The sequence below is a fragment of the Chiroxiphia lanceolata genome, chromosome 5 (assembly GCF_009829145.1).
Source record: "Chiroxiphia lanceolata isolate bChiLan1 chromosome 5, bChiLan1.pri, whole genome shotgun sequence".
In the NCBI taxonomy this organism is placed as follows: domain Eukaryota; kingdom Metazoa; phylum Chordata; class Aves; order Passeriformes; family Pipridae; genus Chiroxiphia; species Chiroxiphia lanceolata.
The window spans coordinates 53,175,985-53,245,393 of record NC_045641.1 but is presented as its reverse complement, the minus strand read 5'-3'; the positions used below and the strand labels follow the sequence as shown (position 1 = coordinate 53,245,393).

General features: G+C 46.6%; 4 protein-coding genes across 9 annotated transcripts in view; all 4 read left to right on the top strand.

Moving 5' to 3' along the window:
- The first annotated feature begins 12,484 nt into the window (after nt 1-12,484).
- Nucleotides 12,485-27,170, top strand: HMGXB4 (HMG-box containing 4). 5 transcript variants are annotated; one of them, XM_032688582.1, is made up of 11 exons: nt 12,485-12,640; nt 14,650-14,755; nt 15,348-15,463; nt 16,783-16,858; nt 17,758-18,947; nt 20,108-20,189; nt 20,891-20,955; nt 21,252-21,357; nt 21,897-22,066; nt 22,999-23,121; nt 24,874-27,170. In XM_032688582.1, the coding sequence occupies exons 2-11, from the start codon at nt 14,725-14,727 to the stop codon at nt 24,916-24,918; spliced, it is 2,004 nt and encodes a 667-aa protein (XP_032544473.1). In that variant the 5' UTR covers nt 12,485-12,640; nt 14,650-14,724; the 3' UTR covers nt 24,919-27,170. The 5 variants fall into 5 exon arrangements, with proteins under 5 accessions (XP_032544473.1, XP_032544475.1, XP_032544472.1 ...); XM_032688581.1 differs by lacking the exon at nt 12,485-12,640 and adding an exon at nt 12,727-13,029; XM_032688584.1 differs by lacking the exon at nt 14,650-14,755 and having other exon boundaries at nt 12,536-12,640.
- Nucleotides 27,171-28,183: 1,013 nt separating this feature from the next.
- Nucleotides 28,184-49,318, top strand: TOM1 (target of myb1 membrane trafficking protein). The gene is made up of 15 exons (XM_032688790.1): nt 28,184-28,294; nt 35,641-35,725; nt 37,510-37,588; nt 37,748-37,897; nt 38,009-38,143; nt 38,365-38,511; nt 39,544-39,660; nt 40,100-40,233; nt 40,874-40,907; nt 41,474-41,582; nt 42,619-42,739; nt 45,135-45,210; nt 47,386-47,445; nt 47,771-47,807; nt 47,903-49,318. Exons 1-15 carry the CDS (start codon nt 28,243-28,245, stop codon nt 48,049-48,051), a joined length of 1,485 nt encoding a protein of 494 aa, XP_032544681.1. The 5' UTR covers nt 28,184-28,242; the 3' UTR covers nt 48,052-49,318.
- An 11,084-nt stretch (nt 49,319-60,402) lies between these two features.
- Nucleotides 60,403-66,605, top strand: HMOX1 (heme oxygenase 1). The gene is made up of 5 exons (XM_032688911.1): nt 60,403-60,564; nt 60,889-61,009; nt 63,346-63,837; nt 64,447-64,558; nt 65,873-66,605. The coding sequence occupies exons 1-5, from the start codon at nt 60,533-60,535 to the stop codon at nt 66,007-66,009; spliced, it is 894 nt and encodes a 297-aa protein (XP_032544802.1). The 5' UTR covers nt 60,403-60,532; the 3' UTR covers nt 66,010-66,605.
- Nucleotides 66,606-68,577: 1,972 nt separating this feature from the next.
- MCM5 (minichromosome maintenance complex component 5) overlaps nt 68,578-69,409 on the top strand; it is a 9,831-nt gene continuing 8,999 nt past the window's right edge. The window contains exons 1-2 of one of the 2 annotated variants that reach the window (XM_032688909.1): nt 68,578-68,678; nt 68,877-69,059. In XM_032688909.1, the coding sequence (XP_032544800.1) occupies nt 68,893-69,059 (167 nt within the window). In that variant the 5' untranslated portion in view covers nt 68,578-68,678; nt 68,877-68,892. Of the gene's footprint in view, nt 68,679-68,752; nt 68,776-68,876; nt 69,060-69,409 lie in introns of those variants that run through there. The other variant, XM_032688910.1, reaches the window with a different exon arrangement.

Here is a 69,409-nt window from a genome sequence, read left to right as displayed (position 1 = left end):
TATCTAAGCAGCTAGAAACCAATAAGGACCAGAAACATTATCCTTTTGCACTCTTATAAATCTTTTTGTATGCTTACTCATACTTTCCAGACTGTCCTGGACTCTCACCTTTTATAAATCAATGCCCTGTTGGTTTGCACAACCCAAGACTGAGCCAAAGAATCAACAGCTTGTTTTTCTTAGTCTAAACTCTCAGTTAGAGTGAGGAGTCTACACAGACCCCTGCCTGAGTGTTGTGTAAAGTTTGAAATATTAAATCAACAGTCCTTCTGAATTCAACACTTCCCTTGGCCCCTCTTTTCCCTTTGAGTGACATAATACAGCATAGTCCCACAGCAGGAAGAGTTTGTGACTAGCAGCTGGATAAGCCTCCATACCCATAAATTAAGGGGCCCAGGGCCTGAAGCAGAGAGAACTAGTCTGCTTTTGATCATTATCCAGCTTTGTTTTACCAACAATTTTACCAAAGCAGCGCAGGCATCAACACAGTAGTTCAATTACTGGTTTGATCCCAAGGCACTGACATGGGCAAAGAAGGAGACACCAGCCTGCAAGCTCACCCTCAGGACTGGCCTTTCCCACCATCCACATTGCGAGTCTTCAGATGGGACTCATGGGGTGCTCTGTGTATGCTCTGTGAGTTGGCATGCTGTAGGGAGTACATACAGAGGCTGTTTGGGAGGCCAAGGGACTCTGCCAGTCCTCCTTCAAGCTGCTCCTGTACAGCAGCAGAGACCCCAGAAATTTCTATAGTTGTGGGAGGTGAGGATGTGGTGGCAACCTGCAGCTGCTCAGGGGAAAGCACATTGGAGGCCTCCAAGTTGTGCAAGGCATGAGCAAAGCTGGGCTGAGGAACATGGGCTATCATGGGAGTCCTCACAGTTCTGAAGCAACATCCACATGAGGACAACCACATCTGTTAACCCTGGAAACACCAGGGATGCCACTGGGAATGCCACTGAACCAGCAGGATCAATGTGGTGCAAAATGTGATAGGGGCTTTCTTTTTGTTCGCGGCAATGTCATGAGATGTGAGATTCTTTTGGACCAGCACTCTCTGGAGACAGAAAGCTGGCAGACAAGCACCCTGCAAACTTCTCATGACTCTTTCCACCTAGACTCACCATCAGATGTGTCAGATCTGGCTGTTTCTCCTTTTGTGGCCTGATCCACGCAGTTCACCTTGTCGCCTGTTTTATTCAAACATGGTAGTATCTGCACAGCAATGACAGTACTCCTAATTTTGCTCTGCTCCCATATATTTTAGTTCTAGCACAGATTGCCAAAAACTATTGTCAGTCCTAGCTTCCCTGTCCTTTCACCTGCAAAAACAGGTTATGCTGCAACAGGAAAAAGTTCCACCTCAATTTGAAGATCAACTTCTTGTCATAAAGTGAACAACTGTGCTCACAAGGCAGCTCCCAGGGCCTTGGTTCAGCAGTTTCTCTCTGATCAGCAAAGCATTTAAGCACATGTTTACCTGGAGGCTGATGGTTATACCCCTTAGACCTTCCAGAGCTATGCTTTTCTGCCTCCGGTTTATGGAGCCCTAGAGACTCAGAAACTATTTCTAAGGGGACCTGAAAGGTACTTAAGAAGAGCAAGCTTCTCACCAAGAGGCTTGTTTGCTACAGAGAAGGTCCAGACTCCTGCTCAGGGAATGAACAGAGTGAGGACCACTGCCTAAGAGCAGGACAGGTTACCTGAGCTAGGCCTTGGGCTTTAAGAAGCTGTGGTGCAATCTCACCCAAAGGGCTGAGATCCCACCATCTCTAGGTATGTCTTCATGGTATCTTGCAAACCGGTGTTAACTTGTTCTGTAGCCAATCTGACAGGAGGCAGTCAGCTCCAGACCCAACATGGAAGAGCGGTGGTGAGCACAGGGCTGAATCCAAGCTAAGACATGATGTTCTGGGATGGGGATTAACAGGAGCCTCCAGTTTAGGGTTCGTGTCCACTGGTTTGGAGCAAAATCAGGACACACATGTCTGCCTGCAGAATACCTAATGGATACTTCCTTAGCCTGAAAGCTGTGAAAAGCTTGGTGTTTCTTTTCTCCACCATCTGGACAGAAATTACACGAGCTGCCCATTTTTGCTGCGACAAAGTTTTTCTCACAATGCTGATCATGAATAGGCACCTGATTTCAGCCCTGAGGGCATTCTGCCCATTTCTGCTCTTGCTTCAACCCCCCCATGCAGCCAAAGCAAAGTAAAGAAGCCTGCAAGTGGTGAACTAACCTGGGCCCATCCAATCTTACTAAGTAAATGTCCCATGTCTGCCCTTTATCAATCCATATGCAAATGTGCATATGAAAGTAGGTAATTCGTGCTGAGATTTGCTAAAAATATGTCTAACTCACCTTGTGTTTCAACTGGCCATTCAAATTACTTTCAGAAATCTATTATTTGCATTACCATTTTTATTTTCAGCACAAAGGGGATTTTTTTTTTCCCAGCCAGTCAAGTTACTGTCTACTTTTATAGAATAAATTGCTATAAATTAAGTTAGCAGCAGTATAAACAGAGGTAATAGATCCCTGTCTCTGTAGTGGCAGCTGACAGCATTATGGAAATGAAGAATGTCTATTTCTGAGTTTATTCTAATGCTGATGAGTTTGCACTGATGTTCATCTTTCTCATTTCTCATTTTATCACCTCTAATGCAATGATTTCCCCCCTGCAAGCTTCTCCTTCCTGAGGTTTGATTTAGTCAAGTAAATCCTAAAGGCTATTTTAAAAATGAGCTATAGGAAAAAGCTTAGAGTTGGCATAGTGGGTACCACTTAGGCTTTTGTTTGAATAACAAAACTTTGTTTCAAAATAATAAAAGTTGCTACAATTGAATACATTCAGACCAATAAACGTGTAATCCGTTTTGCCCTTGAAATATGCTCATAATAAAAGAGAGTATGTATTTTTGCTTTAAATCCATTTCAAATTTCCAACTCCTGCTGAAGAACAGCATGGAGAAAGTGAAGTTGGAGGGACAATGACAAAGTGAAAATTTGCAGCTCCAAAAGTGTGAGTGTTTGGGTGTGCAAAAACATAAAATGGTCTCTTCTTCTACTTACTACTTTTCCACAGCTCTGGCCATGTAAAAAAAGGCTTTTAAAATGTGTGGAGTAGAACCAATTTGAGGAATTCTTTCCACAACCAAATTGTGATAGGAACACTTGTGGGAATAAGAATTAAGCCCTTTACCTTGTCAGAGTTTCCAGATGCACCAGCCCCCATCAATTAAAAAAAATAAATTGTAAATTACAGAGGTGACCTTGGAAGACCCTCTGTCCAGGAACATGCTTGATGACCCTTAGCTTAGAAGCCTCCATCTGCCTCTTGCAGAGCACAGAAGCACTTTTTGATTTTGTGAGAGTTTGGTAAAAGGGGTCTTGAAGTCTGTGATGAGAGCCATGTCTTTTCCGGTAGGTTTGAACACAGTCGTCTTGGTCCATTTCCAGATGCAAAACTTCATGGAAAAGAGCTCTTCTAGGAGGAATAAAAGAGTGGGCTCCTTTTTTTAGTTGATGGAGGGGAGGGGGATTTTCTGTTAAAAAAACAAGCCAGAGGAATCACAATAACCTTTCCTTCTTCTGCCTGCCCTAGAGCTCAGCTTGTCATTGAAGCAGGCAGGGAGGGAGCTATTGAACCCACAAAGACCAGATCCTGACCACCAGAGGAAACTTTCTCCTGGTTTTGACACTGACATCTGAAGCGTTCCTGAAGACTGCTCAGGTTCGGTGAGGTTTCTTGGGAAAGCAGACAAAACAACACTTGACACGGCCAGCCAGGCTGCTTTCATGCCTGTGCACAAATCCATCACACTGCTACGGAACCTCAGAGTCTAATGGTTGTAGCTGGGAAACTGCCTGGAAATTATTCCTTTGCACGGGAAATTCCAGAATTGGGAAACTTGAGGATTGCTCCAGACCAAAATTATTCTGCAATTTTTTATTCTCCAGTGTATTCTTCTCCTCTTAGCACTTTGCTTTTATCATTTTACTGAGCAAAGCCAACTGCAACAGTGGAACGACAGCAAATAGTGCCATTAACAAATTCCTACTATCCAGTTTCATACCTGAGCCACAGACTCAACCTCTGCTGTCCAGAGACAGTCTCTTCTCTTAGCCAAAGCTAAATTAGTTACCTTGCATTACCTTGGAGGATATAACTACCATAAGAACACAGCCATTAGCATGTGTATATGCCAGTGTCTGCAAGCTACAAATTAGGGCCATTCTGGAGAAAAACAAGGAATTTGGAGAAAAAATAAGGAATCATCCATTAAAACCCAGCCTTTGCGGAGGCACAAAATGGAGAATATAAACCTCTTGCTCAGGAAGAGGCAAGTACTTTCTCAGTAGGTATAGCTGCCTTTGAATACCCTGCAAAGCTGGGAACTCTAGAGCACCCCAGAGCATGCAGCTATTACGGCAAGAGGAGACCAGGAATGACTCTGCTGCCATCTGGTGATTTTGTAACCATTTGAGTTTAAGGAAAGATGCTGTGAATCTTGGCAGGTAGCACTAGCTTAGCAGTACAGGACAATACATACATAACTGTGAACTGTAAAGAGAGGAATACTGTGAAAAATTCAGTGCTGGATGTCTTCAGCACATAATGAACATAACGTCGTGTAGATCCACGTTCAGCCCAAAAGATATTGCTGAGACATTATTGCTAGCAGTGACCAGAGCAGGAACACTTAAGAAATGCTGAGTTTGACATTTATGTGATCATTTGTCTCCCGGGAGCATTTCTTGACAGCTTCTCAGAATCCAAATATTACTTCTGTTCTGGAATGTGGCAGGGCTCTGCTTTCCAGAATGGAAGAGTTTAAATAAAAATGCATTTGCAACTACAGAATTAACACTAGAATTAACACAAAAATTTATATCCTTGTTTAAAACTGTGCTCCTGTACTCTAAGAAACATGAAAGCAGGGATTCCCATCACCTCCTTTTGTCATGGAAGGCAGTCCTTTTATCAGTCTGCTTCCTCTCCACTAAGCTCTCCTTTCTTGTTGTTTCACAAAAAAACCCCAGTGATTAGTGGTCATGTCTTCTCCTGTACTCTACCTTACGTGGTGTACATTTCCCATCCCTTCTCCATCTTTTCATAAATGTTTCGATCTTTCTTTATAGAAGAGTTTTCCCATGACCAGTCTCATCCCAGTGGTTTGACTCAAACGCCCTCTTATTCTCCTTTGGAGTAGTTCTAAATTGAACTGAAAACTCCTGCTGAAGGCATGGCATCGATTTGCATAATAGCACTGCAATATCCCACATCCTATACATTTTGCTTCTCTTTAACCACCAATTTTGTCCATCCCCAGAAACTATTCATTTGCTGAATGTGTTGAAAATATGCAAACGCACTTAATAGAAATGGAAGAATGTCTGTTGCTTTTCTCCTTGTTAGATCTGAGACACTGTCCTCATCCTCCCACATATCAGAGCTTGTAATTTACCAGTGCTGTTTCCAGGACAAATGTGTCTAAAGAGTCCTGAATTTCAGCTCAGTAATAGGATTGCTAAATCCAAATATAGAATGATCCAAATAAATATATAGAGGTTTTAGCCTAGCCTTACTCATTTTACTAGAACACTGCTGTGGGGGTGTTTTGAGCTGTGCTAATTTGCAAATTTCTTGGTAATAATCATCTTTTCTTCAGGTTCCTTCAACTGGAAACTAATGCATTTCAAGAAGGAAAATGTGAAAAAAAACAGCAACAACTGAAATAGACTCAGTGGGGGAGGTTTTCAGATTTGTTTTTTATTTGGCCGTTTATTTCTTCAGAAAAAGCAAGCAGCTCAACTAAATAAAAAACTCCTTGCTTATGAAATCTAGCAGACAATACAGAGCTCTCAAGTGAGGTGGTAAAAGCTTCCATTACCTGAGACATTTAACCGTGAATTGAATTTAGCACCGCAAAACATCCTGTTCTTTCTGTGCTCCAAGTGCAGCACAGGTACTCAATAGCCTCACCAGGCTGGTACTGTTAAAAAGAGAAATGAGTTATGACTGGGATATACACTGATACAATCTCTCTACTTCTCTCTACTTAAGTACACTAAGTGTTGCATCCTGCATAGAAACAAACAACAGCTTTCTTCTTTTTTTTTCTTTTTTTTTCTTTTTTTTTTTTTTGACACTCTCACAGTCTGAAATCATAACTAAAACCTACCAAACTCTTCCCCAGGTTTCTCATCAAAATAAACGTGGGGCACACAGACTTGCATGCCTCATTTGGAACCAGCCCTTCTTGGGAGAATAGTTTATCCTCCTTGTATAGTGTACAAGTGATCAGAGCACAGCCCAGGCACACAGCAAGGATTTGAGAATCACTGGGAGGCTGGTCAAAACTGTTTCTCAGGCTGTCACAGCTTCAGCATCCCCAGACAATGCTGAAAACCCTCAACTTCCATCTGGACAGCAATTAATGAAAGAAAAGAAGAAATTTCAAAATATTGCATGGTGCAGTGAGCAATGAGCTGAAAGAGCTTCCACTCTGGTTCATCTTGAAGCACCTCAACTTCTTCTGAAGGTTTCTGATGTGTGCCCTTGCACATATAAGCCAAATTACCAGGATAAATATCTTCCCTTTAATAAATGTTATAAAAATCTCCCATGTTTCTACCTCTGTAATTTCTTTCCATATTCTACTTGCAAATAATACAAGTCGTATGATCTGTCTGGCATAATACAGCAAACAGTTAATTTTTCAGTCAGAACTGGTACCAACCCAAATACAAATGCCTCCAGCATAATAGTGGTGGCCCAACCTGCAAGGTGCTATCACGGAGTGCTACCTACAGGCAACAACAGTCCGTCCTCCATATGATATGTGCTGCACACATAGAGTAAACCTAGAGCTGAGTAGGCCCTGTTCTAGTCCCCAACAGGCCAGGAATAAGCTGTATGTGTTCTTTGTTTGTCACATCCTTCTGTGACTACAGGGAAAATTATAATGCAGGTAGTCTTTTGCTGGATTTTTAACATCTTATCAGAAAGTTGTATCCAAAGGTTTTAAGAAAGGACTCAACTCTTCTGTTGAGTACAAAAAAAAAAAGTTCCTTTGGACAAAGGGAAGTATTAGAGTTGCTGTATAATACCCTAATGAGATCTCTGCTCGAGCTGTGTCCGTTACCACTCATCCAGCTTCAGGGAACAATTCAACATAAGCAACCACAGAGCAAGGCTGCCAGCATGGGGAGAGGAAGGAGGAGGCCACTAGTTAGGAGGGAGCTAGGAAAGCATGCCTTGTTTAGCCTAGCAAAATGAGAAGTGAGTGGAGGTATGACAGCTCCCTATAAATACTACTGAGCAAAAACAGCAACAAGAGACAATAATTATATTAGCTAAAATAAGATGTTGACACAAGAACAACTCAATGCAAGTTAACTATGAATACATTTGGACTAGTAATCAGGAGATGGTTACTAACCATCAGACAAAAGAGGTTCTGGAACAGTCTCCCACTGAGCATTGTGGGGGAATGAGATTACTTTTAAGATAAAGGTCGATCAGTTTACAATAGGATTGAATGACAGTGGGCCTGCAAGAGCAGGAAACAGCACTTGATGACCCAGATCATGTTGTCCTGTCCAGTGACCCTGAAAGCATTGCAAATTACCTGTCACATAAAACATATAAAACGTCCTGCAACACCACCAGTTTCTCCCAACACACACCACTCTGCAATGCATGTGGGTGTACAAGGTACTTTTTGTTATTCCTTACCCAGTCTTCACACCAGTACATCTTCTTATTGCCTTTGCTGTGCCTCAAAACTTAATGAGTCCAGAGTCCTTTCCACATGTCACCTCTTGCCCATATTTTTGCAGCAGCTCCATAGACCATGGCACACCATGGTGACAAGGCTGGAATTACACCAGCTGGCATCTCAAGAATTCTGCAGGCAGTACTGTCCCGTTGCCAGCCTCTGCAGACTCCACTGCCACTTTCCAGCTGTTCAGGAAACAGTGAAATCTTCTCCTCTTCTGTTCTGATCTCCAGCTATGGCATCTGTAGCCAGAAGCAGAAGCAATATGCAGGCTTGGTCCACAGAAATAGCCATGACCCATCCACATTATTTGAAGACAAATTTTTGTAATACAGTAATTTCTGCTACACAGTACAGGACAGATGTCGACTCTGTGGATCTGTCATAAACAGAAAACTGCAGAAACGAAGCACCACAGAGTAACAGGCTTTTTTCCTACAGTGAAGGATCATGCCACACTGTAGAGCAGTGTCAGTTTGGCCTGCACAGAAGAGGGCTATCATGGAATAAGGTATGAGAGGAGGAAATTAAATAAATCAACAGATTCAAGGAAAAAAGGGAAAATGCCAGTCAAGGATACAGATAAAGCTGAATGCCTGATGTTTTATGAGACCAGGGTTGTGAGGAATCACAGTCAGCAGAGACCGGCAAGGTCTCCAGGGACCAGGCACGGAGGGAGAGCTCAGTGCTGAAAGCAGCGCAATAGGCCTTGCATGTCTCTGTGAAACTCAGATTAAACCATTCTATCTCCTTGCAGGTGGCAAGAAGGGAGAGATCAAAATCAGTGAAAAGAGGCAAATTCAATGCTGACTGATTGCCTGCATTTAGCTTTTCCTCTATGCATATTGCCCTGGTATGGTCCTTTTCTCTTTGCCTAATCATATCCACTCTGGACCCCACTACTCCTACAGTAACTCACCATACTTTTCCTTACCAGGATGGACATTCACTTCCCATCTCACCTTAACTCTCTCCGAATATGAATACAAGAGGGCGCAGCACCAGGAGCAGGGGGAGAAGGTGTTGTCCCCACCGTGACAGATGCTGTGGCTCTGGGGAACATTCAGGCTGTTGTATTCACATTACAAATGAATGCACACACCCTTGTGGTTTCATTAATGACTATACTGAAAGATGAAGAGGCATGAAAATGAATGCATCCTGCAAGAAAACAAAGACAAATGGGAAGTAATTTAAGTAAAGCCCCGACACTGAAACAATGCACATAACAAATCTTTCGAAGTTTTGCTTCTCTAAGGAAGCAAGTTCTTGTATTCAAACAGGAGTCACCAGTCTTCTTTATAAATAAGAATAAGGGAAACTATATGGCTGAGACAACTGGCAAGCAAGCAAGTAAGGTCCATTACACCTAAAGTCCACTGCAACATCGTGGTCACTTCCTCCATATTCATAGCCATAAGCCTTTTAAAACGTATCTAGTTTTCATAGAACCTATTTAATTGTAACAAGCTGTCCTTCCTTTTTAAGAGCAGCTTGGTAGCTGGTGACATACAAGTCTCGTAATGTGCACAGAGAAGAGTAACTCTCTTCTCTTCCTATGTCTGTGTAAAATAAAGCAGGCTTTTCATGGATAGGTGGGGATCAGAGGTTTTAATCCAAGCCCCATTTCAGTTAATGCCAAATCATCTTGGAATTCAGGAAAAAAATATGGAAAAATGGGACAGAAGTGGAAAGAGATTTATGAGTTGCAAACTATGACAGGGAAAACTGATAATTGTTCATCCAGCTCTGAGTGTTGTATCTAATTCAGTACATAACTTGGTTGTAAGCTTGTGCTCCTCTTATACTCATTGTACTTGAGACACCACAGAACTAAGTACTAAAAACCAATGAAACAAAAAAGAGTTACTAATCCTAGAAGCTTGGACTGTTGTTCAGTCAGGAGAAAATAAGCAGAGAAGAATGGCGGATAAAATGTGGGGAAAGCAAGACCATATAGGGAGGCTTCATGAACAGGTAAGCCCTTAGCACACAACTAATCTTGCATTAAGCATAGGAAACTATACATACATCCTAAAATGTTCTGCACTGGCAAGAGCACGTTATACAATATGTATCTCACAGACAAGAAGACACCTGAGGGAACATATCATGTACCATTGTGCAGTTTCTCTCCCTGGGATATAGGCAAAAAGAATGTAAGATACTCTGAGCAAAAGGAATAAGCAATATTCACACAACAGTCTGAGACTGACTGAAGCTGCAATTCAGGTCTTAAAACCTATGGGGACTGTTTGATTTTCTGATTCACTCACTATGACCTCTTATATTCCAGACAACAAAGAAAAAATTCTGTCAACTGTTAAGGATTTGAAGGGGTTGTGACTCTCTTAAATCTGCTATCAGCATTCTGACATTTTCCCCACCTGACCTGTTTAATCTAGGTATATACTCTAAAGGGATTCCTGGATTTTCTAGAAAACGGAAAGGCTAAGCTGTCTGATAGCACCCAAGAAATGCCAATGGTTTGTGCTGGTTGGTTCCCTTTATCAGCTCTGGAGAATGGATATGATTGCAACTAATTTTTCTGAGCATTTCTTCACTGATGAAAAGTGCAGTAGGAGGGACTACATGTTATTGTTGTCACTATTACAATTATTATTATTATTACTATTATGTTTGTTCTGGGGGAGGAAAGGAGCATTGAAAGATCTCACCAGGGGAAGTCTGAATGATTGGTGCTTCAGTGGCTTTATTGTGCAAGTATCCTGCTATATGCTCATTTTTGCAAATTCACCTGCAAATTCATTCTCTCTCCTCCACATACAGTCACTGACACAATCTAATACCTGTGAACCATCCAGCACTAAAAACATTAAACTGCAGGGGAGCTCACATGCCTTTTCATTCTAGGGTGCAGAATATTAAACATACCATCCTTACATTTTACTAGCTATCATTACCAAATGCTTGCTATCATCAAATACCAGGCTAATTTAAGCTTTCCATTTTCAAAGCAATCTGAATCCCTGTTCCTTTTGGCTGCACCTGGCCTCTCCCAACCATGCTACCAGCTTCTTCTAACTTGCTCCCATTCTGCCTCCACCTGACCCACAGGCCAAGTGCTCCCGGGAGTCAACTGATGTTTCTGTTACATCTGTAGATGTTTTTGTACCGTGTGTAATACAAGTGAGAAAGCTGAAGACTGTAAAAACACAGGAACTGTGTTTTTGTTGTGTTGTGCATTGTCAATCCATCACTGGGATCCCTAGAAACAATTATCATCAACAGACAAGGAGCAGGTCATGTCAGGATCAACTCGGGCAAGACTCTGGTCATAAATTTGCAGAGGGACTTGTCCACCTGGGTTATGGGTTGGAGGACAAGGAGTGATTTTAGTGAGCTTTACCAGCAGCAGGCACACGTGTGTACATGTGTGAGAACATCTGCCCAGGCTTTGTGCTCAGCCTAAGGGCTGGTGGTTTTTACTCTGATGTGTTACAGCTGCTGCACTTGCAGACGTTGATCTGTGTATACAGGCTGTACCTCCCACTTTGGATCAAACTACACTTTTACACAGCATAACAGGCACTGACCTCTGTTCTCTTCAAATTCCTCTAGGCCCTACTGGACTGCAAATAATTACTGTCATCGTTATGTACTTGTCAGGACACAGAAGCATCAGCAGGACCAGAAGGCAGATCTGTAAGGGCTGGGGAACTGCGTGTCTGTGATGGGTCAGGTTTAACCTTAGGCATGGCTGGGAATTGTAGTCTGCAGACAGCGTGTGACTGTGAGCAGCATCTGACAAAGAATCACGCGACTATCTGCCGGCATCTAAATAAAAAAAACTCCTGCATCAGTGGAGATGATGAGGTAAGTTGAACCTCCCGAGAGGTCAGAGTAGATAAAGGCTAACCTAGTGGCGAAAAGGCTTGTCTTTTCTGACTTGGCTGTTTCTCGAGCTTTTTTACCTCTGTCTTGAATCCTTTGCAGTAATTAACGAGCCCTTTAGAAGATGTTGAGGGTAATTTGCCTTTCTCTTGCCTGCTACCTTTGTACAGTTGATCAGAATGGATGTGCGGGTTGTGTGATGCCTTCACGGCAGCAGCCCCGAGTGTACTGTTCAGATGTGCTTCTCTCTGCCCCGGCTGGTCCTGACTCTCCACCTGTGCCGTGCATCCACTCAGCTCCTCGGGCAATCAGATGGCCTTGCGGGAGATGTGCCCGTTCATGTGCGTGCGTGACTAATCTCATGGAAGCGCTGGCTCAGTAAGCGTTTAATAACAGGATTTCACCCTTTCCCACTGACCCACCGCTGCAGGCACGAGCAGCCAACAACTAAGCCAGGCTGCAAGCCCAGCCAGGTCGGTCTCCTACAGACAGGGACGATGAGAACGGGGAAGCTGTGCCGGGACGCACACACGCGAGGAGGAGGTTGCGCCAAAGCCAGGGGGAAGGTGGGTGTGGGCTCCACAAGTGCTGGTCGGGGTGAGAGCCGGGACTGTGCTGAGGTGCCCCGCGCGTGTCCCGCCGGTGTGTCCCAGGCTCCCCGGGGACGCGCGACTCCCACCCGGCCATCGATGCGCTCGGCAAGGCCACGCCACGCCCCCTCCCACACCCCGCGGGCGCCGCGTTGGAGGCGCTCGGCGCTCGGCCGATCGTCCCTGGCTGTGGCCCCTTGTCTCCCAGTGCAAGATGGCGGCGGCGGGTGGCGGCGCGGCGGGAAGCGGCGGGGCCGAGTGAGGCGGCCGCAGACCGTGCCCACCCTGAGCCCGCGGCTCGGCGCCGCCGGGTCGTGTCGCCGGTGAGGCCGCCCCGCGGCCGGAGCACGCCCGGGCCTGCCGCAGAGCGAGCGGAGCCGCGGGCTGGCGCGAGGCTGGAGCGTGCTCGGGTGAGGGGGCGCGGGGCAGCCGAGCCCGCTTTGAACGGAGGCGGCGGCGGGGACCGGCCCGGGGGGTGCTGGGGCGCATGCGCGGCTGGGCCGGTGCCGGCGGAGGGGCCGGTGCCGGTTGTCCCTCGGCCCCGGCTGGGAGCTGGGAACGCCGGCGGGAAATGAGGCGAGGCGGCCGCTTCCCGCGGTCTGTCTGCGGCAGGAGCGAAGTGCGGGGCCTCGAAGATGCAGGACAGCAAGGCTGGGTCGCGATCCCCCGGGCGTGTGCGTTAAGGAACGGGAGACGTGAAGGGAGAGCTTCCCCACCGAGCCTGTGCGGTCATTGCTGACACCGAGGAATTCGAAGCAGGGGAACCTAATTAGGATTTGTAGGATGAAACTAGTTAAGGGTACGTTTTGTGTTTGCTGGGTGGGAGGTCTGAGTTGTGAGCCCCTCTGAGCAGTATCTACCAACCTTTGTACCTGCTATGCAGGTAAGATTGAAAATAGAGTAAAAGATATGCATGTAGCTGCAAAGAAATCCCAGTTTCTTGAGGTCATCCATTCATGAATGACTGTCTCCGGCTTTGTTTTGCTGAGCAGTATCTGTGTTAGGCCCTTTCCCTCTTGAGCATAACACTTTAATATTGTGTGCCTTCCCACGGAAGTCTGACAGATGAACATCACGAGATGTTGACAACATCTGGTTCAAGATCTTGAGCCCACAAGTAGCAAGATGCCTTTTTTTATTGCAAAGTGTAGTGCTCTAGTGCATATACATGTGCAGTGCTCTTGTGTGTTGGCAGAATTGCTGTGCTTGCTACCAGCAATGGATAGGGGTTGGAATACTGACTTGACATTTTGTGATGGATGGTTTCCCAAAAGCTGAAGAAATAACGTGTATGCCTATGAATTTAAGCAGAAACATTTCCTGTGTACCCTCATGCTTGATTCAGTTGTGATTTTATTATATCACTTGAGTGACCACTATAGAAATGGATGTGTTGTACATTGTACATCAGCCAGTTGTCTGTAAAATTGGGGTGTGTGCAGGGATGTACAAGCACAAATTCCCTGCTCCCCAAGCATTCCAGTGTAACTTCAGTGTGGCACAGTTACCGTGACAGCTGGAATGAACAAGCTGCATGGTCTTTGTTGTTGAGTGTTTACACGTGTGCACTGACGTACAAACACACAGAGTCAGTTGGGTGTGATTGGTTTAATCACCTACGAGCAGAAAATTGATCTTTTCTTGCTAAGCTGGTCACTGACTGAAGAACAAAAGTTGTTTGCTCTGAGAAATCCAGAGTGTGGCTATTCCATAATGGTAGTGTCATTTTATATGCCAATAACTGTGGAACAGGGCGACTCAGATAGAGGAGGCTTGAAACCTGTGGGCTGGCAAAGGTTAGGGTGCTGGAGAAGGCCTAGTAAAAGGAGTGCTCTCTTCCATCCCCTCTCCCAGGCTGGCATTGAGAATGGCTGCAGTGGTAGCATTGGGAAACACATCAAAAGGATGCACACCTTTACTACAAAACGTGTGATCCTTTAGTTAAAATGATTTTAAATTACTGGTTTTTGTAATGTAATGATTTCTGCCTGATCCCTTCTTTTCCCTCACTTTATCTGATAGTCAAGGGTTTGAAATCTCTTTTTAAACATCCTAATCTTTGCTACAGTGGCTCCTGACAAAAAATGGCTTTGACACAGTTTGGGTACAGTTTTGTGTGTCACAAAAATCAAATTCAGTTGCCTTCTCACCCTCTTCTATTTTTGTAAAGAAATTACTTAAGTAATTTGGATATTTTATAAGGAAGAGGTGGTCTTTTTCTATCTTGAAAATAATACAACATCTATTTTACTTTAAAAAAAAAAATCTGTCAAGCCTGAATAATAAACAAAAACCCATCAAGAGGCAGACTCCTTTCACACTGTCTTCCAGAGAATCTTCGCTTTGTTCAGAGAAAGTTTCCCAATTTACATAGTGATTCTTCTTTATGGGAGAGTTATTTTCATTCTCTGTTTCTCAGACCTTTTCCTATAGATGGGAACGGGGGAAGGAGCCCAGACGTGGCAACTCATTCACAGGCTCCTGCCGGACCACCATGGCTTATGATGGCGCCAAGAAGAAAGAAGGTATGACTGCTTCATAATCTCAGAGAGATTTGCAAAAAAAAAAAAAGGGTACCCTCCCTCTGCAGCCTTGCCAGGCCATGCAGTCAGAGTGGGAATGGAAGCTAGTGTGCTGTGGAGCTCTTAAATTTAACCTGGCCAAGTTACTGGAGGATCCCAAGCCCTTGACTTTCAGGTGTGAAGTACTGGGATTAGAACTTGAGAAAAATGGGTGGTATTTTCTTGCGCAGACACCCTGATTGGAAACTCTGCCACTGCAGCCTTTCTTCTCCCTGCCAGGTCAGTGGAACTGGGGACCAGCAGTAATGATAAGTTTAGTCATGGTAACATTTCTAGGTCCACTTGTCTTTAGGAAGGAATATACAAGGGTTACAAATTAAATCTGGAGTGATTGTGTTAGAGTGTTAGAGCACCGAGCCCCATCTCTGTGGTCAGACAGTACAGGCCCCTTTTAGGCCCCTGTGCTTGTTGAGTTTTGCGCATCACTCAGTGCCAACATCTGCTGTTCCCTTATTTTGTGCGTGGTCCACACGTCTGTCATTCCTTAATGGAGTATTTCATTTCATCCTTTTTTCCCATTTCCCATAAACGATAGAGTTCCTAGAGAGTCACCGAGGTGTTGATGACGGGCTGGCAACCAGCAGGATACAGCGAGAGAAGAAGCGCTCTTACAAAGATCTGCTGCAAGAGGAAGACGAGGTAGCAACTCAGGTAGGAAATCCTCAGAGGAAAAGTTGAAGGTGTAAGGATGTGTGTAAAGCTTGTGATGGAATGGGTTTCTTGTTCTTTTTTTTTTTAAATTTAGAAATGCATGTAGAAGGCAGCAAGAGCAGCTAATCATGTCCTGTATTGTTCAGTAACTTTCCTGGGGAAAAGGAGGGGGTCAATCCCAGTTACAACTGATTCTGATTTTTCTGGTAGCAGGATGTTGTCCTAGTCTTGATATGGAACCTTGCAAGTCATGAGATTCCATGAATAACTTCTTACGCACATAAAAATAATTTGGAATTTATGGTTGTATTAGTAGCCAAGAAAGGATGGGTATAATGTTAACTGATGCACTGTTGTTTTCCTGATTCTGCAGACAGCCTGAAACAATAGCCCTTGAGAGATATGAACTTGCCCTGTTCACCTCTTTGGGGCCTTAACTTTTGAAATCACATAGTGGCAACTTAAGTTTCTGCAAAACATTCCTCTTTGAGCTAAAAGTTCTGCTGTTAGTTCAAAGGTGACTACCTTGTGATTTTTTTTAATCTAGAAAACAAGTTCTAATTTAAAATTCTTTCACCATGCAGATGAATTCTGCAGAGGAGCTTCAGTTTCGGATCATAAATTGGTCAAGACACAAATAATAATTAGGGGACATGACATATTAAGGACATATTTTTGTCCCATTCTAGTTGTCATCTCTTCGTACCTCCTGTCAGTTCTTTTATCTTATTCAGCATATTAAACATGAACTGCTCACCTTCATTTTCGTGGCTTGACAGTGTATGCATGCTTAGTTATTTCTTAGCTTTATTAAGAGGTAGATGTTTGTCTTTTATCAACTCATCAGCTAATCTCCAAGAGCTAGCTTTCACTGCCCATTTCTTAACATTTTTGAATGTGCTTTTTCAAGTTTTCTTGTGCATTGCTCCTCTCACTTTGGGGGGACCTCCCTCTAGAGATCTGTCTTTCAATTTGCTTGAAGCCCTGTTGTGCTGCAATGCTTACAGAAAGTTTGATGCTGATCTGGTGGCTGATGTGCTGAAACCAATCCTGATTAATACCATTTTTTGTATTCTCCCACCTCCTCATAACTTGAGTTTTGTTTTACTTTAAACCTACACTGTGTGCTCTTGGGGACAGAGCATGTTTCCTTTCAGCACCCAGAATGATGATCCTGGCTCATGTCTAGGGTTCCTTGATGTTACAGTAGTACAGATAACTCTTGATATCTCCTATGAATTATTATCTATTTAATAGTCCGTGTGAATCTCATATTATTTCCTTCTTTTTTGTCAGCAACTTTCTTCTTCTTATTCCAGGACAGTGAGTTTTTTCCGGGGACAGAACCTCACAAAAAGAAGAAAAAGCACTCCTCCGATGAGTTCTGCTACAGAGGTAAAATAGTAATCAGGCAGGGAAGGGGCTAACAGATCATGACTTTGAGGAGAGGATGCTTTGTGGTTAGCATTTTATGGGGAGTCAACCTGTCTAGAACAAGTATTCGGAAACCTGACGCTGATCAGCACCCGACAACAGAAGATTAGGGAATTATATTTTCAGAGTCTAGCTCAACAAGTTGCCATTGTTGGGGGTAGAGATCTTCCACCCCCTTTTCATTGACAAGCTGTAGCTTTCTAACCCTTGCCTTCCCATTTGGCATTTGCATTTCTTTTTATCCTACTGCATTACAAACTATAATTATACTTGCAGGTAGTATTACTTTCTCTGTATTTATAAAAATAAAATGTATGAGATTGAAAAATAAATGCTTCTCTGCTCAGTTATTCTCACAGTAAGTTGGCCAGAAAATGACAATTCACCTCATAAAAGCTTAACATGTTTAGAATTTTATTTTTGGCACAATAGAAGGAGAAAGCCAAGTTGAAATTTCATCAGAATCTGTCTAGAGAATGAAAAAGCTCATATTTTCAATTAACTGGTCTCACATTAGCTAAAAATGGCACGAAAACCTTGCACTCAAGTTGTAATTTCAGGCTCAGTAAGATATATTTCTATCAAAATAAGTTACTTCACAATAGAATGGAGTTTGACAAAACTTCCGGAACTTTCCTACTGTCTTCCTGCCTTAAATTTTTTTAACACCAGCTCGGGTGTTACAGCCTCTGAATTGTATCAGTAAGACCATGCTGAGCTGGCTACAGTCTTGAGACATGTTCTGTTTAAGCCAGGCTGTAAATCTGTTAGCTGTAAATTGTCTTGCAGGATCCTCACTTCCCTTCTTTGCTGTCTTTAAGGGAGTCATCTTGATGTACATTTCTCTTCATCTTTTTCAGGTGTTTCGCCTCTGGATCTACCATCAAAGAAGAAGAAAAAAGCAGCTTCTAGCCCATCCTCAGCTGATCCAACCATGGATTTACTCAAGGCTATCACCTCACCTTTGGCCACAAGCTCAAAGTCTTCAAAGAGGACCTCTGAAAAATCATCTCATTCTTCCTCTGGCCATTCTGAAAGCAGAAAGGAGCACGCCAAGAAAAAGCTGAGTGGGAGCAGTGGGGAACACTCAGTGGACGATGGCAGCTCCCACAAATCTAAAAAAATGAAACCTCTCTATGTGAACACAGAGACACTTACTCTTCGTGAACCTGATGGCTTGAAGATGAAGCTCATCCTCTCACCAAAAGAGAAAAGTAGTGCAGCAGATGATGATGCTTTATCCTACTCTTCAACACCAGCAGCTGCAAAGAAATCTTCAAAGAAATCAGCTCGAGATGAGCAAGGCTCATTTCTGCTGGGTCATGAACTGCAGAGCTTCCTGAAGTCATCCCGAAAGAAGCACAAACCACCTTCTGACTCGCATCCCCCTTCTGAGAGTTTTGGTGCTGACACCTCCCTCCATTCAGAGGGCCATGGAAGCGAGTATGAGATTCCAGGTATGGAAGCGCCACCAGAATCTGGTTCTTCTTCTGGTGGAGAGTTGGAGGCTGGAGAGCTAGTGATAGATGACTCCTACCGGGAAATCAAGAAGAAGAAGAAATCAAAAAAAAGTAAGAAAAAAAAGGACAAGGAGAAACACAGAGAGAAGAAACACTCTAAGTCTAAAAAGAGTTCTGGGCATTCTCCTGTGGCGGTAGCAGAAGTAAGGGTGTCACCACCACCTCCCAGTACCCCCTATGTTGTTCCTCCACCTCCTCCTGCTGTTTTTCACTCAGATGGTCAAGGTGAGAAAAGGAGGAAAAAAGAAGACAAGGAGAAAGACAAAGCTGAAAAATGGGAAAAGGAGAAGGAAAGAGACAAAGAAAAGGAAAGAGACAAAGAAAAGGAAAGAGACAAGGAAAAGGAAAGAGACAAGGAAAAGGAAAAAGAAAAGGAAAGAGAAAGAGAAAAAGAAAGAGAAAAAGAAAAGGAAAGAGAGAAGGAAAGAGAAAAAGAAAAGGAAAGAGAGAAGGAAAAGGAAAGAGAAAAGGAAAAAGAAAGAGAAAAAGACAAGGAAAGAGAGAAGGAAAAGGAAAGAGAAAGAGAAAAAGTAAGGAAAAATTGGAGGGAAAAGAGAAATTGGGTGGTGGGTAATGGTGGATTAGGCATTCCATTACAAAGGCATGTTAAACTGAAACAGAAGGATAACTAATACCACTATCAATGGTTTCACTGAAGCGTGTTTGGAAAACTGTCAGCCACTGTGATTTCTGTTTGTAGCAAAAGGAACATATGTTGGTTTGGGTTTGTGGCACAGGTAGTCTTTAGCCGATAGAGGTTCTCTGGAAAGGTTATACTTAATTTTGGTTTGTACAGGTCAGGTATCAAGCACAGCTGCATCATTTTGTAACATGACTGGTTCAAGCTATTGCCAGGCAGACTTTTGACTAGTGATCTAGTCCATCATCACAGTTCCTGTACATGAAAAGTGAAGATATTTACCCATTTACTCCTGTATTCAATTAAATTATAATTCTTATAGACTACCGTGTTCCCAGTTTTGTCCTGTACTTATAAATTCAGTTTTCCATGGTTACTGTGTAAAGAAATGAGTAGCAGAAATGGTAACTAACATACAAACAAGTTTGCATGTAACTAGCTGTGTAAGTGTATAAATGTGCAAAAGCAGTTTCTGCATGCTCAGATAGAGAAATGTTGCTTTGTATGAGGAAATGGGCAGACAGAGCCCAAATCTGTTCAGCCATTATCCTATTCTATTTGGGAAGTTTTCCTTGATCATAGCTTGGCAACTGCAAAACCTCTGCTGTCAATGTACTTACACGATCTGTTTTCCTGCCAATTTGAAATACTTTCTAAGGATGCAAGAAATGGAACAAAATATTATCATGAGGACCAAATTGTTTTGACAGATCTATAATAGGTACTGTGAATAGTATAACAGATAGTGGTTTTTATTTTAAGTTTTAAAACTGAGCTACATTAACAGAGTGGTATGTTGATCCTGAAATTAGAATAGCAGGTTGCTGTTGAACTTTGTAAGATAAGCCGTGTACTAACACTAGTTCTGGCTGATTCCTGTGCTTTCATAAACACTAAATTCAGCCAGAACATGTAAAACACTGCTTTTTAAAGTTCCTGATTTAAGTGCCATACTTTTCTTTAGGTCTTCAATAAATGCCAAATTCTTATTAAATTGGAGAAGGTCTCATCAGGATTAAAAATCTTTGTTTCCTTTCTTCTTCTGACTAGCCAAAGAAGAAAAACATGTCTGCCTATCAAGTGTTTTGTAAGGAGTATCGTACAACTATTGTGTCTGAGCACCCTGGAATAGGTAAGAAAATAATTGAGCCTTCTCTTCTCTTGTTTATACACCAGTCGGATTAGTTAGGAGAACATATCATCTCTGTTTCAGACCAACCCCTTACTTTTGACAGAATGCAAAGAATCTGCCAACTTAGAGTAAGAGGTGGAAAAGGGGACAGGAGTGGATTTTCATAGAATCATAGAATCAGCTGGGTTGGAAACGACCTCAGAGATCATCAAGTCCAACCCTTGATCCAACACCACCATAGTTACTAGACCATGGCACTAAGTGCCACATCCAGTCTTATCTTAAAAACCTCCAGGGATGGTGACTCCACCACCTCCCTGGGCAACCCATTCCAAATGTCTGTAAAAAATGTCTTCCTAAAAGATTTTATGATTGTATTATAATTACATTTTAACCAAGCTGTGAGTCTGGATAAAGAAATTGCTAGCTCTTTCTTTCTTTACTTAGAGACTTACCTTTATTGTGTCACTGTCCTGCAAATACATTGTCACTTCATATTCCTGGTATCAGCTTTTTTTTTTGATTTTAAACAGTAATGGGAATGCACACTGGCACTCATTTTCAGGACTGTGTGGAGAGTTCCAGTTGTGCAGTGGCTTGCTTCTTAAATGTGTATGGATGGGCCTGTAAGTTTCCTATGTTCTTTCCTTCATTTTACTATCTAATTTGTTTTAAACATTTTTCTTCTTTCTTTCTGCCAGATTTTGGAGAGCTAAGTAAAAAACTGGCAGAAGTGTGGAAGCAGCTACCTGAGAAGGACAAACTGGTGGGTGTGTGTGTGAGATGTTTTTGTAAAATGATTTCTGTAAACTAGGTGCTTAGATCAGAATGTGCTGGCAGCATTGCCACCATACCTTGAAATATGCTACCTATGTCCCCAAAGTATGTAAAGATGGAAAGTATGGAAACCTTGCCCTTGCAAACATAAAAGCCTTCATTTCCTTCTCATGGTATTGCTTCACCCGTTAGCTACATAACATCATTCTGCCTCCAGGTCCTGGCATCAGGTAGCAGAATTACCTAATGTTATGAATCTCTCTTTTCTTACCACGATAACTACAGATCTGGAAACAGAAAGCTCAGTATCTCCAACACAAACAGAATAAAGCAGAGGCCACTACTGTGAAGAGAAAGGCATCATCTTCAGATGGTGCACCAAAAATGAAAGGTAATTGTTGCACTTTATTTGCCCTCATCGTTTTTCTTGGTCAGGGAAGATAGTGTTGCCAGTGGAATAAGGAGCAAACGTCCTTACCTGCTTCACATCCCTATCAGCTTTCTCACAAAGTTTGACGTTTAAATCACCATACTACTCAAATAAATTTTTTTGTGAGAGCGAGAATGATGAATTAGACAGATTTCCTTGCCTAATTCATAGAACGGTGGTGTTTTTAGCACTATAGGGATTGAAATGTAAAATAAGAAAAGGCAGAAAGGAAGTTGTAGTGGGATTAATTTTTCTGCTAGAGGAAAATTGATTGTTCTTGGTTTGGCATCACTGATACCAAATCTCCCCAATTGTATTCAGCTGAGGTAGATGCTTTGTACATATGAAAAAAAAGCTTTGACTCCAAAGACCACAGGATTGGGTCCACAGAACTCTTTAAGCATCTCATGCCTTTGAGATTTGAACTTTACTAAGTAAATAGGCTTGTAAGTAAAACAGTGAAAGAAATGAATACAGAATTTTAATTTGCACGTTTCCAGCTTCTCCAACGGGAGTGATTTCCCCTCATAAGAAATCCCCCACAAGCACCGTGGTGGTGCCTTCCTCACCAGCCAAAGCCCCTGAGACAGATCCTATTGATGTAGCTGCACACTTACAGCTGCTGGGTGAATCCCTGAGCCTCATTGGACACAGACTGCAGGAAACAGAGGTGAGTCTGTAACCAGCAATGTCACCGTGATGTCCTGTGATCTACACGTTGGATTGTGGGAGATGATTATTTTATTTAATTTAGATGTTTAACCAATGATTTTCATTTAAGAAGAGAAACTGGAGGTGGTGTGCCATGTTTTTTTGATGCATTGCTGTTTATGGTAGTTTTCTGGCAGTATCATATTGCCAGTGCTTTGGACAGGGGTTACTATTGTTTCAACTTACCTAGTAACATAGAAGATGTCATATTTTAATGGTTTCCTACTGTTAAATGATAGTGATTCTATGAATGCACACACACACATGCACTTTCAGAACTCAGCCCAGACTCTAAGCAGAACACATATTTGTCTCAAATAATACCACTGAATTTTATGGGTAGCATGATCATCTCATCGCACTGTGCTTGCAAGAACATTTATTTCACTGCTGATAAAACAAGCATTTTGTTTTTGGGATGACTGAGGTAATTTTCAGAGGAACAACCAGAGTACAGGAAGGCACAGAATTCCCCTTCCTGAAAGTATATCAATGACTAAAGCATTTGTTACAGACATAGCATTTCTTTAAACTTCATAAATCAAAAATTTTTGTCATTAGGACTCATGTAGTTAACAAAATAGATGGTCTGAAATAGCAGAGTTCATTACAAAAATTTGGGGAATTCAATGTTTTATGCAACTCACAACCTTCTGACCTTTTCTTTTGTTCCCTACCTTTTTCTTGCATCAGTATGTTGCCTACTGAATTCTTAAATTTTTTGACCCAGCAGTCTCCCTGTGAAGCACAAGGCACAGTTTTGTTACTGTGTAAATAATGAAAGTGGACTAGAGGAGCTGAAGATACTGTATCTGCATGACGATTGATACAGTTGAGAAAACCATCAGTTCCACTACTCATCCCCGTCCAATTTTTTTTCTTTACTACCAGGGAATGGTGGCTGTTTCAGGAAGTTTGTCAGTACTTCTAGATTCAATCATCTGTGCTTTGGGCCCATTGGCATGTCTGACCACACAACTGCCTGAGCTGAATGGCTGCCCGAGGCACGTTTTGGTGAGTTCCCTGTGGTTATATGTTGCCATTGTATGATACTGTGTAACTTTTTATCTACCACTGGCAACTGACCTAATATTTGTAGTCTTAATTGCAGTGGGGGTAGGTTCTGTTTTAGTGATGAGTCAATCCATGTGAATCAAATAAAAGTGCCAGTACATGTACCAGTATTTTTCAAAGTTTTGATTTTCTGTAAACATAACCCCCCCCTTTCTAGCTGCTCTGTATCACACAAGCTATTTTTCCTTTAAAAGCATAAAAAATAGTTTGTGATCTCAGTATTCCCCGTGTGATGGTGTAGGGTCTTTTACATGTGGCTGAAACCTTCTCTGAGGAAAGAAAAATAGTCCCTGTTTTAAGGAACTGCATAGCTACAAGTTCTTTTCCACTTTAAATTACACTTAGTATTGAGCCCTGATTTAGGAACAGCTTGTGGCATCTGTGTAGCCTGATGTGACAGATTCAGATGGCAGCAGCATAAAGGAATCGGGAGTCATATCCCCAACAGGAGACATGAATAAAGCAGTGAAGGATAGAAGCAAAGATCAAAAATATACAGTCTGCAAAAGTTGAGAGACTAAAAACAAATCTGGCAGAGAGAACAACAAAACTGGGTTATGAATTGGCATGTCATAATAGGGCAGCCTAAACATTGATTCATTCTGAGAACAGACTGTTAACAACAGGAACAAAGTTGACAGCTTAGGCTGTGAGCTCCCACAAACTGGCTCTCTGCACAAAAGCTGAATCAGTGGGATGTTCCCATCCTAAGCCGTGGAAAAATCATATGCTTTTTTCCTTCTTGCTTGCCAAGTGCAATGACACCACATGACTAATGGTGGGTCTGCTGGAAAAGTGATCAACTTATTGTTATTAGGAGCAGTGGAGCTGTAGGTGAATTAAAGCACCTACCCTTCAATTCTGAAAACTGGTGTTCAGGAGTTGATAATAAATAAATAATTCTGATTTTTACTGTCGAATTCATAACAAAAATGGATAAAATTCAGCAGTTGTGTTGCGTGTAGAATGCAGTTTATCTTTCGGGCAGTAGGTGGCATTGTTAACTTCTAGAATCACAACTGGTGCAGATCTAGCTCCTCCAATTAAAAGGTGGTGTTCTAAGGCCTTCGGCTATCCAGCCATAGGCTTGAGCTTACTGAAATACTGCACTTGAAGAAACATAGAGCTGGGGACTTTTTTTCTGAGGTGCATGGAACGATTCTTACTCTGAGAATTGTATTATGTTTTGCAAGAAAAACTGAAGAGCACTTTTTTTCCCATCTGACACCCTTTTTGGGGTGCGTTTAAGGCTTTTTCTCTTTACTTTTACACTACAGAATTTCATAGAGAACTTATGAGTGTAAAGTCAAGTAATTTTTTTCTATATGATACAACTTTGATCACCTTGCTCAAATCCTTCATCACTGCTTTTTCTATGGTTGATGTGATGTGGTCACTGTGGCTTGCAGAGATAAGAGTATGGAGTCCATAAGGAGGAAGTCACTTGGGGAAAGCCTCGAGCATTTTCAGTGTTTCCAGGTGCTTAAAAATACTGAGGCTACCTTTATGTTTAGTTAACCTACATTTCCAAAAATGCAAAAATAAGCCTAGGGATCAATAGGCAGATTTGGTTGTCCCATCATATGATAACTTGTTAGACAAGTGAATACACTTATTACCCTCATCTGTGTAATTTTTAAGGATTTGGAGTTATTGCCTGACACTAAAAAAATACTGAATTTCTTTTCCCAGTCAAACACACTAGACAACATTGCCTACATCATGCCTGGACTTTGATGGGAAAGGATCCTGGGATGTACTCAACCTCTGCGCAACTGATTTGTGTACATATGCACTACGCGGCGCTCCTGAAGGGCTCCATGTGGAGGCTTTTAAAGTTTTATATGTGTATAGTATATACATAGGATTGTAACTATTTGACTTCTATTTTATGAAAAGTTGTGAAATTAAGCTGAGAAAACCCTTTTGTGTCAGTGGGTGAAATGTCCTCCAATCTGAAAGTACTTTGTATGAAGAATTCAGAACACTTTTGAGATACTTGCCTTAATTTCAGATCCTTTAGTGGGGGAAGCAGGCAGAGAATGGACTTCTCGATGTAAAGAAGAAAGCTGTCACCATGAGAAAGGTCATTGAAACAGTTGGCCCAGAGGGGTTCTTGACTCTCCATTCTTGACGGTTTCAAAAATTGAATGAGCAGCCTCCTCTAGCTGGACTTTCTTTAAGCAGGGAGATGGACCAGATGACCTCCTGATACCCCTGCCAGCCTAAAGTATTCTGATATTCTATGGGCAGATAGAGATGGTAATATATTTTGGACCAAGGAATAGAAGTGAATTCTTCACCAGCCCTATTTGTAACTCTTTTTCAGTTTAAAATCCACTGCTTGAGGGGAAAGCTGGATAGCTGATTAAAGATACAGAGGTCTTTGCCTCTTGATCGCTTCCTCCAACCCTCGCTCCTCAGTCAATAATAACTGAAAGTTGTCAGTGTCAGCTGGCTGGTCTGGTAGCTGGCATTTGAAGTGAAGTAGAAGATGTCAACAAGTTTAATTTTTTTCTTGTGGACTCATACCCAAATCATCATTAGCACAATGTATCAACCAACTGCATTTGCTTGAGAGAATGAACCTCCTGCTGGCTTTTTCCAGGGCACGGTCAGCCTGCTTTGATGGAGAGGAGTGCAGAAGCAGATGGGAAAAACTTGGATTGCTTCTGCCCATCTTGCACCTGTTTTGTGAGATTGCTCACCCCCCATCCCTTTCACCAGCACTATTGAAAGAGCTGTGGTGCTGCTGCAAGGCAGTGACTGCTGACCAGTTTGAAGCAGCTACAGCTGAGTAAGGCACATGTGGGTTGATTGGACCGGTTCCTCTTCCTTCCAGCCACATACTTGGAGTTTGGTTTTCTGCTCCTCTAGAAGAGGAGATGCAGAAGAAGACTTGATTCCTGTTTAGACTTTTGTCTGTCTTGTATGTTTATGTGGTGTTCATATCACATGTATTTAACTTTTACCGATATCTGTAACAGATTTTAATTTATCCTGTATATTTCTCTGTGTGTGTGTGTGTATATATAAATATACATAATTTAAAAGCAAAAATCCCTCCCTCAGCCAACAGTGTGTGGAAAATAGGAATCAACTTTGCCTCACCTGTTCCTGCAGGAATCAGCTATATGTGGGAAAACACCAGGAAGATTCTAAGTGTTTGTAAAAACAGGCCATCTTGTGAAAGTAGGTAGAACAACTGAAATATAGTTTGACTCAAACCTTTTCAGCTCTGTAACAAGAAAGTTTTAAAATTACAGAAGAGCCATTTTTTACATCCAAGTAAGTCTAGCTTCTGTTTTTCAGGATAGTTGAAAGTGAACTGTCCCTCATTCTGGCTGAGCCCCAAATCAGAAGTAAATTAAATCCTTGGGTGTGCAGGAGGGTTTTTCTCCCAATACCTCTTCACTATGTATTCCCCAGATGTGCCTGTGTACAAGGTAGTCTCTCTCTTACAGAGTTTTTCTCAGCGCAGTGAGAGGTTTTCTCAGTCAGTTAGTGGAGAAGGCAAAAGATTCTCAGACCACTGGACCAGAACACACATTTTAGCAACATATGACAAATCCCAGTGAGCCTAGAATTAGGAAGGTCCCAGGAGGGATCCTAGCCCATACAGAACCATCTGCTGCTGGGAGCAGCACAAAATAACTTTTTTCCAGCCCTTTACAGTTGAGAGCATTGTGGTGAAGGGATAGATCTGCTCTCAAAGAAACAGAAGGGGATAGCTTTAGCTTTGTTGTCTGTACAATGAAAAACTCTTGAAGAGTGAAAAACACACACAACCCTGGTGTATTGTATTTTTATTAAAATTTGTACACTTTGTATAATCTGTATCTTGTGGTATTTGGTACTATAGGGAAAACTTTCGCAAGACTTAGCAGTTTTTATATTTTTGTTATTTCTTTGCTGTTTGGTCCCGATTACATTACAATTATACACAGAAACTTTTTTTGTACTGTACTTACAATATAATTTTTTTTTAACATTTGGAGTATTGTCGTTCATTTCTGGCATGCACCGTTTTCTGCAGCTGTTGTTACTACTCGTATCTAGTGTTTCCCAGCAAAGCACATCCAACCCTATCCTTGCTAAGCTCACTCAGTTTGCAGGCAAGCTGTACTGTTTGCAGCAGCACAGGTCACCCTAATCATTGCTGAAAGACCCCGGCCATTTGACCCTTCTTTCTGAAGGGAGACAAGCCATTGAGTACCATGGATAGCATTGGGGCATTCCTCTTCCCTGCTGCCTCCATTCAGGTTCATAGTGTCAGATGAGACCAATACCTGGGACTTGAGTGTGTTCCATGGGATCAGGCGTGGCAGCATTAGAGCAGGATTTGTGCTGGTTGTTAACATGTCCTCATTTTCCGGGTATGGGTGTTGGTTGATTGCAGCCACGGCTTGGGCAGGGCGGGGTATTAGGCCAGGAGCAGGTCACAGAACACTGTGCTTTACTAACCACCGTGTATGGGGGTCACAGGACAGTTCGAGTTGCAAGGGACCTTAAAGGTCATCATTCCAGCACCCTGGCATAGGCAGGGACACCTTCCACTAAACCAGGCTGCTCAAAGCCCCATCCAACCTTCAACAGTTCCAGAGATGGGGCATCCACCACTTTCCTGGGCAACCTGTTCCAGTGCCTCACCACCCTTACAGTAAAGAGTTTCTTCCCAATTCCTACGAGTGTGCTCCCACACCAGGCCGTGGAAAACTAAAACCCCATCGCTACAGGCGTTCCACGACTCGGGCACCGCTCTGGGTGTTCTGCACGAGCTCGGTGTGGCTGCAGAAAGTGGCGGAGGCTGCCGGCGGCGGGAGCCCCTCGGTTCCCGCGGGCCGAGGCTACGGGCCGGCAGGACCCCTGTCCCGGCAGCCGCCGCCCCTCCGCACGGTGGCTCCGTGCCTCGCTCAGCCCGTAGCTCGGCGGGGCCGGTCCGGGGCCCCTCCCGGGCGGCGGCGTCACAGTGGGGCCCAGCGGACCGCCCCGGCCGGCGCGCGGGTCACGTGAGCGGCGGCGGCGGCGGCGTCAGCTGATCGCGGCGCGGCGGCGGCGGCGATGGACTTTCTGCTGGGGAACCCCTTCAGCTCCCCCGTGGGGCAGCGCATCGGTGAGACCCGCGCCCGCGCCCCCCGAGCCCCCGCGCAGCCCCGCGTCCCCGCCCGCCCCCGCCGCCCCGGGGGCGCCCGACCGACCCTTCCTCGGGGAAGCGCTGGGCCCCGCCCCCGCGGCGGGACAGAGCCGGCACTGACCAATCAGAGCAGATCTCCTCTCTGACTGACGGGAACTGCCGGCCAATAGCGAGCGCACAGCCCGAGGCGGCTCCGGCGGGGGCCCAGCCAGCCAATCCGGGCGCAAGGGGGTCTCGGGGTGAAGTTTGCTCGCTTAAAGGGGCCGCGAGCCGGGGGTCCGGACCACGCCCCCCGGGGCCGCCAAGGCCCGTGATTGGCTCGAGGCCATTCCCGCCCGCGCCTCTTCGGGGGCTTCGCGGCAGGGGCGGGGCCACGCCGGGGGTACGGTGGGAGCCGCTGATTGGCTGGGCTCCAGCTGCGGCGGCCTATCGCGGCCCGGGCGGGAAGGGGCGCGTGACCCGCGGTGGTGTGAGGGTCGCCCTCGGGGGCTGAGGGGAAAGAGGGGACCGTGGGGACAGTGGGGGCTGCAGGGACAGCGGCTCTGGGCTGGGCTGTCCCTGTGACGTGCGGCTCACCCACTTGGACCAGCGTCCTGCACTCGAAGGTCATGCACGCTGGGCACCCAGGGCGGCTGCCCCGAGCCTCCCCGCGCTGAGTTGTGGGACAAGCGTCATGGCTGTGGAGAGCAGCTCCCTGCAGCACGGGCCGGCTCAGGGCACTGAGCACCAGCTCTGGCAATTAACACGGCGCCCACGCTGTGACCTCTCCGGTCTCCCGCAGTCCGTGCACTGAGGGCAGCTTGGGGAACGTGGGAGAAGGATGTGGTCTGAGAAAGCGGAGCAGCGATGCCACAGTTAGAACAAGACCATCAACAGCTGCACTGGCGTTGGAACGGGGATTCTTAAAATCAGTTCTTTGAGCAGTTCTTAAAATAATTAGAATGAAGACCCATTCCTCCCATGTTGTATTGCCTAAGGGCCTTCAAGTTGCACTTGAACATTGATGCCCAACTAAACTCTCCATTTGTCAGTTTACGCGCTTCCATTCTTGCTGTTTGTCACCCTTTAGACCTTTGCTCTTCACTGTGAACATCTGGTCCTGGGTTCAAGTTGGTTTTGGTGAGCTCACATGGGTGAAGTGGCTGGGGCAGGAAGGGAGCAAGCAGCTGCTCTAAGTAATGCTTTTGTAGGCACTGCTTATTTTAGAGGCTGCCCTAAGCACTGTCCAAAAGTGGGTTGGCGGCACTGTGATGTGCCGCTCTGGTGTTGGGCCACATATGTGAGATGCACTACAGCAAGATGGGGGAAGGATCATCAGGGATCATTCTGTTATCAAAAACCTCCAGAAGATCTTCAGCATCTCCCCAGAAGAATGTCACATGTTCCATCATACGTTCCAGGAAAAGCTGTCTCCTGTCCTTTCCCAAATAAATGCTCTTTGTTCTCTCAGTGACTGTATCAAATATGTCCTTGTGCTTGGGTAGAGGCTATCTGAAGATGTCACAGATCTCTTCTTGCCCTCCAGATCTTCTCGTCAGTGTAGTAACCAGATTGTAAGTGGGCTCCCTCTGGGCTTTGCTTCAATTAAAGAAGGGATTCCCAAGCAACAAACTAACAGCCAATAAGAGGGAAAAAAGGTATTTCAAGAGTTGTCAAAGAAGAGTTGAGAATCCTTAGTAGCACAGGTAGTAAGATAGTAGGGAGATCTTAGTTACTGGGGTTTGGGGTTATCTGAGTCCAAAGGGTTGGAGGAATTACAGCATATGTGAAAGGAACTCAGGGTGAAGGACTTGAAAGGGCTGGTGGCTGAAAATATGAATGTTTTCTCCTTTTGAACATTGCCTATCAACATCCTGGGGACATGGATAAATGCTATCTGCCCTGTTTAATTTGAGACGCCAACATGACTTACCCAAACTTGTTTGGTAGGTCCGTGGCAACTTCATGTCCAACCCATGAGCCTGATTACCAAACCTGCATAGTGCTGCTGCTTTGGGCTGTCTGCAAAGAGCTAATGCTGCGTCCTTGTAAATTACTTAGGCAAAGTCATGTATGCTTGATATAGCTTATGAGGTCTAAAATAGCTTTAGATGAAGGCTAAGGAATATTAAAAAAATCCTCTGTGGCACACTGCGGCGACGTTCTCAAATTCCTTCATTAATGTTAATCTAGGAAGACCTACTTATTTTGCTGACTAGGAATCCAATGCTGAGATAATCTCAGTGATGTGTCACAGAATGAGTCAGTTGCAGAGGAGTAGGTTTTCTAGTTTCTTACTCACAGTTCTGAGATTTAGTCACAAAAGTTGCCTCTGTCCTGTTTTTGTTTGTGATGTCTCTTTCCAAGTAAGAGGAATACAGACTTGCTTGTTTGTTTTTTCAGTGTTTGTTTTTGTTTTATGAGGGGGTTTTTAAACACAGTACTTCTGACCAGTGGGAAATTTTCCAGAATGATGAAGCATTGTAGTTTGGAATCCCCCCTCAAAAGGGAAATCCACTGCACCTCCATCTAAGAGCTAAGAGAAGCTTTTTTCCACTTTCAGAATGGAAAATCTAATTTCAAGCAGGTGAATTCCCTCTGAGTGAGAGACTGGAGAGGAAACCATCAATGCTCTCTCCTCACCCTTGAAGTCTGAAATAACTAGTAATTATAGCAATACTGAAAGGGACAGAGACAGGTTATTTCAGTGTGTGAGGGCAGGCAAGGGAGAGGAGTAACGGTGTAGCATGGAGATGAAAAGGATTTTTTTATGGTTGGGAGTCGTTTTAAGCATGAGAACCAGTAAAAGTTGAGAGTGTAAAGAGGGAGCAAGTAAGAGAGGCTCATGGGTGAGGAAGAAGGGCAGATACAACACAATATGCTAGAAAAATCTCCACAACCATTTGGATGCCACCTTGCTGGTGTCCCTGCACCCTCTGTGAGTTGGGACCTTGGGAGCTGTTGTCAGTAACAGTCTCCTGTTGGAGCCAAGTGGGTCCCAGCAAGGCTGTGCTTCTCAAAAAAGCATTACCTTGTCTTCTGTGCCCCCTCTGTGTGGAGAAGGGGAAAAGGCAGCAGTTGAAGAGTCAGTTGATCCCAGAGAGTTTAAGCTGATTTGCAGGAAAGGAGCAGGAGTTCAGAGACCCAAAAACCCACAGCACTATGTCAGCATAGTCTGTGTCCATCACTGTCCTGGAGTTAGGTTTGGAGCCATATCTCTGTTCTCTCTAGAAAGCATTTTGTCCCCTCGGTCTTTGGAGGAGTGATACAGCTAAATGGTGGAGTCCTGACAGAGCTGAAGTTCCCTCAAGGGAAGTGAAAGCATGAGGCTGAGCAAAGAGACTTTGTACAGGGTGCTGATTTGGGCCAGGGGCTTTATGAACTGAAGAGAGGTTGGGAGAAAGGACTGTTGTGTTGCTTTATGTTGAATCTATGCTGTCTTGTGCAACGGAATGTTGGTGCCCTCAAATGCCTGTTGAAATGGGTGAGAAGGTGCTTGATGCTTTGCTGAGGAACTTAAAGCCAGCAAGACTGATGACTGTAGGGAGCACTATTTAAGAGCTTGACTTGAAGGAGAGGCACACAGTTTCTGACCTGCTATGGCAAAGCATATCACAGAGAAAGGGTTTCTGAACGGCACCTGTCTGGATATGGGTGCTTCAGATCTGGGATGGGGAGCAAAGGGGACAGGAGCCCAGGCAGAATCTTCTGTCCCTGGCTCCTGTACTTCCCCACACTATGGACTGCAGTGATGGTATGCTGCTGCAGGGACGGTTGGGTGGGATTGCCAGACTTAACAATGGGCTCTCCCCTGCCATGCATGAAGGCAGAGACAATAAACTTGAAAAGAAACAAAGTTGTGAAATTTACTGATGGCATAAAGCAAGGTGCAGCTCTCTTGGTCAGTTATATTTAGCTCAGAGTTCTTTATCTGATGATTCTAAATAACTTTTATAACCCAGTTGCAATCAGCAGGAGCACATCAAATGCCAGGCAGGAAAAGAGTCGATGCTCTGGCTCAACCCGTACCTCAGTCCTCAGTGGTGCTGGGTCGTTCTGAGTAATTTGTGAGGCAGCAGACTGGAATCAGACAAACCCTAATGCTGTCACACCCGGGGAACTGGACTGGCTGCCAAAACAATGTGGCTTTGAAGCAGCCCCGTGAAGGGGCCTCCTGTACATTCAACAGCCAGTTGTTTTTGGGCTTGGAGGGAGACAGCATTCATAGATAATCTCTGCCAGGGGGAATTCTCCGCTGCAGGTCAGGCTCAGCTGTTAGCACACAGAAGGAGATGCTACCTGATGAGTCCCACCAGGCAGAGTGCTGGGCATGCGCTTGTGACCTGCCTCCTGTGCTCGCTGTTTTTAGGGACTTGTCGCTGCCCTCAGCCATCCAGGTCTCAGATTTCATGAGGGGCAGACAGCTCATGTGCTAATTACAGCTCATGAAATGGGGCCAGCCACTCTGATCCTTCATGTGACTAATGAATTAGACTTTGTTTCTTTCCCTTCTGCAGGCTTTAGGAAAAGGATAAAGTTCAGGATTTCAGAGAAAACCCCAGCATATCTTATTAGGCTCGGGCAGTCCCTTAGAGCTTGGAAGAGAGCAAGGAGGATTAAAAGGGCATTAGCTCCAGCTCTCCCAAGGCCAGATAGGCCAGGCCTTAATCTGTACTGGGTGAATTCAAGTACTTTGTCCATGGAATTGCCTCAGGGTCACATTCTTGTTTTCCATATACCCTAATACTGCTCTTCCAGCTTTTTATTTTATAAACCGAATTGCATTTATGACAGGTTTACTGCTTTCCTGCAGCTCTTCCTTGATGACTGTATGAACAAGGGTGATGGTAGCAGGATGGCCACAGCGTTGTGAACCAACAGCAAGGCAGTGTGTGTCACTTCTGAGGAAACCAAGTTTTGTTATAAGTGGCCAGAGCATGCATGGTTTATTTGCATTCCTGTCTGAAAAGCAAACCTACTGCTCGACCTTGGCAGGATTGGTGTGTTTAGAGGAAAAGGAGTGGTGGGGAGCAGGTTACAGAGTGCCACCAAACATTGGGAAGCAAGGGAAGGGTTTTTGCAGATTCAGTTCATTTTTATGTACAATGCCAGTGAGAATGAGGAGGGCTGGGGAGGTTTGAACAGCAAGGACTTGATGGTTAAAGGCAGGTTTTATTTTGTCCTTGGTTTCTTCTGTAGCTCAGAGCTTCCAAGCAGGCTTAGCCCTGTTCCTGAGTTGTGGGTCTTTCCTTCCATGTGCAGTGAGAAGACTGTGGGAAGAGAGGATGTAGACTTCCCTTTCAGCAGAGCAACCCCTATATGATGGATTTGTGTGATTCATTGCCAGCAGCAGCAAACAGTACAGAGAAATTTCCGGCTTGTTCAAACCACGGTGTGTTGTGAGCAGGGAACGCCAGAGGAGAGAGAGCACAAGTGAAGGGTGGCTTTGTGACCATGTGTGCCAAATCCATCAGACTGACCTGAGCTGGAATCTGCCTACTGGCAAGGTTGGCTGTGTGGTGTCCCAGGGCAGAAGGAAACCTGGAGCTCTGATATTACTGAGTCCTGATCCCAAAGATGCCCCAATGGAAAACATTTTCCCCCACATGTTACCACAGCTTCACCTATTGATTGGTATATGCCCTGGTGCACCAGACATGCCCATTGCCCTGGATATATTCTCTACCTCCTGTGATGCTACCTCCTGTGCCTCACTGAGGAAGCTTGGATCTGCCAGAGATCAGGATTCCTATGTAAAATTAGTACTCAAAGTGACAAAAGATCACCTGAATCAAGGAGCCTTATGGATATTACAGTAGTAGCCAGACCTTCAGAAAGGTGGAAGAGCATCAAGAACATTCTGCCACTCTCCTTCCCTTGTCTGCCCTTTTCCATCTGGCTGCGGCCACAATGTAATCAGCATAATCACAGTGTAATCAATACATTCTGCAGCCAACAGAAAAGGTGGTGGCTGCATTGTGATAATGTGCAGATAACTTCACACTGTGGTGTGCAATCTGTGGGAGGTTCACGTGTATAAGAGGCTGCCTTGCACACTGCTGCGAATAGCTCTGAGCCTGACCCTTAAGAAACAGGACATCGCAAAACATGATGGATGTGCTTACCCGGGCAGAAGTTAAAAAGTCTTCCCGTGTGATGGCCTTTTCCCATTACTGTGTGAATGGGCATTTAATTTCATTCCTACACAGGGATCATTAGCTTCTGGGTCAAAAGGAGAAAAAGGCAGCTCTGCAGAGAAAAGGGCTCTCCAAAGGGATAGAGGACCCACAGCAGCAAGGGACAGCCCCAGATTTTGCAGGGACAGCAGTTTTGAAAATGTAAGCACTTCTGTTGGGTCTGAGCTCTCTTGAAGAGCACTTGGTAACTGCTAAACCAGTCTGGCCAGTTTTAGTTCTCTAAGTCGAGTGTTTTGCAGGATGGGAGAGCTGGGAAGGATGATTTTTGCCCTCTGCTTACCATTTGCTGCGTCTGTGTTTCCCTGGGGTCTTGAGAGTGCCTGGGTCCTGCCGGCCCCGCTGGCAGTTCTCTTTCCCCCAGCCACTGGTGGTGTCCCTGAAGGCATCAGTCAGTGGTGTGGCCAGGACGGAGACATGGCTGATTACAGGGTGGAGACACTGGTGCTCTCAGTAATAGCTGCTCATTTCCCAAATCTCTGCCTTGAATAAATAACATCAAGGCTGACTAAGGAATTCCTAATTAAAGGGAACACAATCAAAGCTGAAACAATATTGCTTTGACTTCAGCCTGCAGTTTGCTTCTGCCCACACTCCCCAGAGGCCAGAAGTTCAGGGGAGAGGTGTAAATGTTAAACAAGAGAGAGCCCTGCTTTGGTTGTTTATGTTTGCTTATTTATTTTTATAGGCCTGGTGTACAAAAAAAAAAGGGGGTTGATTCTTTTGTCTCCTTAAGTGGTACAAACCAAGAGTGACTTCAGAGCCATGACAGTGTGAATGAACCAAACTCACAGTTTCTGGCCTTGCAGTAACAAAGCAAATAAGCCCCCTTTTCCCCAGCTGTGGAGCTGAAGTCATGCTGAGCCTTTTCCCTTCCCTCCAGTGATCACACAATGTGTGTGTCGGTAGCATGGGTGGCACGGGTGCACCCATCCATTCCAGCACCAGCCAGCCATGTGCTCTGCGGTGCTGACATCTAGTGGGGAGCACTTGGTGACTCGGGATTTGCAGCTGGGTTTGCCTCCTTGCATATTGTAGTGGAATCCAGGGAGGAAGAGGCCGGGATCTGCGGTGTTGTGAGAGCTTAACAGCAGCCCGTGAGAGTGCCAGAGCTGCTCTTAGCCCTACCCTGTTCTGGTTTCTGTTTTCCAGAGAGAGCTACCGATGGGTCCCTACGGAGCGAGGACTGGGCTCTCAACATGGAGATCTGTGACATCATTAACGAGACTGAAGAAGGGTAAGGAGAGCTGGCAAGGGTCCATATCCAGCAGCTGGTCCCAGCACACCCTGTAACACTACATGCCTAGGCTGCAGTGGTAGCATACATTGGTGGAGATAATAAGCTAGGCTTCCCAACAGTCCCTTAGACAAGACTCTGCTAGGAGGCCTAGACACAGCCAATCTGCCACGGCATTTGTTAGATGCTTCTGTATAATCTTAGTGAGTGCTGGAAGCCATTCAAACAGGCCTTCAGGGTCCCCAGAGAACCTTGATTCAATCCAGGCTGTCTCCCATGTCCCAAAGGCATATTTGTAATTCTTCCACTTCAGTTTATTCCTTCTTCATACCGCTCTCTTTCTTTCCTCTGGGAATGCAAAAATCTGCAGGCTGGTGACTGAGGAGAGAGCTTCTATTCAGTCCTCTCACTGTGCAAGTCCTGCTGGGGTTTGCTGCTCAGGTATTTTCAGGTACAGTCACTCAGACTCACACAAAGTGGGTGGGGGAGCCCTTGTCTCCCTCTCCCTGCAGGGAGATGTTCATAAATCTGCCAGACTTGTTAACTCTGGACCTGGGGATTTGGCAATGAATTCAAGGGAGACTGCTCCTTCTCACAGTGGAGATGTCAAGAGCAGCATGTAAAAAAGAAGGTGCTACATGGAATAAAACATGTAGGTTTCACTCCTGCTGTCCTACCCCACAGTGATGTTGACAGAGGATTAGCAAGCCCAGTTTTCAGCTTCACAGTTGTATGAAAACAAAGTCAAACATCTCTACTCACAGATCTGTCACCACTTCTTTTTCATGCTATTCCCATGGTGCAAATACACCTGTCTCTGTCCACAGTTCTCAGTCCTGATCTGTGGCCACTTTTTTCAGGTCTTGGCACCTGATAACACAGCTGCATCCTTCTGGGATGACAGGCTCTCCCACTGCCCTGCTAATGCCCATCCATTGACACCATGCTGCCCCATGGGCCAATACACTCCTTCCCTCCTCACTGCCTCAGTGTCTCCCCGCCACTCTTCTCCCCTAGCAGTGCTGCTCTTCCAGCTCAGCCTCACTTCCTGTGCTCTACTAGAGCATGTTGACTCATTTGTGCCCTCTCAAGATGAGTGGTCTGAGACCACGGTGTTTCTCCCCTCTGAGAATGGTTAAGGGGGCCCTACTGTGCTGCTGCATTCTTGCCCACCCGCAATATAGGCAAGATTTTGCCACTGAATCTCCCCTGCAGCTTTTTAGTCTCCTTTTCTCCAGGGAAATGTTGTTAAACAGCTTCTCTCTGAGCAACAGAGGAATTGCTGTAGCTTTCTCGCTCCTTCCTGTTTCTAACCCATGCCAAGCTTTTCTGTGACGTTCTCCTTTTCAGTCTCTCTGCCATGGGATTTTGCTCTATCCCCAAGCTGTGTGTTTCTAGCATTGCTTTTACTCTGTTCTCTGTTGTGTCCTGAGCACCTTGAGTTGTTGCAGACATCAGCACAGAGGCCTCCAATTTCAGGAACAGCACTCAAGGACATGGTTTAGTGATGGACTTGGCAATGTTAGGTTTGCTGTTGGACTCGATGATCTTAAAAGGTCTTTTCCAACCTAAATGATTTCATGATTAGCAGGGCCCCACTGCTCTTGCAGAACCACAGGCAGAAGCTGCTTTACCAGTCATTGCTTCAAGCCACCCTGAAAACCTGATGGGGAAGGACACCTGCATAGTATGAGGCATCCAGAGCCACTGGCTGTTTTGCTTTGCCTTGCTGTAGGTGGGGCTCAACCTTCTGATGATCTTTCTTCATCTCATTTCTCCCTCAGGCCCAAAGATGCCTTCCGAGCCATTAAGAAGAGAATTGTAGGGAACAAGAACTTCCATGAAGTTATGCTGGCTTTGACGGTGAGTGGTCAGGGCTCTTTCTCGGCTCTGCTGTAAAGCTGAGTGCTGAACACGAGCTTTAGCACATGTACTGAAAAGGCACGTGTACCTAAAGCCAACAAGGCAAATAAACACATGTAGGCAGAGAAGGCTATAGCAAATGCTTCATTGCCTTTGAAGGTCCTGGAGACATGTGTCAAAAACTGCGGCCATCGCTTCCATGTCCTTGTGTCCAGCCAGGATTTTGTAGAAGGTGTCCTGGTGAGAACAATCCTGCCGAAGAACAACCCACCTGCCATAGTGCACGACAAGGTGCTGACCCTCATACAGGTGAGCCAAGAACTGTGAGCATCTGCACCAGTTCAGAGAGTGTTTGTCTTTAGGTTTTTGTACAGAAGAGTATTGTATTGATGATGGGCTGTGCTGTCTCCTTCTCCCCAGTCCTGGGCAGATGCCTTCCGTAGCTCACCAGACTTGACTGGTGTCGTTGCTGTCTATGAAGACCTGAGACGGAAGGGCCTAGAGTTCCCCATGACTGATCTGGACATGCTGTCACCCATCCACACACCACAGAGGGTATGGGAGCATTGCTGAAGAGAAGAATGTTGGGCAGCTGCCATTCTGGAGCTATGAGGGGACGTTAAGGACTCTGTCTTGCATTTAGAGGGCTTTTGGGGAGTGAGAATCTCCAGGACAGCCAAGAATTGTTGAAAGCAGATGCCATCAACATTTCTCCTCTAATGTCAGGTGTGAGTGTCTAACATCTTCTCTGTCACTTTTCCCACCTCTGTCTGTAGACTGTGTATAGCACTGACTCCCAATCCGGACAGAACTCACCTGCAGTCAACTCCCCTCAGCAGATAGAGTCCATCCTCCACCCTGTCACCTTGCCCACTGGAAGAGGCTCATCCAGCGACGCACCCATCACACCCACACCAGAGCAGGTGAGTTGGACACAAGCCCTGTGACATTCCTGACTCTCCCTGTGTTTGGGGGCTGTTTCACAAACACTGTTCTGGGACTGCTGTCCTGGTCCTTCCCCAGCCTCTGTCTTCAAGAGCCGTTCTTCTAAAGCACAGACCCTCAAGAGCTCCCCAGAGCTCCACTGTGGTCACATTGATGAGCTGGGATACCACAATCATGGAGTGGTTATGTTTTCCAAAGACAGGGCTGCCTGCAGGTAGAGGGAAGTTCTGGCTATAGGGAAGTGGGGACTAGAGACATCGAGGTTTAAAGTGAGGTCTTTATAATGCAGTTCAGCAAAAGCTTGCTCAGTAGATGCCTCCTTATCATCTGTTTATCTTGTCTCACTGCTTACTTTATACAAATCAACCCTGTCTGGCCTGTGGTTTCTGAAGGCTAGGGCTTCCTCACTTGTTTCCCCATCCTCTTTTCTCCTTCCTCACTCTGACTTCATATGACACCATGTTCAGCACCAAACCTCCAGCTGTCAGTGTGTTGCGTTCTCTTGCAGAACAGAGGGTATAAACTCTTCTAAAGAGGCTTATTAGCAGCTTGTGAAACCAGAGGGATAAAGCTTCAACTGCACACTTAGCTGAGGCTCTCCTGTTGAATGGGAATTAATTTTTCCCTCTCTTACACTGCTTTGGAAATTAAACCATTTAAGTGGCTGCCACACAGGAGCTGCTAGCTGGAGAGAGATTTGAATCACAACAGCAGCCTGTGCTGGCTACTAAAAGTCAAGGCTGGGCTAGTAGCCAAAGGTCCCAGGTGAGGGCCTGGCATCTGTTACCAGCAAATGAACTCAATGGTAAGTAATAGAGATTCTTTCTGCTGGGAGCTCCCGAGAGCTTAACTGAGTGGCGACAGTGGTGACAAATGAATTCTCCAGTGGCTGTTCCCTTCGGCTCTGTGAACACACGTACAAACATGGTGCTATTTACTGCCATTCAGAGTTACCTCAGCTACCTCCCCAGTCTTCCCAGGTGGAACTGTCCCTTCACTTCCTTTTGCAGATCGGGAAGCTGCGCAGTGAGCTGGAAGTGGTGAATGGGAACACAAAGGTCATGTCAGAGATGTTGACGGAGCTGGTGCCGTCCCAGGCTGAGCCTTCTGACCTGGAGCTGCTGCAAGTAAGGAACGCTGGCAGGGGGGAGGGCTGGCACATGCAGCAAAATTTAGCAATGACTTGATGGACTGAGGCATGATGCCTGCGAGGCATGGGGAACAACTGAACAATTTAGTGTGGGGCTTATCAGGGCGTAATGGGATAAGGGAGACAAAGGGTAGGTGGAGGGAAATAGCACTACTGAGGCTGGAATCATCTCACATGGGGACTTGTCCCTGAGGGCCTTTCTTTCTGGGTAATGTGTTATATAAAAAGCATACAATTATTCCATGTAGAGCCCAGATTCAATTTACCTCTCACACCAATATTTGTTGCCTATCAACAAACAGTTCCTGATAGATCCCAGTAGCCTCCAGAGTCTGTCTATTCCAGTCAGACTCCCAAATCTGTGAGTGCTCAGCCTTAGCGTGAGCTGTGTGGTAACTTCCCCTTGCTTTGAACAGGAGCTGAATCGGACATGCAGAGCCATGCAGCAGCGTGTACTGGAGCTGATTCCCCGTGTCCTCCATGAGCAACTCACTGAGGAGCTGCTTCTCATCAATGACAACCTCAATAACGTGTTTCTGCGCCATGAAAGGTACCTCTCTCCTCCCTTCTCTGCCCTGCTCTCCCACAAGAGTTTACTGCCCCTTGAAGGCTGCCTATCCCACCCTTTTGATCTGCCCATAAGTATAATACTCAAGATGTATCAGTCTGTATCTTCCCTCTTTGAGAACAAAGCCAGTTCTCAGTTTTTGCTGACTAATTCCTGTCCCTTCAAGACTGCTGTGTAAGTTACTCATGGGATATAAAGATGCCCTGGTGGCATAACCCAGAAGAAGAAGAAGGAACTGCATGGAAAGAGCTGGTTTTCTGGCTCTGAGGCAGATGGGGACAGAAATTGCCCAGGTGGGATCAGCACCCCATTTTTTTCCCTTCCATTTTACCAAACACATCTCTTTGCTAGGATGAAGTCTAGGGAATTTAGGCCCTGTGTCTGTATGGAGAGCTATGTTTAAAGCATTTTGGTTAGGAGTAGCTCTGGAGGATCACAAGGAGTTTTCTCTCTTAGGAGACATCAACTGTGTGGGTCTTCAGTCTTGAGAGGAAATTAGGCCCTGAACCATGTTCCCCTCTTCCTATTATGTAGGAAGGGACCGGCTGTGCCAAGCCTTATAAGAAATCTGTGAGTGAATAAGCACATGCTATTGAAATGCATCCTGTCATTTTTCTTGCAGGTTTGAGCGCCTCCGGACAGGACAGCCTGTCAAGGTAACTCAGAGCAACTTCCCCTCTGTGCAGCTTGGACTGCATCCCACAGGTCCAGCCAGGTCCTGCTGAATTGGAGAGAGGTTCAGTCTGTCCCCCCAGAAGTGGTAGGCTTTCCTCTCCCAGCCAAGCTCACCAGACCACCTGGTGTGCAGGACACTCTGGTTCCCACTGCTAGCCTCGCCCTCCCTGCCCATGGGAGTCTTCCCCTCACCCAGAGAGCAAGGGCAGAGAAACAGCAGTTATGGTTTTCCAGTACTGAGTTTTGGGAGGACCAATTTCTATATGAGCCTTCTCTGAGCACTGCCCTGTCCTCTGAACCAACATCTACCCTACTTACTGACATCCAGCAGAGCTGGGAGGCTGGCTACTGAGGCCAGCCCTGGGACACTATTCCCAGCCAGTTCTCTGATCACTGTCCCCCTTCTCACAAGCAAAGGCTTCACAACTGGCATCTTTCGATGGGTATAGAAGGGCTTTCCTCTCCAGTATTAATGAGCTAGGATTGTAGGGCTAGGGTGTCCAAGCTTCAGAAACTCTCCACCATTTTGTTTTTTCTTCCTTCAAAGGCACCAAATGAGACAGAGAACAGCCTGATTGATCTGGGACCCAGTACTCCTTCTGCATTAAAACAGGCTGAAGTCACCAACAACCTTTCCTCTCAACTGGCTGGAATGAGTATGTTTCCATGCACTTTTCCCCTCAGTCTTTCTCCTGTGCTGCATTAGGAATCCCTTCCTGCACTTGAATCATCTCCCAGAATTATATAATCATATTCACAGAGTAACCTAGGGAAATGATGTGTGTTTTCAACTAATAAACCCATGAAGAAACTTGTATATGCCCCAAGGCACTCAAGCATATGTCTTGGCATCCACACCTCACATTGTGCAGGAGGTGGACATGACTTAAGAAGGACCTCAGCATTAGTCTGTGGCTAAGGACTAGGCCTTCCAGCAGGGTAGGGAATGAAATTGCCCCTTCTGCATGCCCTTCAGCATTGCCTAGTTGCCTCTCATGCTGTGTGGTGTCAGGCTGACCTCTAAGGTCTAGAAGAAGAAAATCAGCTGAAACTATGCTGTGAAGGCAGCCATGAGCATCTTGGGCTCAGGACTCAGGATTTGACAGGCTGTTTACTCAAAAAGCCTTAGAGGTCCTGAGGGTTCTTCAAGATACACCATCGGCCTACATAACACTGCCTGAAGCTCTCATTGCCTGGGAGCACATTCAATACAGCTTGGATGCAGCTACTGAAAATTGGCAACGCTGTTTTTACAGACAAGCCAGTTGAGATATTTTTCAAGTCAGGTTTTTTTCAGATGATGACTGAATCATGAAAATCCACTTATCTGTCTCAGAGGTGCTTGCCCAGAAGCACAGGTCTTCCACAGGTTATGGAGCAATTCCCTCCCGAGCTGTCTAAAATGATCAGGAACATCTAGCCTTCAGCATCAGTTCAGTAAATTGATGATGATGCTTCTGCCTGAGACTGAGCCAAAAATGTCTACTGAGCAGGCAAAGAAACTGCTGCTTTTACTTCACTCATGACACTACATGCACACATAGCCTGTACTGCAGCTGAGGGGCAGGATAGAGGAGCGGGCCTAGAACAGTTTAGCCTGTTCTCATGATAGCTTTCCATCTAGCACTCTCCGAGCCCACAGCCCTTCATTTACTGCTCTGAGCTGCCTGTTCACCCTTCTTTCTCCCACAGACCTGGGCTCGAGCAGCGTAAGTGCGGGGCTGCACTCCCTCGACACGTCTGGCAAGCTGGAAGAAGACTTTGACATGTTTGCCCTGACCCGTGGCAGCTCGCTGGCTGAGCAGCGCCGAGGGTGAGTGCAGCAGCCCACTCTGTCCTGTCCTGCCTTCTTGTAAAGGAAGGAGGGCTCAGGGCAACTGGGGCCATGACCCCAACCAACAGCAGTTCCTGGGAGACAGCAGGATGCAACAGAAATGCACTCTTTGGATGCACAGTGTTTGTAGGATGAGCTCTGTGCTCCCAGTCCTTTTTTCTGCTACCGTCATCTCTCCTTCACAATATCCTCCTGGGTATGGAGAGAAGGAAGCGGTCCCTATATATGAGCACTGTGGTGCCACATGTTCTCGGGAGATTCAGTGTCTGGAGATGAAGGTGTGGAGTGGGACTGGCTGAGTTTTCATGTCTGTCTCTGAACTCATGTGCCCTGACTGGGGTGATGTTGAATTTGGAAATTGCTAAATACCAATGCAGCCTAACAGGCAGAGTATTGAACTGGAGTGCAGGAAGAATGCGGTCAGTTGTGGCAGGGCAGGGCACTGCTCTGTGCCTCAGCTTCCCTGTTGGCAAGTGTGACTGATGTTTCTTCCCCCATAGTATGTTTGAGACCTCCTGGTGTAAAGCACTAAGAGCTGGGTCTCCATAGCACTGGCTGAAGTGAAGAGGTCTTCTCCACTGCAAAATGGATTCCTGAATTCTTGTTCTGGAGGAGTTGACAATGGCTGTGCTGACCAGATCCCTTGGGTTTGAGAGATTAGCTGATCTCACACTGCTTTCCTGTCAGAGTCATTCCCTGCTCTCCATCGGCTACCAAGCAGTAGAGCACACAGGCACATGGCTGTCTCCAGCCCTCAAAGACCTGTGCTCCTGCACTCCTGCATCCACTGGGGTGCCTTGTTCTGCAGCTGGGCAGTAGCAAGTTAAGGTGTCTTATACATGTCAAGGTCTCTTAAGGACATCTCCTTCCATTCCTCTGCTTCATACTGCTTCTGATAAACGTGGTGGGGAAACCTGTGGCCTACACATGACTTCATGTGTTTTGTCCATGGGTTTCCCCACCACTTTTATGGTGGGGTGTGCTGCCTGAGGGCAGAGGCAGTGCAGCACAAAAACAATCGTGCCAACAGCACCTGATCTGGGGCTGAAATCTGAGCCACTGGCATGTGCTGAGTGCTGGAGGCTGGGGGAGGTCTGCACAGGGGTGAAATTGTATCCTCTTTGCTGTGGCGCAATCCTTAACAGGCTGAGGCACAAGTAACAAGACATCTTCTATTTATTCCTCACTGCCCTTCATCTGCCTGCACTCACACTCCTGCCAGGTAATCTCTACTAGCTCAGGCTTCACATTTCACTCATCAGCACCAGCTCTCAGTGCCTCCCTCCACCTGAACAGACCCATTGCCCTACAGCTCCCAAACAGGACGTGCTGGCAGGAGACATAGGCAAAGCCATTGGGGTTTGTTCCTGACCCCCTATGCTTCATGTGTGCCTCAGTGAAGCAGTGCTTGAAACACTTCAAGCCTTTCCTGCCATTCTTCCTCATCAGCGGCATGATAGCAGCACTGTACTTCATCCTGGATGCCATTGTCCACAGCGGCCCCTTCACAGATGAGCACTTCTTTGAGAAATTTGAGCAGCGGTGGCCCAAGCCCCTGGCCCCCAACAAAAACAGCTCCACTTGATGGTCTGCTGGATCTGCGGAAAGGGGCCCAGGAGCAGCTGCAGAGGTGACTTGTGGAGAGTTTCTGTGAAAGGCTTCATTCTCCTAGCATGGATGGACCCTTTTCCCCACTCTGCATGGATCAAATGGTGCCATGTGGCATTATGATGTGTGCTGGCAGCCTAGAGAAATGGGATGAGGGAGATTATGGGTGAGGAGTATCTGCATGTGGAAAGAGGTTGCTGTAATGGTGCACTTGGAGACCACTAGGATCTTCTGATCATCCAGTCTCACCTATGTAGCATGGGCCAGTGAGCCTCTGCCACCATCAGTTCTTGAGTTGTATCAGTTAAAGAGATGTTTTTGAGCTGTGTTTGTGTCTATGAAGGTAGGTGAGTATGTAGGGGCTTGTTGCTCAAATCCTTTCTAAAGTAGCTGTAATATTCTGGTCAGTCTGTGTTAGTTTTCTCTCTTTATAGTCAACCCCAAAGCAGGTAAGCATTGTGGTTGATGCACCTAGCTCTGTAAGTCTGTATTTTAGTTTCATATGATACCTTGTCATCCTCCTGTCATGTGCCACAGTTGTCCTGTGGTATCCCATAATAATGCTGCAGTGAGTAGATTAGTCTGTTTTGTGGTGAGCTATACCTTTAATAGGGGTTTTGCTCACCTTTCTAGAAGCTCTTGGGAGCAGAATGGCAAGAGATGAAAAGTTGTGCCGTCAGAAGAACTGAATATATGTTTAGGAGTTTCTGCTCTTCACTCTCAGGCATCTCAATGGCCTGTGTGTTATCTAATTTCGTGCTTTCAGGGTAAAGTACGAAGATCCCCAAGCCACCAAAGGACTCGCTGGTGCCCTGGATGCCCGGCAGCAGAACACAGGAACAGTAAGTGGCCACAGAGCTTTTAGTGTATTGCCAGGAATAAGAGTATTCTCCTTGCTCACCAATGCAATAAATGTTCTGTCTGTTTGGAAAAAATCAAGTGTTTTACATTACCAATGATAATGTTCAGTCTCTACCAACCTGCATGTCCTACCTGGGCTATATACCTCATTCTTTAAACCCCTGAGGTGGGAAACTATGGAAAGTCTGGGGTTGACTCAGTCAGTCACAGGATGTCCTCCCTATATCTGCAGGGAAATTCCCACCTGGAAATGTATGTTTTATTCATCTTAAGCGGGTTTCCAAGTCCAGTTGCCCTCTCTCTGCAATCAGAGAAGTAGGCCACCAGTACAATGTGTTCTTTCCCCCACCCTAAACCCACTGCCTCCCCTCTCCTTCATACTCTGCAATGCAGGCTCTCTCTCATCCAGGGGGAGTCTGGTGCCTCTAATGATGGAGCCCAGCTGACTAAATGGATGATGCGGCAAGGAATGGTGAGATCTGAGATCGTGGAGGGTCAGCAGGGAGGAAGGAGGCTGGGGCTGCTGAAGTAGAAGTGGTGCTGGCACAGCACATGAGGATGCACAGCAGACATCAGCAGAGATTGCAAACTGAAATGGGGCAACCCTGGTCTGGGCCAGTGGTGGAGACCAGGGTTGGGAAGGAAGCAGGCAGAGTGTCAGCCTCAAGTAAACATGTCTGTAGGAAAAAATCCTAGGAGCTCTGAGGTCAAGAGAGCACGTGCCACTCTGAGCTAGAGGATGGTCTGTTTTGAGGTGGGTATCTGGGGCAGAGACACTAGCTGGTGGCATCATGAGGGAGGCTACTGCCATTCATTCCCCTTGCAGCCTCTCCTGCTTAGCAGGAGCTGCCCCATTTGGAGGAAAACACGTTGTGACTTTTACTGTTCAAGGCCTCCTCCTGCAGCTTGAGTGTTTGAGCTTTCAGGCTGTTGAATTTGGTCTTTTAGTAGCAGGAATTCCTACAGTTACATTCCCTCAGGCACGTGGAGGCTTTGACAGCTCCCAGGTCTGAAGCTTGTTAGCCTGTCTTCCTGTAATGGGTACTGCCCAGACTGATGTCTGCTTTAGGAAGTTTCCCCACATGCTGTCCCCTTGGCTTGAATGCACTTCTACCCCGAAGAGCTTCTCTCTGGGTAGGCAAAGCCAGTTCGCTTTGAAACTTCCCTAATCTCACACATCCTCTTCCATCCCCATTTATCCATCTGCTAGCTGTGGTAACTATCTGCACTTGCTCCCTGGTTTGGGGAAATCAGCCTGTCCTTGGTAAGAAGGTGGTGTTCTTTCTCTTGGTCTTGGTGTTTTCCAGAGGGCAAGGGAGCTGTACATATTAGAAGACTAATAAATAAGTTACCACAAATACTCTCATGCTTCTGCTTGTGGAACCTTTAGCAAGGGCTGCTTCTTGCTCAGCTTTGTTCAGGAGCTCCTGAATAGAGAAAAGGATCAGACTTTGTTTCCTTCCAGGTTATCTTTGTCCACTAATAATATGTCTCTTTGCTGCTTAAATTGACCAGGGACATGAATTATTCTCAGATAACCTCATCCCTACTGAAAGTAAAATTTACTTTTATTGTAGATGACTCTCTCTTTGATTAATCTCTCTCAGTAGTTTGGTGTGATGTCAAATCCTGCTGTGCTTCATGATCCTACCAGGGAATCAGTTCGTGGCAGGTGTCTTTCCCCCTTGTTGTGGTGCCAAACCTGGCACATCTGATATCTTCAGCATTGCAGACTTTGACATCAGACTGTCACTAGTTTTTAGAAGAGAAGAGGTGTGGAGAAACGCACATCTCTTGTCCTCTGGCTGCATAACACAAGCAGCCAACTTCCACCTAGTGAGACCTCACCAAAATGGAAAGTCTGGTCTGGTCCTAATACCCCAAGGCCAACTGCCAAACCACAGAGGCTTTTAATGGCATGTACCCTGGAAACTATGCATGTCTGGCCATGGATGGGGGACAAGAAGCAGGTGAGCAGTGGCATTGGTAGCTGGGAGAGCTTTGCAGTGGCACTGGCTGGATTTGGAAGGGCCTCAGCTGACTGAACACTGGAGTAAGAGGGTGAGCCTCTGGGTTGGGCTTTCATTTTGCATAGTGGATTTCCTGGAACATCCTCTCTTTTCTTGGCCTCATCATCCTTTTTCCTTCTGTCCTAGGTGCCAGTTCCTCAAGCCAATTTCATGGAAGACATAGAAAAGTGGCTCTCCACTGATGTGGTAAGTGAGGGGCTGCTTTCCTGGAGCCAGCTGTCCTGACAGAGTTGTCTGCAGGGCTGGACTTCAGGTGATGGACAACATTGCTGAATGTGTGGCACAGGCTGCTCAGAGAGAGCAGGGAAGGAAAAGCCAAGGACACAGGGCAACAGTATAATTAGCCTTCTGGAAGGTATAGCAAATGAACTGAGTATCAGGGCCACTCTAACATATCTGTACTGCAGAAGTGGGGGGAGAACTACCTTGTCTCTCTCTGTGCAAAGAATCACATCTGTGAGACACCTTTATCTACCTTCCTTGTAACCATGCCCTTCTCATTCTTCTCTAGGGAGAATCAGAGGATGCAAAAGGTGTCACCAGTGAAGGTAAGATATGCCAGCTATCCCTTTTCTCTAACTGTTCCTGGCAGCATGATGGCTCTTCCATTCTTTACTAATGCTCTGCTCTTCTCTTTCCGTAGAGTTTGACAAATTTCTGGAAGAGCGAGCGAAAGTTGCGGACCGCCTACCCACTTTGTCCAGCTCCTCAGCAGGGACATCTGTCTCCCCTCCAACTGCCAGCCATCATCGGAAGCAAGCAAAGGAAGATGATGCTATGTTTGCTTTGTGAATGCTATGGACCGGTGTGCTGTGGAGCAAGAGGCTGTGTGTGCGGTTTTGCTTGCCTCCAACCAGGGGCCAGCAGAGGAAGGACTCTATCCCCTTCCTCCATTCTCTTCCTCTTTTACCTTTGAGTTGTTTTTATTATTAAGCTGCTTTCAGACTTCAGATAATCTTTGTTGTGTTTAGGGATATCACACAATAGACTTGTGAAGGGGGGTTTCAAAGCTGCTAGAGAATGTGGGAGTTCAGTGGGCTTTTCTCTTTTTGGTACAGTGTGGGCAAAGCAGAAGAAGCTCTGGAAGAAGCTCCCCATCCTACTCTCCGATGACGTAGTTAGAGATCTTGCCCAAGAAAAAGTAGAGGCTGCAGTCTGCTGCTGAAATCATTCCTGCCTGCCTCTTCCCTCACCCGTTCCCTAGAATGGATATCCAGCCCTCTGCTCGGCAGTATTAGACTGGAAAGCACAGGGATGTGAAGCATTACTGGTGGCCAAGGAAGAACACTATTGGTAGAGGGAACCTGTTGCTCTAATCTCTCTTCCACAAGTGCTTGTGGTATGCAACACCTTCCCACTCACAACCCCTTCTCTTCCTCGTCCTTTCCTCCCCCTCCCCATCAGTTTATCCAGAATCCTACCCACAGCCCAGACGTTTCCATTGCAAGACAGCCAGTTACCCAGGCCCTTGGCAGCACACAAGGCTTGAGCTGTGAGCGGTACCCCAGGCTGAAGGGGCTGTCTCCCGTGGGGTAGGATGTGCCTTCAGCAAACTATGTGCAGTTAATTTAATTCTCCCATTATTATACTTTTCTCCCGATGTGATCCTACCCCCCTCTCTCACTTCCACTGATGCCTTCCACCACATCGTGCCGTGGTGTGGGGAGTCTCTCCGTATAGACTCCTTCAGAGTAGCTGTGTGTTCTGGGGTCGCAGGGCTGGGTTCCCTAAAGCAGGAGGCCCTTACATTGGCACTGTTACACCACTGGGGGGAACATGCTGTTGCTGCAGTAGCTTGCTCAGCTGGTGAGAAGAGGGGCAAAGCGAGACATCCATCATCTCATGCCAGCCAAGCAGTCCTGCAGCAGCCAGGAGCTCCTTTGCACATGGGGAGCAAAACCCTTCAGAGCAAACCACACATGGTGCCCGATTGTAAATGAAAACCAGGGAGGAGGGTGCCAAGCCCAGGGCTCCTGCTCGTGGGATTACTTGTTGAGCGTGGGAGAGTTGCCTTTTTTTACTGCACATTAAAGGAGCAAAGATTTGAGCCTCCCTTGAAGATATGGTGTGTGCTGTCAGTGCCGGCGTGGGGAGGGGAGGATCCTGTGGGGAGAAGAGGATTGAAACCATGCAGCCACATTTGCTTTCCTTGAAAAGGCAAGGACACTGTCATGCTGAGAGGAGGCACGATGTGGGGGCCAAGGGTGCTGGGAGCCATGGCAGGTGCTTGCTGCTTTTTACCACAGTCTCCTAGGTCGGTGACTATGGCCCATCTCACAATAGCCAGAGGGTGAGATACCTCCTCTCCTTTCCCCCTCGGCCTTGTGACCAGATCTGAATACCCACCTTGCAGCCCATAAGTCATTTATAAGGACATGCAAGAAATACAGTTGCTACGAAAGGGCCCTCTGGTATCCACAGGGCGTTCTCAGTTGTCCCCATGCCATCTCCCAGCATGCAGCTGAGTGGAAGCTGAGGGAAGCATTCTTAAAAGGAGGTTGAATGGGTTGAAAGTGTCATCTGAGCCCTATACTTGTGGGAAGGAGTTAAATTAGCTGAAGTTGTCCAAACCTCAGCACCTCCCTCTCCCCATGCCTGCTCTTCAGTCTCAGCTGTACCAAGCTCAGGCAGAGCCTTGAGGGTCAGAGCTGCAAGGAAGCTGGGCTGCAGATGGAATAATCAGGGTGCAGGTTTTCCTCCTCTGTAAGCAGCTGTGGGACGGGAGGCTTTGTGTCTTCTTTCATCTTTCCAAGGCAGACAGCACATACTATCTTTGGATAGTTTGTCCCTTGGAAAAACAAATCACCATTTTCAATTTCACTGCATTCCCAATGCCTCTGGCAGGACCCAGGAGAGCTCTTCCTCCTTTTTGAACCAGGTGTTATTATGTATTTAATATAGCTCTCTTTGAGCAGCAGTCCTCAAACCAGGGTGTGCATGCAATCTTCTGAGTATTGGGGAGGGGAAAGCCCAGCCTACTGAGCCTGAAAGCTGCTTGTCCTGCCCCATCTTGCTGCTGAATCCATGAGTGGCTCTGCTGGGCTGCCTGAAGCTGAATGGTTGTGGCTTCACTTCTGAGCTACTCTCCCTCCCTCAGCCAGTTCTGTAGCAGGACTTCACCATGCCCAGGACCCCGCGCTCCACACCTAAGAAGGGCTTGGATTGAACAAAGTGTACAAAGCACTTTCTCTCTGAAGAGCACAGCTGAAGAGACACAGGCTTCTGCCTTACCAACTACATGAGGGTTTCATGTGGCAGACAAGGGTAAACACTGGGGATTGGCAAAGCTGCAGTCCTCTAGCATTTTTAGTCCCTTTTAACCACACTCACGGCTTCCTGAAGTATCCTTCCTTTTTTTTAATCTACAAATCATCCTTGTCACAGCAGATGTTAGTAGTGAAATATGTGTGGAGAGGCTGAATTTACCCACGCAGCACTGAGTCTGGCCTCTGGTGTCACCCCTGCTGAATTCAGATCCTTGGAAAGCACCTCCCTCCCCACCCCAGTCAGTGCACACAGAGCTTGTACTGAAGGCTCTGTGCTGGGAGGGTGGCCCTCTGGAGGACAGTCGAAGTCAAGGGACCATGAGTGATAGGACAAAGGGGAATGGCTTTAAATTGAAAAAGAGTAGGTTACAATTGGATATTTGGAAGAATTTCTTTACTCTGAGAGTGGCGAGGCACCAGGTTGCACAGAGAAGTTGTGGATGCCCCATCCCTGGAAAATGTTCAAGGCCAGGTTGGATAGAGCTTTGATCAAATTTGTTTTGTGGAAGGTGTCCCTGTCCATGGCAGGGGGGTTGGAATGAGATGATCTTTAAGGTCTCTTCTAACACAAACCATTCTATGATTCAATGAGAGCCCACGAGCTACAGGCCAGTGCAGCATTCCCCCAGTGCTGGAGACTTGTGAGGGCAGGTCCCTCCTGCAAGACAAGGCTGAGCTGAGATGTGAGGGTCTGAGAGCCCCTGCAGCTTCCCTCCTGTGTTAATGGAAATGCAAGCTAGGAAGAAAGGCAAAAGAGGAAAATACTGAGCTTCTCCCGCTGGAGCACCTGCAGGAGAGGAAGTAAGAGCAGGGCCATGATGGAGCCCAGGCTGGTGAGTTTCGTAATTGTAGGGCCAGAAAGGCCTCCAGAGGAAGCAAACACCCTGATATCCAAACCCTCTTGCCAGTGCCTGGACTCAGGCTGCCAGGCTCTTCTGGGAAGAAAGGGATTCTGGTGCCCAGTCAGCATTTGTGCAGGATAGTGGCCTGTTCACACCAGTGTTGTTTTGAACACTGGTTCATGCCTCAACTAGTGCTTAAAGCCCTCAGTGCCTCCAGCTCCCTCTCTGTAGGGGGCATTGCCTGCAGCTTCCTTGAAAAGAGAAATTAAGACATCCCTGAATGAATATCCGAGTATGGGGAGTTCAAGCTTCTCCAAACTGCCTCTGGGATATCCTGAGCCCACCTCAGGACAAAGACTCTTTCTTCCACCATGACCTTGATTTTAGCTCCCCAGAAAGTGGACACAGGACCTGACAAAGGCAAGAGGGAATCATCCCTGAGGAAGACTTGCATGCAGGAAAATTGGCTCGCTGCTATTTTCATCTCAGGGCAAACAGGTGGGAAGGGTTTGGTGGCTGTCAAGTGGGGTCAGTTTGAATCAGTGACCAACAGGTGAAAATTTAGATGGCTGCTTGTGGCCCTCTGGGCGAGCCTGTCCTCTCCTCACCATGCAGACAGCCATAGTCATGGCACTTTCCACTGTGGTGCTTTTCATCCAGCACAGAGATTTATCTGACAGGGATGATGTATCTCTTTTTTAAGCAATTGAAAATTTGAAGAATGGGGATGAGGACATAGAAAGATTCCAAACTAGTACTGTCGTACTTCTTATAGATTACACCAGTAATAGCTCAAATTATTTTGCAAAGTTTCTTTTGAGGAGGAACTTGGGGAAAAAAACCTGCTAGTTCTGCAAGGGATCATTTTAAGTAGAGGCTGGGCATTTTGCATTGGCCAAAACTGCTTTATGATTGAAAAAAATAAAATTACAGCACTATAAAGAATACCTTTAAATGCCTTTCCCTTTTTAAAAGTGTTTTCTAATGTTGCTATTTTAAAAAGTAAAGCGCTGCCTGCTCACTCTGACCACCAGATGGCTGTGGTCTCTCGCACACCCAGCCTGGGCTTCCCAAACTCAGAGAACAACCTCTCCCTTCTCAGTGACCTGCTTAGCAGGCTCTACCACCCCTGGGAACAAAAACAAAAGGAAGTTTTTCCTTATTGTAAGTGTTATGCTGCAACTGTCAGCCCAGAGAGGACTCACAGAGTGACTGCTCCAGAACAGGCATTCACATGCTGCAGCTGCATGGGGGACAGGAAGGAGTGCTTATGCTCTGTCTAAGCATCCATTAATAACCACACTGGGAACAAGATCTTCACCTGGACAGATATTTTGCATGACCCAGAAGATTTGTTGCTATGCCAGGTGAAGAAGGCCATAACTTCCTTGTACTGAGCCAGAGTGGCTCCACGTCTCTGAAAAGTAAATATATGCTAAATGTCAATGAGGATTTCCATGATGTTTGGGTACTGTGATATCTGCCATACCAGCATTGCATTCATCAAGGCAAAAACTTGCATGTTTCTCTTTTACCAACCACTAACCTCCAAATACTATATGATTCTTTTTAAAGGGCAGTTAACAAAAATGTATCCTGTTTTCCCATAGCATTGTCTCACAAGTCACCACAGAAATGTCCCGAGCTAGTACACTGGGAAGGTTGTTCTCCATTCCACAGGACTTTCATGTCACTCTGCCATGTCAAAACTTCCTCAAATCTTATTTTGGACAACAAAACTCCCCCTTCCTTCGCAAAATGAGAATAAAGCCACTTCCCCTTCCCTTCAGATTACTGTTAGTGGTGCTGCTTAGGGCAGATGAAGATATTGAGAAGGGACTTATGCTGGGAGCCCAGTGGGCATCAGAGAGGTGGGTTGTGAGGAAGGAAAACATTTCTGTAGGTAACTCATTTTTATCTGTGTAGTGGGCATAAGCAAATGAAAGCACAAGAAGAGACAAAAGAGCTGAAAAAAAAAGAGGGGGAGGAAGAAGGATACGAAAAACTGTAAACATATAGAGGGAATATATGTGCTCCATTGCTCCTTCCTCCCCAGCAAGGGAATGGAGGTGGTCATTGACCAGTGGTCACCAGTGCAACACAAGGAGTTGTACTGCAGCCAGTCTGGCTTTTTTCTGTTTCTCCTGAAGATGCTTCAAAAACCATGCAGACAGAGGTGACCTCTTGAACCAAGGTGATACCAGGGTGTCTGGTAGCCCTGAGAAGATTTCTCATTGACTCGCCTGCTCTCCCCTGGCTTTTAGGGTACCCAGAGCATCCTGCCTGGTGCCCAGAGCTCTGACACGTGTTGGGTGAACAAGTGTCCTTGTTGCTTTGTGTCACCGACCAGCGAAACCTGGGCAAGGGAATAGGGACTCTGTGGCACAGGCTCCCAAGCAATAGCTTCCTCTTCTTTATCCACCATTGTTGCAAAATCTTGTGTGGTAGTGCACACAGTGGGCTTGGGACTGCATGAGGGGACGGATTTTCTTACCCTTCCCAGCCAGGTTGCCAGCAATCAGAGGGATGGAGGCAGGTGAGGGTGGACAGGATCACTCCCCATGAGTACAGTTTTTCTGCAGTGCTGTCTCCAGCAGCTGTTCTCTGGGGCTGGAGCTTGGTCCTTGCCGGGAGCCCCTGGTCATGGTGTGTGGGGGTGTTTTACTCTGCAATAATGAGGCTGGGAGCTCAGCCCTGGCAAGGAAACCCCCAGAGAGTAGGGATTTTCTCAGGGGGATCAGTAATTCCCTCCCAGCACAGAAAAGCTGCATGTACTGGTATCCAGGCACTGTGTTTTCCTGGCCAATCTCAGCAGAAAGTTGTGGATCAGGCATAAAGCAAATTTGACAGTGGGGTGAGGCAAGGACATGGCTTTCCTGCGGCTTTAGGGGAGTCTCCTTCACCAGCACAGAGTGGTAGGAAAATCTGTATTTAGAAAATTGCTGCGAGGTACTTCAGTGGTATTTTTAGCTCCTTGACCAAAGAAAAAAAGAGCTTAAATACCAGATCAGTCTCAGTGGGAGATAGGTGCCAATTTCTCTGAGCTCTTTTGCAGAGCTTTAGTCCAAATAGGAAAAAAAAAAAGGAGAGAAAAGAAAAATAGCCAGAGTGTGGGTGACCTTCTGCCAGTAGTGCCCCTCTGCCCATCTCCACTGTCTCTGGGCAGGGACATGTTTTGTGCAGCGATGCACACCATCAACCACCAGCTCCAGCAGAGCAATAAGGGGGTGGCTCACCCCATCACAGGCACCTTCAATCTCACCACTTGCCAAGCACCTTTGGTCCCTCCCAGCTTCCGCCAGACCACACCCGGCAGCTGAACACTTAAATTCAACCCCTACGTGTCCTCGGTGCTCTTGTTAATGTTTTTTTAGCTAAAGAGCTGCATCAACAGCCCTGAGGTCCTGCTATGCCAAACACTGCTCAGGAGAAGGGGATCTCTGCCCAACAGAGCCAATGGCCCTGACTCCTTGATGCCTGAGATGCTAGGGAAGGCCTCCCCAAAAAAGGGGAATGTTCTCGCTCTTTTGCAGTAGCAGCTGCAGTCTGTGGTGCACAGCAATTTCCAATGCTGAGCCCACTCTTCCCCTAAACTAAGGGCTTTGAAGAAATATCTCCCCTTTCCAGCCCTTCTTTGGTTTATTTCCCCTTGTCAGCATGTAGCTGTAACCCTCTCAAAACCGACAGCAGCTCAGTGGGGTAAATACAGTCCTGTTTGCCTGCTCTGGAGCAATCTTTGGTAATGAGTGAAGGAAAAGGTAGAGGGAAGGAGGGGACACAGGCTATGCCACAGACACCCTATGTGGCCTTGAATATGTCACTTAAATTTGGCACATCCTACGTGCCAACCTCTAAAATAAACTCATTCCCACACATTGTTCCTGGTTTTGCTGTTTTCCACCAGCACAGGCAAAAGCTGGGTGCCCATCCAGAACCCCAGAGAACAGTGTTCCCATGCCTTGATCCCCTGCTGTATGGAGCTGGAACTCTTCTGGTCCCAGAGCAGATGGCCCCACCATCCTCCATGTCCCCAAGTCAGAGAGGTGTGCAGCTTTCCCAGCCTGGGACACCTGCTTTTCCAACCTTTCCCAGCCTACCCGGAGCAGCTCTGGGAAGCACAGCTGAAGAGGAAACATTTTGTGGCTGCCAATGACACCCCATGTTCCGTCAGGAATCCTCACTCTTGCATGAGCCCCAAAACCCGCAACCTTCCTCCCGCTAATGCTGACTTGCCCTTTCCCCAGCGTGGGCGTCCTGCTGAGTCAGGGTCAGGCCGGGACACCACATAATGCTGAGTAAAGGTTTTGGGCTGTGGCGGAGGGGCTCTTTTGCTGAGTCACAGTGGAACAGGGTCCACGTGAGGCTGTTTATTACAGGCGGTTCCTGTGAGCCGCCCTGAGATTGCAGCTGCTGCTCTTGGCTCTGATCCTGCTTCTCGGGACAATTGGAGAAATCTCCAGAAACAGTCTCAGCTTTCTGTGGTTCAACATGTCTCCTGTATTCAGGGGCAGGGAACCACATAGGAGTGGTTTGGTAACCTTGGCGGGGCGGGTATTTGGGTGTCACTCTCTGTGCAAAACTTGGCTCCCAGCTCCAGTTCCTCCCTCTCCCGAGAAAGGGATGTGAGCAGTGTGGTACAAGGTCCTCCTTGTTGCCGACGTGTGATCTTTCAAATCCAAAGTTTCACAGTTTGTTCTGTCTCGCAGTCAGGGCACACTTTGTTTTACATGGTTGTAGCACTGAAACAAAGGAGGCAGCACTGACTGAAACATTTGCATAAATGGGATTTTTATTTGCTAACTCTGCTCCGCTCCCTTCCAGACCTCCTTTTGGCTCCCAAAGCACACACCCAGCAGGGCACAGGGTCAGTGAAGCAGGGCACAAGACTTTAAGAAGCGTGGCGGGCTCTGTGCATCCTCTCTCAGAATTTCAGCCCAGTGTACCCATAACCTGGAGACCTGCTGCATGCTTCAGGTCGCTGCCTGACTCTGGTCAGGCACATGCCTTGCAGGGGGCTTGCTCTTTTCTCCCTCCACCTCCTCCCCACTCTGTTTCCTGACAGCCTAGAGCTCTCTCCTTGTTCAAAGCCATGTGCTGGAGACACCCATGTGATGCAGCACACATATATCCATACGTCTATAAAAATATGTACTGTAATCTGCATTTCCTATTTTTATCATGCTGGTTCATTTATCCTGAAAAACCTGCCTGCACCTCCATCTCCCACTATATTGGTCTCTGGGGTTCCCATGTGTGGGTTTTGCCCAGTACAGCCATGCCTGTCTATAGGACCCTCAAAAGGTACTAGCAGTGCCAGAGCTCTCCATGGGCATTTCCAGTGCATTGGACTCCTGACCTCCTTTTTTCCACCTGTGTCTTTGATCTAGATGGGAATTTTGGATGCCAACAGCAGTGAGCACAGTCAGTTCTGCCAGGGCAGGGTTGAAAAAGGCAATCTTCCTTTGGCAAACACAAATTAACCCACAGAATATCCCTGAATACTCCAGCACTGACTCCACTGACTCCTTCTCCAGCAAGTTTTTTTCCCTGCCATGACACAGCAAATCCTGATGTCTGAGTCAGCTTTCCAAGTGCAAGCCAGGCAGCTGCATTTTGCTGTGTCACGGTTTGAAAAAGCCCATTAACCCTTCTGAGTTGGCAAAGGCTGGTTTTCCCCACAGAAGCCGAGCTGAGCTGAGCTGAGCTGCTGGGAGCTGCCTGCCAGTGCTACCCACAAGGGACTGAGGAGAGATGACTTTGTACCTCGTGACTGCCTTTGTAACTAGGCATTTCTGACCATAAATCTACTAGTAGAACAGGCTGTTAATATACAAAGAGGAGAAAATTCCCCAGTTCCCTCAATAACTTTCTGTTGCTGTTAACCATTCATCTACCATCTCTTGATTAAGCATTTCCTCAGGCCCTGGGATGTGAAGACAGAGGCTTTTAAGCCCAGTAGGAACTATTACAAATATTTTGCCCGAAGCTATTTTATTCATCTTTGTTACAAATCTCCTGAGCAGTTTCAGTAGTGCCCTCACAAGGAGTAGCCCTGGCACCACCCAGCCACAGCTCACTGGAAGAATAGGAGATGACAGGACTAATGCCAGGTATGATGGAGACTACAGCCCTGACATTTCAGTGATATTCAAGCAAAATCTTCTAGTGACCTGGATATGGGCTGGCCTCCGCTTTCCCATTGCCCACTATGATCTGGGAGCCAGTCTGTTCCTTCCACTAAAAGCACACACCTCCTTCCCCGTTCATCGCTTCCATGTTGACTTCCAAAGTTCTCTTTGAAGAAGAGACAGTCCCTTACAAATCCCTGCTAGCACATTGGCCCACTCCATGTCATCGACCTTTCCCCCACCACAAAACAACAGCAGAGCAGAAGAATACAAGGTCTTGCCGCAGAGCACTGGATGGGGCCAGGAATGCCTCAGGGCAGCAACTTGCAAAGATGATGACACCCCACTTTCAGTTCTCCTTCCATCTTGCTGCAGGATATCTGGGCCTTTCCAGAGAGCTAGGCCCAGTCTTGCAACTGTTCCATCCCAAGTAACCCAGATCAGTGAGAGATCAGACAGCATAAATCAGTTATGTAGCATGGCTTTCTTGCCTGCACCTTTGCAAAACCTTATGGCAGAGGTGAGCTGCATCTCTTGTGACTAGCCCAGGGAAAGGTAAAGCCCCAAGATCCAGAGGTGGTACATTGGCTCCATATCCTGGGGCAGTATGGTTACAAGACAGGAAACCTACCTGGAATGGTAAAACCATGATTAGACACCCTCTCTTTCTTCCCCCCACTCTTATTCACACCTACCGCAATCCTGGATGAAAGGGAGAAGGACTTTTTGGCTACACCCTTTATAAGGCCTCCAAGCATGCAGCCTCTTGGAAGAAGGCAGGCAGGCAGGGGACAAAAACATTGGCCTGAAAGCACCCAGAAAGTTCTTAGGGAAGAACTAGGTGCATTACCTGAGCTGCAGAACAGAGGTGAAAGGAGGGGCAGGGCTTGAGGGTTGGATTTTTTTAATGTTATTTCATAAAATTAATAATATATTCTCATAATATAATTCTTATTCTCATATAATTCTCATGTATTTCCTACTTTCCTGCACTAGAACTACAGGTTCAATTTGTACTCCTGCTTCCCACGTCAGAATAGGACTCACTGAAAAGGACAGAAAATGTGGCTTTAAGAAGTTATGCCAGAGGGAAACATTTGTTTTGGGGCTGTCCCTGTGGCAAAATGGCATCAACATTTTCAGGAGAGACTGGCCATGCTGCTCTACACTCTGCACATGGAATCCACAAAAGAGCCCTCTCTCTGGAGCTTTGTCACTATTGCTTCAAAGATTTAGACATCCTGATACATTTATTTTACCTTAGAGAAAAGAAGCAAGCCAGCAGCAAGTTGTCTGCAACGGCATGGGGGTAAGAGTGGAACATGACAGAACAGCATTTGCTCATATGCACTGTTGCTTTAAAAGACAAAAGCAAGACAGGAAAAGTCTGGCTGAGTCAGGATGGAAATGCTGAGAAATCCTTCCTGAACGCTGCATGCCAGATGTCTGCCAGAGTAAAAAAAAAAAAAAGCATGGAAGCATATTTTCTCCAGGACGGCTTTTTAATCTACAGCACCCAATCCTGCTGTGACCTGGTATAGGTGCAGTGACAGGGAGACAGGTGAGGTGCATGGCTTGAATGGCAGCACCCACCAGCAAAGCCACAGAGAGGACTGGCTAGAGGGTAGATGGACAGCAGATGCCACAGTCCTTCTCCCTCCAGCCCAGGCTCTGCCTCCCCACCACCCCCTGCACAACTGTAGCAAGGACTTTCTCACACCCACAGCAGCAAGGGAATGGTGGCTCTAAGTGCCTTGCTCTTTGGGTTGAGCACAAATTGTGTGCTTTTCCAAACTATAGCTAGCCCTGTCCCAGCTAGCCCTGCTTCCAGCATAGCTACAGGTGGAAAAGGAGAGCCCAGATTTATCTGTTGGTTGCTTCACTGACCATCAGTAAAAAACAGCAGACCAGACAGCTACTGGCAGAAGCACTTTGTCCAACTCTCTTTTTTCAGATCAGGGAAAATGATTTGCCTTTCAAAGTCTCTGCAGACCAGACTTCCTCAGTTTCCCCCAAGCCTTGTATGATATCTTTTCAGCCCACCAGCTACCTCAGCCTTCTGAGTATCTAGGAGATGGAGTGCTATACCCCTAAATTGCCCTGCACACTGCTGTGGTGACAACAGGACCCAGTTGTCAAACAAAACAGACGGTATTGTGTCCATGAGCAAGAGAGCATGGAACCAATTTCGCTGTGCGTCAGTGCTGGCACACCTGTGCTGGCCCCCTGCAAAGTGACAGGGTTTATTCCCTAGTGCCCAGCACTGCACAAGGGCAGTTCTGGCACCTGCAGACCAGAGCTGGTGCATGCATGTGCCGCAGCACCCACACTACCCCGGGTGTCCATGACTGGTACATCCCCTCAGGGTCCCTGCTGTGCTCCCCAACCTGTAGTGCTGAGCTCCCCATCCCATGGCCCACAACCAACTGTGTTACCTGAAAGACTCTCTGGAGATGTGCGCAGCCACAGGAAATAAGATGCTTATACCCGAGTTGTGCTAGAGCAGATGAGGGTGGGTGCTGGATTAGCTCTCCAGGCAGGATGCAGCCAGCACATAGACTGGGGTGTAGGGTGAGAAGGCTGCCCTTCCTGCCCCAGCCTTGTAAATCCACCCTCCCTGTCCAACCCCACTGCCTCCAGGACAATGAGCACCTTTTGCTGCACCCAGGCTCTGCCTGCCGTGGACAGCGTACTGAAAGGGTTACAGAGCCAGGCACCCTCGAAGGAGAAGTTGCTGGATAACCCCTTCTTTTGTGCTTAGTTATCAGGATGCATCAGGTGACTTCCCCCTGGTCCCTTCGGGCTGCAGGCCAGGAGAGGGTGACAGCCAGGCTGGGAAGGGAAGTGCTGTTGTGTTGCAAGAAGTTTGTACTCACACTGAGGTCAGCGTTCAGCTGCTCACGTGGCCAGGCAGTATAAAGCTGGATGCGGGAGCCGGGCTGCCCAGCTCAGAGCTTCAGTGTCCTGGGAGCAGAAGGGAAGGAGGGAAGCACGAGCAACAACAGGGAAGGGGAGGAGTGAAACGACCTGGAGAAACATGGAAACTTCCCAGACACACAGCTCCGAAAGGTGAGAGCGGGATGGGAATGAGAGGGAAATGTTTTGCCAGAAGAATATTGTGTTTCTCCCATTGCTTTTAGGCATGCTGTTCCTGTTCCTGCTCTGCAGGGAACGGCATGCTGTCACTTGCATCTCTGGATGGAGTTTGTCAGTCTTCCTCGCCCGGGACTGCGTTTGGAAAGCTGGTGCTCCCTGGTTCCCATACGCAGCTCTCAGGAATGCTCTGCTCCGTTTTCTGTCATCCCAGGCTCCCTCGTTTTTCCTAGCGAGCTAAGATCCATTTCGCCAGAGGAGAGAGACAGCATTAATATCTGTTTTGGTGTTCTTTCCCAGCATGTCCAAGGACCTGTCAGAACTGTTGAAGGAAGCTACCAAGGAGGTGCATGAGCAGGCAGAGAACACACCGTTCATGAAGAATTTCCAAAAGGGGCAGGTGTCACTCCATGAGTTTAAGGTACTTCATAGCAGCATTTGCCTGGGGATGGGATTTCCTCACCAGTTAGATCAGACGGGCTGAATGGGGACTAAAGGGGGGAGGATGGGAACAGTATAGGTAAGGAAAATGGGGACAGTACAGCTGTTTGGTATCAGCATCTCCTGTGCAAAACATGCTTTTCATCAAACTCCAGTGCCCTAAGATCTTACTGGTTTCTCTCACAGAAAGCAGGGCAGGACTGTGCATATCAGGATGGGCAGCCAAACTGAAACAGGGAAAAAAGAGGTTGATGGGATTAGTGCAATTGCTTTTCTCTTTCTTCATAAATGCCTGCCTGCATGTTAATTATTGGCAATGATGTTTAATAGAGATACTGTGCAGATACTTGAGCAGCCAAAATGCCAAAAAGAAAGAGCATATGATATTTGCAACACTGTAGGCAGAGCTAGAAATAATGAGGGAATGGTGAGAAAGTGAAGGTGTGGAATCACCTCTGGCACTAAACTTTGCATTGTCACTTGAGTTATACCAGCGCTGAAATTCTGAACAATAACTCAAAAGCAGACTGAGTTTGAGCAATCCAAGTCTGCTAACAGGCAGGAGCCTGTTGCTTCTTTCAAGATAAAAGAGAAACATTTCCACATATTAGCCTAACCTGGCTAGATACGATTCCTGGGATCTGAGCCACGTAACAAAGCCGTGAGCAAAACCAAAGCAAACACCTGGGCAAGAAATTCCTGAGAGGCTATAGGATGTGACGCATGGGCTTGCAAATAACAGCTAGCGATCCAACCTGTGGCTTTAATTACTTTGTTGTTGAATTGTTTCTTGGCAAATAAATCCACAAGAGTAGGAAAAAGACTACTTATTTCTGACAGGTGACATTCAGAATACTTAGTCAAGCATAAATTTAATCTCAGGTGCTGACTCCCTGCTGTTAGAAATGTGGCATTGGTTAGGCAGTGAACTTTGAGACAGGCTGGCAAGAGTGTAAAAAGTCAGACCTTCAGGAATACAGCTTGGTTTCTCAGAAGAGCTTTATATGTTGTTGGGGAAGTGAGATAGGACATGGGTTTTAAAAATTAACGACAGTTTTCTAAAGCCATGTTTCTCATTAAACCACTACCTGCCTCTGAAAACAACCAGTTGACCTATATTTTTGCCTTCTTTGTTAGGCAATGTTCCCATATTTTGTTTCTTTTCCAGTAAGCTGGGTAGCAGGTTATTGTTTAAAAACTTCTATTTTTGTTTACTCTCTTGGCAAACCTATATATCTGCCCTGCTACCTGACTCTCCAGATGGTGAATATTTGTTTCCACAACTAAGTCACTGCCCGTGTGCTTATCAAAGTCCTATTTGCTGACACAGTGGGGAAAAGTTGAAATAGAAACTCCCTGCAGAACTGACTGCTTTCTGAGAGAGTAAACTGCTTTCCCTCCTGTAAGCAGTGTAATCTCCCCTACCCAACCTGATTCATTTGTACTGCAATACCTTCATCTTTTACCCTTTGCTGCTGGCAAGGGATCCCAGTGTAAGGAAGGGGTGGTGTAGGTGTGACAGCCTCTGAAAACAGAATGCCTGGGGAAGGAAAGAACACAGCTAGATTGTCTTAGACCACATGGAAAAGCTGGCAGATAGAAGAAAGTATCACATAAGCTGGGAAAAACAATAATAACAATGGTTTCAAAATAGAGGGGAGAACACAGGCTCACAGCATTCCTTCACAAAGGCATCTTTCAGAGGCAGGCCGTGTTTCCAGCTCCCTTTTATCTTGTCTCCCTGGGACAACCGAGGAGGCAACCCCACTTGCATGCCTGAATGAGCAGAGTGGTGGTGCCTTGGTTCCCAGGATGGTAGGATGCCAACAGGATGAATATGGTGAAAAATAAACAGTGTGTGTCATCGTCTCACAAGGCCCCACAAAGGGAAGCCACATTTTGAAGAATTCAAATTGGAACAATGCACCAGAAAATGTACCTTTGGGAATACCCTCTCTATTGACTAAGGGACTGAGAATAGACCAGGAATGATTAAACAGGGCTCAGTTTACATTACATCAAGCTGCAAGGTCTTTAACGTGAAGGCAAAGGCAGTGACTTTGAGAGCAAGTAAGACCAATATCTGCCAGAAAGGGCTTACCTGATTGCTGCCTCGAGCAGAAGGGGAAGGGCTGAACAGAGGCTTCCTGCACCTTGCAACTCTGTTTTCCAAATGGGAAATCTGCAACATCACATATGTGCATGACTCACATTGGGTGTGCCCATGAGTACCTTTTTTGTTACCAGGATTTGTCCCACAGACTTGAAGGAGACAGACAGATGCACCTGTAGCTAATCCTCTTTCTTCTCTTTCAGCTGGTTACAGCATCCTTGTACTTCATCTACTCTGCTCTGGAGGAAGAGATTGAACGTAACAAGAACAATCCAGTTTATGCCCCTGTGTATTTTCCGGCGGAGCTGCACCGGAAAGCTGCCCTGGAGGAAGACTTGGAGTACTTCTATGGCAGCAACTGGAGGGAAGAGATCCCATGTCCCGAGGCTACTCAGAAATACGTTGAGAGGCTCCACTACGTAGGCAAGAACCACCCAGAGCTCCTGGTGGCCCATGCCTACACCCGGTATTTGGGAGACCTGTCCGGGGGGCAGGTGCTGAAAAAAATTGCCCAAAAGGCCCTCCAGTTGCCCAGCACTGGAGAAGGGCTGGCTTTTTTCACCTTCGATGGAGTCTCCAATGCCACCAAGTTCAAGCAGCTCTATCGCTCCCGCATGAATGCTCTCGAGATGGACCTTGCCACTAAGAAAAGAGTCATGGAGGAGGCCAAGAAAGCATTCCTGCTAAATATACAGGTGAGTACACAACCATCCAGCCCTGCCAGCCCACACCCTCTCTCAAACAATAAAATAGCTAGAGGGGAAATGCAAAGCCAGTATTTCTTCTGGAGAGCTTATGAGAAGTTGTGAATTAGGGCAAGCTAGTCAGAGCTGGATGGCCATGCTTTAGTGGGAGCCGAATAAAACTATGGTCTCTGAAAAGCTCTTCTCCCTCCCTTAGCATTTGAATCCAGCCTCTTCCATATGCCAGTGTCCAGATATGAATGAGGGCTGATACTGCGAGTAGGAATCACCACCTATCTGTCCTACCAATGTAGTAAAGTTCCACAGGTCCCCTGTGGACACTGACCAGGCACACAGGTACCTTGCTTTCCTTCCCATCAGAAGATGGGCAATCACCTTATCCTTAGCTGAAAGCTTCAGGAGAACCTATAATACGAACAAGAAGCTTGAAAGACATGATTTGACCCCACAAGCAGCTTATTTTCTATGCAAAATGTGTCAGGAGACTGGGACCAAAGGCTTGTGTCTTCCTCTAGTCCATAAAATGCCTGGAGAAGGGGCAAGGGGTCCATGAAAGAAGAAGAGGAGGCCACATAATGAGACAGTGTTTCTTATTCTCAGGTGTTTGAGGCGCTGCAGGAGCTGGTGTCTAAGGGCCAGAAGAATGGTCATCCTGTGCAGCTAAAGGCAGAGCTTCTTCGCACAAGGAATGTCAACAGATCACATGAGCACGGTAAGACACTTAAGGGCAGGTACTTAACATTGCTCCTTCATTTCCTTTGTCTCCCTTCCTCTGTTCTTGTTTGTAAAAGCCACCGATAAATGAGCATGAGGTGCTTGCCCCATGCCTTCTCCAGCCATCAGCAGGTAGTGGAAGGAGAGGCACTGGTATGTGCAAAGCTTCTTCTAGACATAACAGAGCAAGGGTGACACATGTGGGCTCTCCAAAAAGAGAAAAAAAGACTCCCCTCTCCACCTCTTAGACTTTAACAAATGTGAGGTTCATTCACCACAGGGAAAGCTGTCCTTGAGTTCACAGAAGCAAAGGCATCAATTTTGGGCCCAGGAGATCAGCTGTGGTTCTGTGATACTCACAGAAGGCTCTTCCAAACACACAGTCCTATCCAGCAGCCTGTCCCTTTGGACTAAATCTCCATCTGGTCATTTTTCTGCCTTCCAGAAGTATTTACTGAAAACAATCCAGAGAGTGTGCTGGGTTTCTAGTGAGCATTGTTCTGGATGGTGAAATGTAATCAGCTTGTAAGTCAGGCTTGTAACTGAGTGAGAAGCGAGCTCAGATGTTTACAGAGGAGAGTGGTTTCCCTGATGACATACGAGTCAAATAAAAAAAATACCTTATTATCTACCCATTCTGAAACTAAGAGGGAGATTTTTTTCAGTGCACGCTGGATTGAACCACAGTTTTCCCATAGCGAAGAATGAAAAGCTAACCTCACCTTGTACATCTCCAGATATTGAAACTTAAAGCAACTTTTTTGGGAAAGGCACTAAAAGTTCTCTGTTCTTTTCCCAGCACAGTCATAAAAGTAGAATTTTCAGAAAAGTTTGGTATTGAATGAGGAATCTCATCCTGAAATTGTACTGGGAAAATTGTCAGGAGTGCTGAGAACTCTTTAAGGTTATTAGACACCTAATTAATTAATGAGAAGTAGGAGACAAAATGCCTTTTAAAATTCTGGCTTAAGTATTTGGTTGTCCTCTGCACACATCAAGAGTTTGATGGATCTGGGCAGTGCATTGATAAGCCTGTAAGGAGTCAAAGGAAGAGGCTGGTACTCACATTCAGGCAGAGGGGTTGTGAGCCCTCGTGATTCCCAGGTCAAGTCTGTTTCTTCCCTTCTTCACCAGGAGAGTAGAACTTGCTGCCACTGTTTCTCCTGGCCCAAGGGAAGAACTCCTTCTTCCCTTGACAACCCCAGCAAGGTCTGCTGTGGCACTATGGAGAGCAAGTGTGCCATGCCAGCAGCTTCTTGCCTCAACCTCTTCTCACTTGCCTTTATTTTATTTTTCTCTCTATTTGATCTAGGTCCAGCACACGGGAAAGAAACTGAGAGGACAAACAGGAAAAACACAAACATGACGCCCACCACTTCCCTGGTGCGGTGGATCCTGGCGCTCAGCTTCCTAGCCATGACAGTGGCCGTGGGCTTATTTGCCATGTGAAAGAGCAGGACCTTCACCTTCTCTTTGTGCCTTCCCTCACCCTGAACTAATCCACCTTCCCCAGTCCTTTTGAGAGAAATTTCCCCTGACTGGGTACTGTGATCTTGGCTCTGCCACTAATATTAGGAGACTTTTCTCCCCAGAAATCAAAGAGAGTGCTGTAAGGGGGTTCAGGTGAAGTCTATCCTGTCCTTGGTGTGAGCTCTTCTCAGAGACTAACTTTATCACCAAAAACTAGGGTAGAAAGGCTAAAAATGACGGCCAAGAATTGTCATTGCTTTATAGAGTGCCTACAAAAATCCTACAGGATCAGAAACACAGCTTCAACATCTGTCTTTCCTCAGAAATATGAAGGTCCTTGGAGCTCTGTTTGTTCAGTTTTTTTATACTGGTAGATAATACTGTGATCACTTTCTGTGGAGCCACGTGGCTCCCGTGGGTTAGACTGTTTTATATGACACTAGTAGGTCTTTGTTAATTCTTTTTCCAATCATTTTTGGTTTTTGAAAAGCAGAAGATGGTTGTTGAAGATACAGTGTCATTCTTGTCTGGTTATATAATTTATACACATAATAAACTCCAATGTAAAGTCTTCAGGCCTGGTGTTTCCTATTATTAAAGCCTTACACAGGGAAAAAGGAGGTGTCTTTCTTCCACCCGGTTTTCTGTATTTTGGAGCTGCTGCCTTCACAGACATGACAATAGACGGAAGTGGGAGCTACATCAGAGCCAGACTGTGCTCCCACTCAGTGCTAACAATAACCTGTTACAAGCTGGGGCAGGTTTCTTCAGCTCCTACACACTGGTCTCTATTTCTAGAAATGGCAAAATTCTGAGAGTGTACAAAGTATTTTTAAGGGGTGGAAGCAGTACATAAGAGCTGCTATTCTATTACAAACAAAAGGTGATGGGACCCTCAGCTGGTCAAAACCAGGACAGCTCCATTACCAGACTGCCTTTATGAAAGCTTCAGCATGAATCAGAACAGCAAGTATGTTTTCACCACCCAAAAATTAGATGTATCCTAGGTTTTCATCAAGGCAGCTAAATGGGAGACATGAGGATACCTTCACCTCAGTAACAAACAAATCCAACTCACTCCCAGGACTTGGCACACATATGACTTTGCTAAAGACACTCCAAACCACAGCACTGCTGGAGCAGACTATGCACACAGCTTGCTTTCCCTGCCTTTTGCTGTGGCAGATCTGCAGGGATAGCTTTTTTTGCCAGCCATAGGCCCTATCTGCTTCAGAAGGTCTTCCTACACAGGAGAGGCTGCAGTTCAGGTGTGGCCAGATAATGAACTGTTATGTACCACCTCAGAGTCCCTTCCTCTCTTTCCACCAGAAAGCCTCTGTGATCAACCTGTCTCCATGATGCTGCCTGTTCTGGCTGTGACCTTAATCCCAAAGACACATGTTCCTACTGATCTGTTTTAACGACCAGCACTGAACCTACTCAAAGAAAAAGAATCAGAAGGCAGGTCCTGCTGAGAATAAGCAATGGGAAAAAGGGACTGTCATTATCCTTGAGCTCTTATCTACCCTATATCTTTTCCACAATCCCCTTTAATAATTCTCTCTTTGGACCCACATGCCAATCCTGGTAGAAAAATATAGTTAATTCCTGAAAAAGGTAGATGATTGAAAAGCAGGGATACAAGGCTTGATTGCTATTCAAATACCAGAACTTGTTCATTCAAGTTTATGCTAAATTCCACCAATTCAGTCCCCCTAAGCCACCCCAACCAGCCACCCCAGATCATTACATTCATTCAACCATGCTGAGGTAACTAAGATCCCAAACAGGCAAACAAATGCCCGTGAGCTCAGAGACACACTGTACCACACTCAGCCCCTCTCCACTGTCCAGAGATCATGACTATGACCCCAAAGTTAGAAAATACGGATTCCCACTGACACTGACACCTGCTCATTGCAGGAGAAAGATAGTCCTTTGGGTATCTCACAGCCACTGTGAGATCACACATTGAAGGACTCTAGACTGAGCCTAAAACCTTCAGAGGTGAAGACAAGCTTTTCTTGTATTTGTCTATGATCTTTATGAATACATCTGGTTTCTCTGTAACAAGGAGACGGTCTTTATTTGAAACCTCCCTTGCAATGCACTACCTTGCAGCTTCCTCATCATTTAGGATGTGCACCACCACGTGTTTGAAGGGCCAAAATGCGCACCAATGCCCTGCCGGCCTTCCCCCCAAACTCACTACTAGTCAGGAGAAAGGCATCCCGGAGATGCTCTGCAGTGACAGGCCCGAGCAGCCCCAGGAGCCTACAGCCGTAATTAATTCACTTTATTCCCGGGGGCCACCAGCGCGCTTCCCTCGCCCGCAATGGCTTCGCCCGCTCCCCCTCCGCCACAATGGTCTCGCCCACCCGCCATTTCGCTTCCCCCCTCCCTTCGCTCGCCGATTTCGCGCCAAACCGCTCGTGGTGGAGCGTCCCAGCCAATCAGCGGCAGCGGTAGGGCCGCACGCCCCCTCGTGGGGCGGGGCGAGAGGGTGGCCGGGGCCAATCGGCGGTGGCACGGGGCGGACGGGCCAATCGGAGCGCGCGGCGGCGGCGCGCGCCCTGCACCCGTTCAGTTTCCGCTGCGCGTCACTTTTGCCGCGAAAAAGTTGTTGTCGGGTTCCTGAGGGCGGCGAGGTGCGGAACGGGAACGGGGAACGGGGAACGGGATCGGGATCGGGAACAGGGAACGGGGAACGGGGAACGGGAACAGGAACAGGGAACGGGGCACTACGTGCGTGTGGTACAGCCCGGGAGGGGGGATCCCGCGGGGCCCTTGGCGCTGGAGGCGCGGAGGGGGCGGTAGGGGCTGACCGAGCGCTCTCGCCCCCGCAGCGGACCAGCCATCGTGATGTCCGGCTTCGATGACCCCGGCATTTACTACAGCGACAGCTTTGGGGGAGATGCGTCCGTGGACGAGGGGCAGGTTCGGAAGTCGCAGCTGCAGAAGCGGTTCAAGGAGTTCCTGCGGCAGTACCGAGTGGGCACGGACCGGACGGGCTTCACCTTCAAATACAGGTGCTGCTGTGGCCCCTTTTCTCTTTCTGAGCTTTATCCACCGCTCTTTGCACGTCCAGTCTGCTCTTAACCTCCCTCCTGCGGTGCACACCCCAGATACAGGATAGCACGTCCCAGCTTCTCTGTTCTCATAGGCCATAAAGATAAGGCCATAAACCCTGCTCTTTGTCAGTGTAAGAGATGTTGTTTGTTTTTCTTCTAGAACTTGATACAAAAACGTAGGTCTGATGTTCTCAGAAACGTTTAGCCAAACTCAGCCAGACAGTGGCAGAGGTAGCAATAGAGGGATCTGCACTGCCTGGCTTGCGCTTCTGAAATTCAAGATCTGTCTTCGAGTTCTGCCACTTTCT

What these genes read in the sequence shown, in the direction of transcription:
- HMGXB4 (XM_032688579.1), top strand. Translation starts at nt 14,617, where the DNA reads ATGGGAGAGTTATTTTCATTCTCTGTTTCTCAGACCTTTTCCTATAGA. An exon ending in TGGCGCCAAGAAGAAAGAAG is followed by an intron (nt 14,756 to 15,347) that starts GTATGACTGCTT and finishes CATAAACGATAG; the next exon opens with AGTTCCTAGAGAGTCACCGA. An exon ending in GCTGCCCGAGGCACGTTTTG is followed by an intron (nt 23,122 to 24,873) that starts GTGAGTTCCCTG and finishes TTCTTTTCCCAG; the next exon opens with TCAAACACACTAGACAACAT.
- TOM1 (XM_032688790.1), top strand. Translation starts at nt 28,243, where the DNA reads ATGGACTTTCTGCTGGGGAACCCCTTCAGCTCCCCCGTGGGGCAGCGC. An exon ending in CTCTCAACTGGCTGGAATGA is followed by an intron (nt 41,583 to 42,618) that starts GTATGTTTCCAT and finishes TTTCTCCCACAG; the next exon opens with ACCTGGGCTCGAGCAGCGTA. An exon ending in CTGGCTGAGCAGCGCCGAGG is followed by an intron (nt 42,740 to 45,134) that starts GTGAGTGCAGCA and finishes TCGTGCTTTCAG; the next exon opens with GGTAAAGTACGAAGATCCCC.
- HMOX1 (XM_032688911.1), top strand. Translation starts at nt 60,533, where the DNA reads ATGGAAACTTCCCAGACACACAGCTCCGAAAG. An exon ending in CAGACACACAGCTCCGAAAG is followed by an intron (nt 60,565 to 60,888) that starts GTGAGAGCGGGA and finishes GTTCTTTCCCAG; the next exon opens with CATGTCCAAGGACCTGTCAG. An exon ending in CATTCCTGCTAAATATACAG is followed by an intron (nt 63,838 to 64,446) that starts GTGAGTACACAA and finishes TCTTATTCTCAG; the next exon opens with GTGTTTGAGGCGCTGCAGGA.